At 39.3% G+C, this 72089-nt stretch overlaps 1 protein-coding gene and 1 long non-coding RNA gene across 3 annotated transcripts; both read right to left on the bottom strand.

Moving 5' to 3' along the window:
* Positions 1 to 16921: 16921 nt before the first annotated feature.
* Positions 16922 to 44957, bottom strand: LOC132861828 (uncharacterized). Its single transcript, XR_009649977.1, has 3 exons — positions 44684 to 44957; positions 44482 to 44532; positions 16922 to 16959 (listed from the first exon to the last, which is right to left on the bottom strand). It is a non-coding gene; the product is annotated as an uncharacterized LOC132861828 (long non-coding RNA).
* Positions 44958 to 52197: 7240 nt separating this feature from the next.
* On the bottom strand, positions 52198 to 67122 carry LOC132861808 (legumain-like). Of its 2 annotated transcripts, XM_060893378.1 has the most exons (14): positions 67021 to 67116; positions 66127 to 66217; positions 60750 to 60847; positions 59106 to 59187; positions 58917 to 59002; positions 58186 to 58261; positions 56279 to 56341; positions 55594 to 55657; positions 55399 to 55517; positions 55185 to 55298; positions 54872 to 55081; positions 53746 to 53901; positions 53552 to 53619; positions 52198 to 53461 (listed from the first exon to the last, which is right to left on the bottom strand). In XM_060893378.1, exons 2-14 carry the CDS (start codon positions 66199 to 66201, stop codon positions 53416 to 53418), a joined length of 1257 nt encoding a protein of 418 aa, XP_060749361.1. In that variant the 5' UTR covers positions 66202 to 66217; positions 67021 to 67116; the 3' UTR covers positions 52198 to 53415. The 2 variants fall into 2 exon arrangements, with proteins under 2 accessions (XP_060749361.1, XP_060749370.1); XM_060893387.1 differs by lacking the exon at positions 54872 to 55081 and having other exon boundaries at positions 67021 to 67122.
* Between the last annotated feature and the right edge of the window lie 4967 nt (positions 67123 to 72089).

The raw sequence follows: 72089 nt of genomic DNA, 5'->3' as shown, positions 1-72089 counted from the left end.
ACAAGTAAACCATTTGACAACTGCATCATGGTGTGAAGTCTCTTTCATTCTAAAAATACACAACGCAGAAGAAAACCCACCACACTACCACATCAGTATTCTTTCTAAAGTTGGACATGGTTTCTGACACACACACACACACACACACACAGATGGAACACAAATTTCTCAAACTAACAGCAACATGAGGCCATTAAGGTGTGAAACTGTCAAACTCATATGCCCCTTTTCCACCAAAAAGAACCGGGTGCTGGTTCAGAGCTAGCACTCCTGCTGGTTCAAAGTTGGTTCCATTGGCGAGCCTTCTAAGAACCGGTTCGCCTTTCCATCGGCTAAAGAGCCATCACAGAGCCGAGTCTGACGTCACTGTATATGTGTCACGTGTCCCAGCAACTTTAGCGCAGCATCAACAATGGTGGATGTTGCTTTACTGTTAATGCTCATGGCTTTGTGAACCTACATTAACATCTAAACGCGGCGAATCCAGCGTGTACGTGCAGCTCCATGTAATCTGTATAAACGGAGGTTGTAATCGAGAAAGTACATGACGTTATTTTATCATTATCACAGAAAAAAGTTAGCCTTAGCATGTAGCTACCTACTATCATGTGTGCTGATAATGTATCATATCGTGGTAAAGTAAAAGTGTATTAAACATTAGTATACTTAAGGTACATTATCAAATGCGCTAACAGTAGCCCCGCCCACAGCCCCTGACACAAGCGGTGCTTTGGCTGTCGAAAAAGAAAGAACTGGTTCTAAATTAGGCTCTGGCTCTGAACCAGCACTCAAACTGCCTCGGTGGAAAAGGGGCAATAGACTCATGCAGCTATATATGTTTGAAATGACAATAAAAGCTCCTTGACTTGACTCAGTGTTTTATTTGGGCTTATCATAATTATTCATATGTTTATAAAATTGTCAGTTTATATTTTACACTGTTGTTGAGTCCTTTAGGCTGGATATCAGGCCTTACACAGTTATTGCACGGTTTCTAGCTCAGTCTGAATAGTGCTCTTAACATACATGTTATTTATTAAAGATATTTTTAATGAATTCCAGCTTTTGTGTTTTGGCCTTAGATTCTAACATAAAGACATTTAGACTGTTAACGTGACCCAGAAAAAGTGTGTGTGTGAGCTGCTGGCTAAAACACCCAGCCTCTGAAACTCAGAAACCACAATGCTATTGCATTTAAACTGAGACTACAGCGTAGTGTGAGAGAGATCGCTGCTGCAGCCAGTAACACTTCTACAAATGTGTTAAGAGTATTTTCAGACATGGATTGAACACTTCAGTCTACTCTCATGAGTGTTTCTATGCATGTTAGGAGCTTTGGCTCATAATCCCAGGTTTGTTTTCACACAGAAATTAATTCTAAACTATGGATTAATCTTTTAAAGTAAAAGATAATATTACAAGGACATCCTTCTAGCTGTTTGTGCACAAGTTTGGAATAAATAAATATGGTTTTATGTTTTATGCAGTTACTTATTAAATTATTCATATTTATGAAAAAGAATTTGAGACGATTATGTATGTTAGTTATGGCCAGTTCGTGAACGAATCGTTCTTTTGAACCGGTTCATTTTAGTGAACTGGATGAACCGGTTCACCAAATCGGACCGATTCGTTTTAAACAGTTTGCGTCTTGAGTCAGCGCTGATCCACAAGTTACTAAAGTTACTCACTTTCGGTCATGCCTGACAGCCCCTCCGACTCTAAATAAACTAATATCCCGGAGTATATGTAACACTAAACTGAACTGAACACCTGTACACTAAACTGAGACGTGTTGTGCTGAGAGAACTGTGAGTTTGAGCTGTTGATACTGCGCATGAATCACTGAACCGATACAGCGAATCATAGGTACAGAACTGAGAACTGTTTCTTTCGGACGCGTCCGAGAACCAATGAGCTGTTGATACTGCGCATGCTTGAATCACTGAACCGATACAGCGAATCATCAGTAAACTGAACAGAGAACTGTTTCTTTCGGACACGTCCGACATACTGAGAACCGATGAGCTGTTGTTACTGCGCATGCGTAAATCACTGAACTGATACAGTAACAAATGTAAATGGTTATGATTTAATGTCTTATCAACGTATGAGTGTTTAACTCAGTTACATTAGTTTTTGAAACAACTGATGGAGCGAAAGAAACATTTCAAAATTATGCTTTTTTTGTAAGTTGATGAAGATTAGTTTATTAACTTTATATCTTTAAGACACGTAAAACACCCACGTTTGCACATCAATGCCTGTACTGGGTGTTTTAGTTGCAAAACTTAAATGTAAGAAACGTATTCAACTAAAGTTATGATTACAAAGAACTTTTCAAATGTGTTAAATTGATTGTATTTATATCTGCCGGCAGCGGCGGGATGAAGGAATTTACGTCATTACGTCAGGACGTAAAAGAACTGGTGAACTGGATTATTGAACTGGTTCATTAAAACGAACTGTCCGAAAGAACCGGTTCGCGGAAAAGAACCGAACTTCCCATCACTAATGTATATCACATTTGTAAAGGCTTCATAGAGTTGTAACAAATTCTTGCTATTCATTCAAGCTGGAGTTCACTGCCATTTTGTATGCCTCTGCATTATTTAATGACACCGGCTCTCTTCAGTTTTTGAGTATCACGCCTTGCTCCTGTGTTTCTCTGCCTGTTTTTGACCCCAGTTTCTTCCCGTTTTCCTGTTATAGCCTCGAATTTTGATGCCCTGTTTGTCGATCAGACTGTCTACTGTTTACAAGTTTGAAGTATCTTTGGATTTGTTTGCCATGGACTATTTACCCCGCTTTACCTGAGCTTGGATATTTGCTACTGTTTAAACCGTGTGACGTTTTTTTCGTGAGTTCTGCCTGGAAAATGTATTTTTACTGCTGTTTTACCTGCCATAGCTATAATAATTTGTTTTTGTGCACACCATTGCCTACCATTTGCTGTGACTGTTTTCCTGAACACTGAACGTTCTGTTTCTGTGGATTGTTTATCTGCCTGAGAGCTCATTAAAGACTGTTCAGTTTTACGTCTCTCTCACATTTGGGTCAGCTGTTCTTCCTGACACAAAGGTGCAAGTAATACATTTTTAAAAAGGGCCAAATTGTGATGACTAGATGACGAGGTCAGAGCATCTCCAAAATGACAAATCTTGTGGGGATTTCCCTAGTATGCAGTACTTAGTACTAAATGTGGTGTTACCACTTGTGGCCTGATACAGTTATGGTCACCAAAGGCTTGTTTATGTGCATAAAGAGTGAAGGCTAACCGGTGTGGTCTGATCCCACAAAATACCAACTGTAGTCAATTTGCTCTAAAGGTTAATGGTGACTATGATAGAAAGGTGGCAGAACACACCGTTCATTGCAGTTTGCTGTGCATGGCACTGCATAGCCTCAGATATGTCAGAGTGCACAGGCTGACCCCTGTTTATTGTCAGATGTGCCAACAATTGTCATGCTCTGGGCCAAAGCCCCTGTGAATTTCTCCGTGTTTCTCCCCATTTTCATTTTTTCAAGTGTTTTCTTGACTCTCAAACTTATGTGGATGACCTCATGAAGTGGTTTCTCACCCTCATGTTCATTTAGGATCCACTGAACCATGCCATTTTCATTGCAGCCTCTCCCCAGTTTAATGCAAATTCAATGCTTTAAATTGTTAGTTACTAGCAATGAAGGTAGCCCTGGAGGAGTGGAGGCACCAGCTCATGGAAGCTAAGAAGCTATTTATTGTTTAGACTGACTTCAATTGGTGAATAATATTCAGACTAAATAAGTTGGTCTTCAACCGTTGTTTGAAAATAGCCAGTGTCTAAGTTCTTACCAGCCATACTGAATGCCCTGTTCCATGAACCTCTTGATGCTATGACTGTAGTTGATGGTAGTTCTTGGGTTTGTGTAGTTCTTGGGTTCTGATGCCATCTACCCTCCTTCAGTCATGGATGCCTTCATGTGGGAGTTTGAGCTCTCCTGACCCCTGCCTCAGTGCATCTAACGCGATCAAACCTAATGGCCCCCCTGGTCATTTGTCTGTCAATGATTACCCACTGCTTCCCCTGGTCCACCAGTAGGTTTCCTGGTTCACCTGACACCCCAGCTCCAGTAGAACACTGGGTCTGCTGAGGTCACACTTCTGGTGGCCATCCATGGAACCAAAACTCAGTCCATTGTCTCCACACCGGAGCAGTTTGCATGGCTAAAAACCTCTTGCACAAAATGACTTGTCTTTTGCAGGTTTTGATGCATGTGACATGCCATCCTTCTAAAATGTGCTGTTCATCACTTTAGAAGAAGAAACATGAAAATAATGGCTGCAATTTTGCATAACAGTGAGCAAAAAGTGATGAAACTGCAACTGATCCACAGTTCAGAAGGAATTCACACCAAAGATGATGCACAACCTGTGCCCTGCTAGAGTGTGCATAAAAGTCTATGAGGACTTGTCCCCCTTAACTGGTCTAATAAATAAAGGGTATTAATTAATGAATGCTCTCACACTATGTGATTACTAAAGAATTAAACTGTAAAACACATCTTGACTTATGCTCGCAAAACCTTTAGACAGAGTGCTGCTGCAGTCTACGAGTGGCAGATTCATCACCTTTAATGTGGTTAAAACCTTAATGGCCTCACACTTCTGTTTGGTTTGAGCTGTTTGTGCTCTGGTTTCCATCACACCAGTGAATGTGTCAGTGTTAGTGGAAACAGCTCAGTGGTTTAAAGTGGTATAAACTAAAACGTTGATTGAAAAGTTGGTTGAAACATATGGCCTCACATGTATTCATGTAAGAAAGAAAGAAAGAAAGAAAGAAAGAAAGAAAGAAAGAAAGAAAGAAAGAAAGAAAGAAATTAAACATTTATCTTCTGATGCATTTAATTCATGTATTGAATAACAATTTATTTTTCAGTACTGTTGAGTTAGTATTTATTCAGTACATTCATTGCAGCTCTACATGAGAGTGAAACATCTGAGACTTTTTTCTTTGAAAAATATATTAAAGCCAAAAAATGAAAAATTCTACAACCATGCTACATTTGTTATTGCAAAACATGTCAATGAAATCACAGACCAAGATGGAATATTAAGATCTCAGAATTAAAGAGGACTATGGGATTTTATATTTATTATAAATATTAGTCGATTAATTGAATAAAATAAAAAAAAATCTAGGTAGAAAAACAAAGCAATTACTACAAAAGTCCTAAGAGGCCATGCATTATTTTTTTTTTCTTTCTGTCTTGTTTTATTGTGATCATGACTTAATTTTCTCATGGTTTTTGCAAAAAAACATGTTCTAGATCAGTGGTCTTCACTATTTTTTTCATGTGAGCCACACTGATAGGACAAAGTCAATAGGAGAGCAACTTTCACCGCAAAGTATGCCAAGTTATTCAGTCTTAAATAGCTTATCTGCTTAAATACAATGTACAATATTGCAATACAATAATTACTCGAGTTGCGGATGATGCATGCTCCCCATCAGTTACCTCTTTTGTCACTGTCACATTGCTTTGTTGCTGTTCATTTTGTGCGTGGGATTGTTTGATAAGAAATTGATCCATTTTTTAGTCCGTGTGTACAGTAAACACAAGTTGTTAACTAGCATGAAACACAAACTAGCTTCTGGCAGGCCGCCAAAAACTGGCTATTGCGCAGAACGCAGTGAGTCAGTGACGAGTCAAATAATATATATAAATATATATTATTATTTGTAATAGAGCACATTCATTTTTCTATGCTTCCCTGATTCTTTTTAATGTTATTTAAATGAAAAATACATTTTAACCACATGATCATATCATCGTATTATTTACTGCCATGCGAGCCGCATATTAAAGCTTGGCGAGCCGCAGGAGGCTCGCGAGCAGCGCAATGAGTAACACTGTTCTAGAGGCAGCAAAAGCTCAGTAATGCAGCATCATGGATCATTGTGTTGGCTTTGATCAGGGACTTAAACTGAAACAACTCTCTGTCTGTCAGTGATTGACAACTTCCACATAAGTGTCTGACACTTAAGAAGGAGGCTGTGATGTCTGCAACTTTATTATTGTTATTTTTCTCGCTATACAATTAAGAAAACTGATTTTTATTATGTCGAGATCACAACAAAACAAGAAAGAAAATATGTAATAATGCATGGTAAATTACAGCAAAAGTGAAACTAACACATTTTTCCTATTTTTAAAAAAAAAAAAAAAAAGATTGTAAAGATAATAACCAGAAAGGCAAGAACTCCAACTCTAAACATGGAAAGATAGCTCATCACCTGAATCTGGAAACAACAACCTGTATGGAAAAATACAGATGCTTTAAAACACTTATTTTTTAGCCTATTTTTTTTATGAAGAAGAGATCTTACTTATCTTCAACTTTTCTGGTTCTTTATTATGAGAATACACACAATCTATAAATCTACAACTTGTACAAATATTGTATGATTTATGAACAGTGAGAGGTTGTCGCTATGGAACTGTCACAACCGGGGACGGAAGGAGACAGACCCGTACGCAGGATAGCTTCAAAAGAATGGGGGTTTAATAAACAAAGGAAGACATGGACAAAATAAGACGATAACTGAAACAATACAAAGACGACATTAAACAAAGACTAGACATGACGAGGGGTAAACGTAACTAATGATCCGCGCTGCCATCGGCAACGCGGCTCACTTAAATATTAAACACAATGAGGACACAATGAGGAGCAGGTGTGGTGGCAGGGAGGAGCAGACGAAGGCGGGGCAGACACGTGACGAGGAATGACAACAAAAGCACATGGCCAAAAGTCCGGGCTGAGTCCTGACAGAACCCCCCCCCCCCCCCCCCGCCCCCCCAAGGCGCGGCTCCCGAAGCGCCAAACCCTGTCAGAGTCCAGGAGGGGGGGGCGAGGCACATGGCGAAGGCAGATGGGGGGAGCAAGGAACACGGCGAAGGCAAATGGGGGAATGAGGAACACGGCGAAGGCCGGTGGGGGAACGAGGAACACGGCGAAGGCAGATGGGGGGAGTAAGGCACACGGCGAGGCCGGTGGGGGGAGCAAGGCACACGGCGAGGCCGGTGGGGGGAGTAAGGCACCCGGCGAGGCAAGCGGGGGGAGCAAGGCTCACGGCGGCACAGCAGCGAGGGCCGAGCGACGTCCTCAGCCGAGCAGAGGGGCCGAACGACGTCCACAGCCGAGCAGAAGGGCCGAGCGACGTCCTCAGCCGAGCAGAAGGGCCACGCGACTTCCATGGCCGAGCTGAAGGGCCGGGCGATATCCTCAGCCGAGCTGAAGGGCCGAATGACGTCACAGCCGAGCTGAAGGGCCGAGCGATGTCCACAGCCGAGCTGAAGGGCCGAACGCAACCCCGACACACCGCAGCCAGACTCACGACCTGATGACCAAGGGTGGGAGGGTGGGAAGATCCATCGCCCTGGGCCTGCAGCACCCCCCGCGGAAGAAGTGAAGCGACGCCCTCCTCGGATGAAACCGAAACTGGAGCGACGTCCTTCACCGAAAAAAGGGCGGGGCGATGCCGCAGGGCACCAAAAAATAAAAAAGGGGCAAAAACGGGTTGGTGACATCCTCCGCGACGGAAGTGAGGCGACGACCGCTTCGGACGGAACCGAAAGTGGAGCGGCATCCCTCACCGGAAAAAGGGCGGAGCGATGTCACCAAAAAAAGAAAAAAGGACCTGAAGGACTGGCGGAACAGTCCAGGGGAAGAGGAAGATAAAAAGCCGGTCCGAGCTGGAAGCTATCCTGCTGGGTCTGCTGGGTTTTAAGGCGGATCATTCTGTCACAACCGGGGACGGAAGGAGGCAGACCCGTACGCAGGATAGCTTCAAAAGAAGGGAGTTTAATAAACAAAGGAAGACATGGACAAAATAAGACGATAACTGAAACAATACAAAGACGACATTAAACAAAGACTAGACAATAAACAATGACGAGGGGTAAACGTAACTAATGATCCGCGCTGCCATCGGCAACGCGGCTCACTTAAATATTAAACACAATGAGGACACAATGAGGAGCAGGTGTGGTGGCAGGGAGGAGCAGACGAAGGCGGGGCAGACACGTGACGAGGAATGACAACAAAAGCACATGGCCAAAAGTCCGGGCTGAGTCCTGACAGGAACATTCTGTTATAGACAGTGAAAGGAAACCAAATTATTACTTGTTTCTGTGCTGTTGGATGAATCTCTTTGTGTTGTTCCAGATATATTACGGTGTGTCTTCTCTTTGTCTATACAGATAAATGAGAAAAGCAGAAAATAAACAGAAATGATACTAAATATAAATAAAGTGAAATATTCAACATTTAATACATATGTAGACATAATTCTGGTTAAAGTGTTGATCTGGAATTAGCAGGTTATCAGAGTAAAACTGTTTACCTGCAAATTCCAGACATGTTCCAGATGTGAACTTCACTACACTTCCTTCCATTTCTCCACAGAAATATTCTCCTTTATCATCTTCTGTTGTTTTTTTTAATACTGAGATCAAATTTATTGTCTTTTACACTAATTCTGAAACGAGCATCATTAAATCCTTCAACAAATTTGTAGCCCAAATCGTTCTTGTATGGTTTTGCAAAATACTGAGGTAATTTTCCTGAACTCTGTCTGTACCAAAGTACATTATCTTTCTTTGTGCCACTGCTAATATTACACTTCATAGTTACATCTTCTCCACGCTTTACTGTTATCACATGAATCTCCTTGATGTCAGATGTTTTCACTGTAAAAACATTTAATATTTAATGTCAGTAAATGAGTTAAATATGAAATATTATAGTTTTACATTAAAGTTTCAGAAAGTTACTCACCAGCTGTGAAGAGAGAAAAAAGAGCACAAAGAGCGACAAAGAGTCTGAACATCGTTCCTGTTCAGACCAAGTGATCTAATGAACTTCAGTGTTTCAGTAGAAAACCAGGTCCAAACTCACGCCTGATTGGATGATTTGAAGCTGTGGACTGATTTGATTGGTCCATTAGCTGAAATGAGGTGTGAAGCTCACTGTGAATTCTTGTCTATTCTGATGGTGTGACAAGTCACATGACTTTACCAGTCCAGTTTATCAGTCCTGTGTGCTGAAATCTCTTTGATAGAAGAAGTTTAATGAAGAGCAAAAAAAATTTTTGTTTATCTTTTACTTTGTCAAACTAAAGAACGCAACTTTACTTTAGAGCTTCCAGTTTAATCTTAAGCTCCAGTTTTGTACCTTTAATGACCTTTAATATTTATTTACTTCCATATTTTTGTAGCTAAATATACAAAAACAATCTCTTAATGGTTCCATTCCAGTGACAAGCATTTAAAAACACACCTCTGGTACTTGTTAATGGCATTTTGTTTTCTTTGAAGTAAACACTAATTATAGCATAAAACATGTCCTGGGGCCTGTTCCAGAAAGCAGGTTAAGTGAAAACTCTGAGTATGTTAACCCTGAAATGAGGGAAACTCTGGGTTTTCCGTTTCAGAAAGGGAGTTATGTTAAACCCAAGAAAGCAGGTTAAGTTAAGCCCGTTTCTGAAAGAGAGGTAACTTATACTCAGAGTCAGTTACCATAGTAATTTACTCTGTGAACCTAACCTGGTCGGGAGCAGGTCAGTCAACTTAGAGTTGATAAAACTAACTCTTTTCAGCTGTTCTGTAACCGAAAACTCAGAGTTTCCCATCTCAGGGTTTGTCAACTCAGAGTTCAAGTTTAAACTCAGAGTTGGTTAAACCTCCTTTCTGAAACGGCCCCCAGGGGGTCATCTGAACTCCTAACAAAACACTTAACAAAAGTCATGAACTCATGTGGGTTTGCATTCAACAAATGAACTACAATAATTTAAGAAACCTTGTTCAGTCTCAGACACGTCTCAACCATCAGTTATGAACTGGTGAGATTTGGGGGATGTCAGGATGTAGCCCGGACATTTTGCCATGTGCCTTTAGTTTATGTTTTGTGTTCACGCGTCTGCCCTATTCTTGTCTATTCCTTCCCACCTCAGCACACCTGTCCCTTATGTGTGTAATTGTCTTCCTTATTTATTCGTGCCTTATTGTGAATCCTTGTCTTTGTTTTATCTCTACAATATCTTCGTGGTCTGTTTTTTTTGGACTTTGGCCATGTGCTTTTATTGATTTTCTGTGTTCACGTGTCTGCCCCGCCCTTGTCTCTTCCTCCCCGCCTCTGCACACCCGTTCCTCATGTGTTAATTGTTGTTAGTATTTAGTCGAGCCGCGTTGCCTTGACAGCGTGGAATCCTCTGTTGTCTGTTGTTGTCGTGTCGTTGTTCTGTTGTCTTTTGTCTAGTCTGTGTCCCGGTTTCATGTTTTTTAAATTATTAAATCCAGTTTATTTTACGTTATCCCCTGCATTTGGGTCTGTTTCATCTCTGCGTCATTGACAATTCCACAGCACAGGAACAGTAATAGTTGTCTTGTTGGTCTTGTTTGACTGACTGTTTCGTAGATCTAAATGGTGACTTTTTTACGCATGCTATGGTTATGTTCTGTGTTCCACAAGGTTCTGTTTCAGGCCCACTGCTTTTCTCCTTATATATGCAAGCCCTTGGTGCAATGATTGGTGAACGTCTCTAGGTTATGACTGTAACCCTAGTTCCCTGAGGAACGAGACTCTGCGTCGAAACGCTATGGGAACACCCCTGTGTGACCACGCTCTGAACCACGTGGGTAATCTGACCAATAGGCGTTGAGACGTGACGTCATCAGCGGGTGATGTCGCGTAAACAGGAAGCTACAAATGGCTGCAAGATGGACAAGACGCTAGCTCCTGCGAGAGAAGGTAAGCGCTGCAGGGATGCAGAGAGTGTGGCACGGAGACGCAGCGTCTCGTTCCTCAGGGAACTAGGGTTACAGTCGTAACCTAGAGACGTTCCTTTTTGGAACTCGAGCTGCGTCAAAACGCTATGGGAACGAGTGTCCAATCACGCCACACTGACCAGACCCTGCTTAGAGAGTGAGGGCCTCGGCACCTGCACGTAGGACAGAGGAGCCCGGGTTGGCTCTGAGGTTAAGGTCATAGAACCCGACGAAGGTCAGCGGGGTGGACCAACCCGCAGTGTCACAAATGTCTTGGAGTGCCACTCCAGCGAACCAGGCCGTAGAGGCCGCCACACCCCGGGTGGAGTGAGCTCGAACCCCGATCGGTGCGGGGAGACCAGAGGACTCGTGAGCCGACACAATCGCATCCACTACCCATCTGCTCAACGTCTGCTTAGCGGCCGGGAAACCCTTCCTGTCAGGGCCGTAGCAGACGAGCAGCTGCTCCGACTTTCCACACGGTCTCCTGTGGAGGTAAGTGACCAGTGCTCGAACTGGACACAGCCGGTTCTGTCGCTCCTGTTCGGGGGCTATAAACGGAGGAAACTCTGGAGTGGAGAAAGGTCTCTACTACCTCGGTAGAGAGACCAGCCCCTATGAACTGTGCCCCCTCAGGGGCCACAGCCTCCACAGCTCTGGGCAGGGGGTGCACCAGGGTTCCGCCCGCCTGTGAGAGGAGATCCCTCCTGGGGGGAATTTCCCACGGAGGGCCCTCGAGTAGAGACACCAGATCTGCAAACCATGGCTTGCCCGGCCATCGAGGTGCTACCAGGAGGAGACGGAGTTCATCCCGGCAAACTCTCTCCAGAACTCCAGGGAGCAGTGCGATCGGGGGAAAAGCGTACAGGCGTAGCCTCGGCCACGACTGCCCCATGGCATCCAGACCTAACGGGGCTGGGTGAGAGAGAGAAAACCAGAGGGGACAGTGCGAGGTCTCCCGGGTCGCAAACAGATCCACCTGGGCTCTGTAGAACCTCCATAACTTCTTCGGAACGATGAAGTATGGGCTGTAAAAGCCTGACTCTCGAACGGAGGGGGGAACCACCTCGATGGCTCCTTTCCTCAGGAGTGTGCGCACTTCACAAACCAGGATCAGAGCCTGCTCAGGTCCCACCAGGGTGGGACACAGCCCATTGAAACGGGGAGGACAGGACGCGAACTGAACAGTGTAGCCGTATTCTATACGGTCCACAGGACCCACTGGGAGACTCCTGGCAGCTCCTCCCAAGCTGTCAGAAAGTTCCTCAGGGGAACCAGCCCCTCGGGGCTGGCCTCCGACCCACTCAGAGCAGCTGGAGCCGTGCCCTGCAGCTGATGACGCCTCGGGAGAGGCGGCGGACCCTCCCCTCCCACAACGAACCTTTGGGTGGAAAGGTGGGGAGCGAACCGGTGGAGTGGAGCTTTGCTCTGAGATACACCTTGTGGCAGGGCTAGCAGACTGGCCTTTATGACCCGGACGACCAGAGCAACGTACTGTGGCCGTCGACACCTCCTGAGAGGTACCGAGGCTTCGGACGGAAGTGGACGGAGGTGCCCGCTGGAGGGGGGCCGCGCTCTGAAGCACATCCTGTGGCAGAGCCAACGGCCTGGTGCCCCGGTGGTGCAGGGGAGGGATGGGCACTGTAACGTGAGGTGTGCCCCATCCCCCCAATTATAGACTATCAGGGTCTACGCACCACTGCCCGTTCGTCGGAGGCGAGGGTGACACTCAAGGCCCCCCTGCTCCTTCTTGGGCCGAGAGTGTCGCCTTTGGGCCCTTAGGCCCCACCCGCGGACATCGGGTGGCCACGCTCTGTCTCTTGGCTTCGCAGTGCCTGGAAGGACCAGGCTGGGGCTGCCGCCGAACAGCCCCACAAGATCGCCGAGGGAGGTACTGTTGAAACACAGCCGACTGCTTCTTAGACTCCTGGAACTTGTTCACGACTGCCGTCACAGCGTCGCCAAACAGTCCAGGAGGAGCCATCGGTGCGTCCAACAGCACAGCTCGATCCTTGTCCGGGAGGTCGGACAAGGTGAGCCACAGATGCCTTTCTGTGGCCACCAGGGCCGCCATGGACTGACCAACGGCCCGCGCCGTGTGCTTCGTGGCCCGAAGAGTCAAGTCGGCAGTGCAACGCAACTCTTCAATATCGGCAATCCCGGAGCTAAGTCCCTCATCCAAATCTCATAGCAGGTCAGCCTGGTATGCCTGCAACACATCTATACAGCCCTCGAGTCTGCCTCTCCGCCGGAGGTCGATTCAGCAGACGAGGCTGGAGAGGACTCATCCGACTCCAATCCCGTTACCAAATCGACCTGCGAGCCCCACGAGCGCCGGCGCCGCTTTGCCTCGGCAAGAGCGGGACCAGAGCCGCAAGGGAGAGCGCTCTTCTCGAAGAGCGCTCTCCGGGAGCGAAGCGTGCACAGAGCCAAGCGGCTGCAATGCGAGCAATCGTCTCCCGCGAGAGCCGATTGTGCATGCTCCACTCCCAAGCAAACAACGCACCGATCGTGCAAATCCTTCCAGGTGATAAAACGGGGACACGGATAAACACACTTACGGAATTTCTGTCTGCTAGCCATCACTCGACCAGAAAACCACAGTATCAGCCAAACACAGCGCTTACCTGAACGAGCAGAAGCTAGCTTCTTGTCCATCTCGCAGCCATTTGTAGCTTCCTGATTACGCGACGTCACCCGCCGATGACGTCACGTCTCAACGCCTATTGGTCAGATTACACACGTGGTTCAGAGCGCGGTCACGTAGGGGCGTTCCCATAGCGTTTCGACGCAGCTTGAGTTCCTCAGGGAACTTGGGATTAGCTTCACTTTTATGCTGATGGGACACAGCTATATGTTTCAGTTATGTCAGATGTGAGTCACTAACTTAATAAAATTGAAGATTGTGTGAAGGACATCAGACAGTGTAGGCTTACAAACTTCATCCTGCATTACTCTGAGAGGCAGAAGTTCTTGTACTAGTACCACATGGAGTCAGAAGTAAGCTTTCTGATTCCAGAGGAACTCTGGTCTTTGTTTCATCATGTGCAGCAGTAAAAGACCTTGGTGTGATTACTGACTCCTGCCTCTCTTTGCTGACTGTGAAGCAGTTAAACACTTCATGTCCCAGGAAGCCCCCATGTCTGTGTCACATCGCAGGGCACACACACTCTCATTCACTCACTCACGCAATCACACACTATGGACAATTTTCCAGAGATGCCAATCAACCTACCATGCATGTCTTTGGACAGGGGGAGGAAACCAGAGTACCCGGAGGAAACCCCAGAGGCACGGGGAGAACATGCAAACTCCACACACACAAGGCAGAGGCGGGAATCGAACCCCCAACCCTGGAGGTGTGAGGCGAACGTGCTAACCACTAAGCCATGCCCCCCTTGAAGACTTCAGCAGGAAGGAATTAGTGTTAAGTCTATAATGAACTCTGACATTACCCTGACCTATTTGTTTCTCAGGAGTACTTGGTTGCAGAATTCGACTTGACTTCAAACTGTTGAAGTCACACAGTTGTATGATGGCACTGTGGGCACATATGCACTTTGTTAGGGGGATACGGAACATCATCAGCCTCTTCTTCACTGTAGTGGGTGTTTAAGTGTGTAAAAGTTATTATTAATTGCTAGTCCAACACCATACTGATATTGGCCACCAGGAGGTTGCCTCTCCAGAAGAATGTATAAGCACCTCCCACTTCTTTCGAAGAACCTTTGCATAGAAGCCTTCACTGTGAGCAGCAATATCCATACTTTTCTATTAGAGTGTGCTCCCTTAGCCTTTGTCTTAGAAGTCTTACCTAGCAGGTTAGGGCAGTGGCTGGCCATGAACAACCTCTGGGCACTACTGCAAAATGCCCTAACAAATGTAGACTGGGGCAATGCACCCAGTTACAGTGTCTGGAAGCAGTGAGGGCTGTCAGGAGTCTTGTTGAAGAAGATGTTATGTACTGGCAAGAGGAGGCTTACACTCAAGGCTGTTCCCCATTTCACTACAAGGGATAGCCAATGGCAGCAGATTAGCAAGTTAGCAAGAAAGCATGCAATGCCTACTTACTGCACTTCCACACAAGTTGCATCATGTCACCATACATACTGTACACACACACACACACACACACACATGCACCTACATTTCCCATTTAATAATAGCTTTATTCCTGAGAAATGTAGATTTGTTAGAACTCTGTTAGAAAAGACAGCAGGATAAAAGATCCATATCCAGACCATAGGGTGACAGCCATGAGAGTGAGTAACATCATTTCATTAGGGGAAAACTTTAGAATGAGAGCGTGAACCACAACTTATGCCAAATGCAGTAAAATGCTGTAAAAACTTCAGCATTAAAGCCTACACAGTGGAGCAAATAGGTTATGATTAGGTGACATAGCTGCAAAGCCAAAGCTAATGCTAAGGCTCACTTCACTGGAACTGAGAGGCTCAAAGCAGTTCCATCAGAACCTTGCCCCTGTACACAAATTGAGCTCCATTGACACTCAAGTTCTTTCAATCAACCTTAACACACCGTGTCTTCTTCAAGCTCACTTTGTGCACAGGGACATTGTCATGCTAGAACAGTATTTGTCCTTAAAGTCTTACTTCCAATGAAGTGGAATCTTAAACTGCACCATTCATAGACATTCTAGACAAGTCTACACTTTCACCTTTGCTCTGTGTGCATTGTTTCTAGGGAAAGATATCAACAGTAAGTTGTGAAAGTATGGTGTGAATGGGTAAGCTAGCATCTTGAAGTTTGGTTGCTAAATCCTTTTCACATGCTCCACTATTACCAGAGGTTTCTATTATCGTGCTGTGACACTGGAGACAACAAAATGTTAACCGTTTGTACAAAATATAAAGGTTGCATTCGTATTTATGCAAAACTTGCACACAAACTGTTGCTGAACTTTAACACCTTGACGTGGTAAAAAACCACACACTGCCCTCATGCTGGTGTTTAGTTTGAGATCATCTCACACTAGATGATGTGTTTAGTGCTTAAAATAGGAACCAGAGCTTATTCTGTGTTTTTTGTGGCTGTAAATGATGGCACAAGGCAACTGTGGACTGAACTGTAAGATCTGTTTATTAATTCTCTACTAAACAGAAATTTTAATACAACCAGTGAAGTCATTTAGAGACATCTGTGGGAATGAACATGTTGCTAAAATTAGCTTAAATAGGAACACAAAAAATACACTGTGGTATTTGTCATGTTTGTTAATGTAAATAGTCTGAAAACATTTAAAATAAAGCACTTCTTGGCACATCATCTGTCTCAACATACATTTTTAATCTGATTTAATGTTCAGTGTCTGAAATTTAATTTCAGGTTAAACAGCCACATCTCATCAGTAATGTTGGAATCTTTATATTCAGCCCTTTTTCACTTCCGGCTCTTAATATTTCTGAAAAAGTTAATGATTTAGTTAAAACAGAAAAAAGTTTAAACAAATTGTCCACCAAGAAGCTTTTCTTGACAATTTAACCTTCAAAATCAAACAATAATATTAGTTTTTTACATTTTAGAAATCATCTGCACTATTTCAAGAAAAAATGCTGAGAAAAACTGAAGAAGGCTTCAGTAGAAAAAAACACAAAAGTAAAAAATACAATTTCTCTATTTTATTTTAACATGAGCGTAAACGTCTTCATGGCTCTTGGCTCTGGATGTTCTGGAGGATGAAGGTTTTTTAGCAAAACTCACAGCTGCATAGTTCAAGACATCATCAGCAGTCTGATGAAGAACAAGAGCCGTTTATTAATCAGAGCGGATTAAAAGACTAAAATAATGACTACACTGATATTTAGGTGAATAGATGTCTATTAAAATTCTCTGTGCATTCAGATGTGGATTTATTTAACAGAACAGAATCCCAGTTAATAGAAGACTGGATTACCTGATTGGTGGGAATTTGATGGTTGCTTGATGAAGCATCTGAACAATAAGACACACAAGTAAAGATGAAATTCACAACATACAACAACTTTATACAATAACTCTATAAATAACAACAAATAAAAATAAACAAACCTTTTCTGTGATTTTTACATAAAACTCCAACCAGAAGTGAGATTACGATAACAGAGAATATATTGGAGGCTATTAATAAGGGAATAATCCAGTTGTGTTCGCCTGGAATGATGAAAATACACACAATGTATAAATCTACTTGTATAAATATTGTATGATTTATGAACAGTGAGAGGTTGTCGCTATGGAACATTCTGTTATAGACAGTGAAAGGAAACCAAATTATTACTTGTTTCTGTGCTGTTGGGTGTTGTTGTATTACGGTGTGTCTTCTCTTTGTCTATACAGATAAATCAGAAACGCAGCAAATAAACAGAAATGATACTAAATATAAATAAAGTGAAATATTCAACATTTAATACATATGTAGACATAATTCCGGTTAAAGTGTTGATCTGGAATTAGCAGGTTATCAGAGTAAAACTGTTTACCTTCAAATTGCAGACGTGTTCCAGATGTGAACTTCACTACATTTCCTTCCATTTCTCCACAGAAATATTCTCCTTTATCATCTTCTGTTGTTTTTTTAATACTGAGATCAAATTTATTGTCATTTACACTAATACTGAAACGAGAATCATTAAATCCTTCATCAAATTTGTAGCCCAAATTGTTCTTGTATAGTTTTGCAAAATACTGAGGTAATTTTCCTGAACTCTGTCTGTACCAAACTACATTATCTTTCTTTGTGACACTGCTAATGTTACACTTCATAGTTACATGTTCTCCACGCTTTACTGTTATCACATCAATCTCCTTGATGTCAGAAGTTTTCACTGTAAAAAATGTTTAATATTTAATGTCAGTAAATGAGTTAAATATAAAATATTATAGTTTTACATTAAAGTTTCAGAAAGTTACTCACCAGCTGTGAAGAGAGAAAAAAGAGCACAAAGAGCGACAAAGAGTCTGATCATCGTTCCTGTTCAGACCAAGTGATCTAATGAACTTGTGTGTTCAGTAGAAAACCAGGTCCAGACTCAAATCATTGCCATGCTGCTCCAAGTCTGAAGTCTTGTGTTAAACACTGCTGAAAGGTCGAGTAGGACTGAGGACAGATGACAGCTTGGCTGATCTAGCAGCATGTAGTTTCTCAGTAACAGCTATTAAACTCGACCACTAGAGAGTCAGCGATGTTCATAGTGGACTTCTTCTGGGATGCCTACAAATCCCACCCCCATCCTGTCTTCAAATCAGATCACACTTCTCTCCTACTCGTCCAAACTTAAACCCGCCCTCAGAACCAAACAATGCTGGTGGTACAGTTTAGATTCTACGCTACAGGACAGTTTAGATTGCGTGGACTAGGACATGTCTGGGTGTGACTTTGATGATGGAGGTTTACTCAGATACCATAAAGTTCCATTAGGAAAGTGTTTTTTCCCTTGTTCTCGTTTGTTCTTTCTTTTTCTTTTCCTCTGTCTGATATTTGTTGTTTTTATTGCTGACTGTTGACTTCAAGCCTTCATTTTAACCTCTGACCATTTTTTTGCCACTTAATATGTCAGTGTTACAGAACTGTTGTCTTCTTGTGTTCTACCACATCAGTATTCTTTCTAAAGTTGGACATGGTTTCTGACACACACACACACACACACACACACACACACACACACACACACACACACACAGATGGAACACAAATTTCTCAAACTAACAGCAACATGAAGCCATTAAGGTGTGAAACTGTCAAACTCATATGCCCCTTTTCCACCAAAAAGAACCGGGTGCTGGTTCAGAGCTAGCACTGGTGCTGGTTCAAAGTTGGTTCCACTGGCGAACCTTCTAAGAACCGGTTTGCCTTTCCACCGGCTAAAGAGCCATCACAGAGCCGAGTCTGACGTCACTGTATACGTGTCACGTGTCCCAGCAACTTTAGCGCAGCAGCAGCAAACACAAACACATCAACAATGGTGGATGTTGCTTTACTGTTAATGCTCATGGCTTTGTGAACCTACATTAACATCCAAACGCGGCGAATCCAATGTGTACGTGCAGCTTCATGTAATCTGTATAAATGGAGGTTGTAATCAAGAAAGTACATAAAAAAGTTATTTTATCATTAACACAGAAAAAAGTTAGCCTTAGCATGTAGCTACTTACTATCATGTGTGCTGATAAAGAATCATATCGCGGTAAAGTAAAAGTGTATTAAACATTAGCATACTTAAGGTACATTATCAAATGTGGTAACAGTAGCCCCGCCCCAAAGCGCTAACAGTAGCCCCGCCCCAGCCCCTGACACAAGTCTAGACCAACAACGTTTTGGTGCTACTTAAGAACCACTTTTCCTGGTTCAGAGCCGGTGCTTTGGCTGTCGAAAAAGAAAGAACTGGTTCTAAATTAGGCTCCGAACCAGCACTCAAACTGCCTCGGTGGAAAAGGGGCAATAGACTCATGCAGCTATATATGTTTGAAATGACAATAAAAGCTCCTTGACTTGACTCAGTGTTTTATTTGGGCTTATCATAATTATTCATATGTTTACAAAATTGTCAGTTTATATTTTACACTGTTGTTGAGTCCTTTAGGCTGGATATCAGGCCTTACACAGTTAGAGCCCAGTTTCTAGCTCAGTCTGAATAGTGCTCTTAACATACATGTTATTTATTAAAGATATTTTTAATGAATTCCAGCTTTTGTGTTTTGGCCTCAGATTCTAACATAAAGACATTTAGACTGTTAACGTGACCCAGAATAAGTGTGTGTGTGAGCTGCTGGCTAAAACACCCAGCCTCTGAAACTCAGAAACCACAATGCTATTTCATTTAAACTGAGACTACAGCGTAGTGTGAGAGAGATCGCTGCTGCAGCCAGTAACACTTCTACAAATGTGTTCAGAATATTTTCAGACATGGATTGAACACTTCAGTCTACTCTCATGTGTGTTTCTAGGCATGTTAGGATCTTTGGCTCATAATCCCAGGTTTGTTTTCACACAGAAATTAATTATAAACTATGGATTATTTCTACTGGACAATCTTTTAAAGTAAAAGATAATATTACAAGGACATCCTTCTAGCTCTTTATAGCACTTCGTGCACAGGATTGGAATAAATAAATATGAGCATGTTTTATACAGTTACCTATTATTCATATTCAGGAAAAATTATTTGAGACTATTATATCACATTTGTAAAGGCTTCATAGAGTTGTAACAAATTCTTGCTATTCATTCAATCTGTGTAATATCCAAGCCTGATTGCATCATGTTTGAACCCTTGCCTGGTGTCTCTGTTTTACCGTTTCAACTTTTTTTATTGCTTGTAGCCTGTAAACCAACACTAATGTATAGAAAAATAAACAAAGTACGATTCCTCCTGTGACAAGCACTTTTGAGATGACAACCATCTTGGACAGCCAGGAATTCTGGAGTTCACTGCCATTTTGTATGCCTCTGCATTATTTAATGACACCGGCTCTCTTCAGTTTTTGAGTATCACGCCTTGTTCCTGTTTTTCTCTGCCTGTTTTTGACCCAGTTTCTTCCCGCTTTCCTGTTATAGCCTCGAATTTTGATGCCCTGTTTGTCGATTAGACTGTCTACTGTTTACAAGTTTGGAGTATCTTAGGATTTGTTTGCCATGGACTATTTACCCCGCTTTACCTGAGCTTGGATATTTGCCACTGTTTAAACCGTGTGACGTTTTTTTCGTGAGTTCTGCCTGGAAAATGTATTTTTACATCTGTTTTACCTGCCATAGCTATAATAATTTGTTTTTGTGCACACCATTGCCTACCAACTACTGTGACTGTTTTCCTGAACACTGTTTGAACGTTCTGTTTCTGTGGATTGTTTATCTGCCTGAGAGCTCATTAAAGACTGTTCAGTTTTACGTCTCTCTCACATTTGGGTCAGCTGTTCTTCCTGACACAAAGGTGCAGGTAAGAAATTTTTAAAAAGGGCCAAATTGTGATGACTAGATGACGAGGTCAGAGCATCCCCAAAATGACAAATCTTGTGGGGATTTCCCTAGTATGCAGTACTTAGTACTAAATGTGGTGTTACCACTTGTGGCCTGATACAGTTATGGTCACCCAAGGCTTGTTTATGTGCATGAAGGGTGAAGGCTAACCGGTGTGGTCTGATCCCACAAAATACCAACTGTAGTCAATTTGCTCTAAAGGTTAATGGTGACTATGATAGAAAGGTGGCAGAACACACAGCTCATTGCAGTTTGCTGTGCATGGCACTGCATAGCCTCAGATATGTCAGAGTGCCCAGGCTGACCCCTGTTTATTGTCAGATGTGCCAACAATTGTCATGCTCTGGGCCAAAGCCCCTGTGAATTTCTCCGTGTTTCTCCCCATTTTCATTTTTGCAAGTGTTTTCTTGACTCTCAAACTTATGTGGATGACCTCATGAAGTGGTTTCTCACCCTCATGTTCATTTAGGATCCACTGAACCATGCCATTTTCATTGCAGCCTCTCTCCAGTTTAATGCAAATTCAATGCTTTAAATTGTTAGTTACTAGCAATGAAGGTAGCCCTGGAGGAGTGGAGGCACCAGCTCATGGAAGCTAAGAAGCTATTTATTGTTTAGACTGACTTCAATTGGTGAATAATATTCAGACTAAATAAGTTGGTCATAAACCATCGTTTGAAAATAGCCAGTGTCTAAGTTCTTACCAGCCATACTGAATGCCCTGTTTCATGAACCTCTTGATGCTATGACTGTAGTTGATGGTAGTTCTTGGGTTCTGATGCCATCTACCCTCCTTCAGTCATGGATGCCTTCATGTGGGAGTTTGAGCTCTCCTGACACCTGCCTCAGTGCATCTAACGCGATCAAACCTAATGGCCCCCCTGGTCATTTGTCTGTCAATGATTACCCACTGCTTCCCCTGGTCCACCAGTAGGTTTCCTGGTTTACCTGACACCCCAGCTCCAGTAGAACACTGGGCCTGCTGAGGTCACACTTCTGGTGGCCATCCATGGAACCAAAACTCAATCCTTTGTCTCCACACCGGAGCAGTTTGCATGGCTAAAAACCTCTTGCACAAAATGACTTGTCTTTTGCAGGTTTTGATGCATGTGACATGCCATCCTTCTAAAATGTGCTGTTCATCACTTTAGAAGAAGAAACATGAAAATAATGGCTGCAATTTTGCATAACAGTGAGCAAAAAGTGATGAAACTGCAACTGATCCACAGTTCAGAAGGAATTCACACCAAAGATGATGCACAACCTGTGCCCTGCTAGAGTGTGGATAAAAGTCTATGAGGACTTGTCCCCCTTAACTGGTCTAATAAATAAAGGGTATTAATTAATGAATGCTCTCACACTATGTGATTACTAAAGAATTAAACTGTAAAACACATCTTGACTTATGCTCGCAAAACCTTTAGACAGAGTGCTGCTGCAGTCTACGAGTGGCAGATTTATCACCTTTAATGTGGTTAAAACCTTAATGGCCTCACACTTCTGTTTGGTTTGAGCTGTTTGTGCTCTGGTTTCCATCACACCAGTGAATGTGTCAGTGTTAATGGAAACAGCTCAGTGGTTTAAAGTGGTATAAACTAAAACGTTGATTGAAAAGTTGGTTGAAACATATGGCCTCACATGTATTCATGATTCTACATTAAGATAAATAAATAAATAAATAAATAAATAGAGAAAGAAAGAAAGAAAGAAAGAAAGAAACATTTATCTTCAGATGCATTTAAATCATGTATTGAATAACAATTTATTTTTCAGTACTGTTGAGTTAGTATTTATTCAGTACATTCATTGCAGCTCTACATGAGAGTGAAACATCTGAGACTTTTTTCTTTGAAAAATATATTAAAGCCAAAAAAATAATATTACAACCATGCTACATTTGTTACTGCAAAACATGTCAATGAAATCACAGACCAAGATGGAATATTAAGATCTCAGAATTAAAGATTACTATGGGATTTTATATTTATTATAAATATTAGTCGATTAACTGAATAAAATAAAAAAAATCTAGGTAGAAAAACAAAGCAATTACTACAAAAGTCTTAAGAGGCCATGCATTATTATTATTTTTTCTTTCTTGTTTTATCGTGATCATGACTTAATTTTCTCGTGGTTTTTGCAAAAAAACATGTTCTAGAGCAGTGGTCTTCACTATTTTTTTCATGTGAACCACACTGATAGGACAAAGTCAATAGGAGAGCCACTGTCACCGCAAAGTATGCCAAGTTATTCAGTCTTAAATAGCTTATCTGCTTAAATACAATGTACAATATTGCAATACAATAATTACTCGAGTTGCGGATGATGCATGCTCCCCATCAGTTACCTCTTTTGTCACTGTCACATTGCTTTGTTGCTGTTCATTTTGTGCGTGGGATTGTTTGATAAGAAATCGATCCATTTTTTAGTCCGTGTGTACAGTAAACACAAGTTGTTAACTAGCATGAAACACAAACTAGCTTCTGGCAGGCCACCAAAAAAAAGTCAGTGACGAGTCAAATAATATATATAAATATATATTATTATTTGTAATAGAGCACATTCGTTTTTCTATGCTTCACTGATTGTTTTTAATGTTATTTAAATGAAAAATACATTTTAACCACATGATCATATCATCGTATTATTTACTGCCATGCGAGCCGCATATTAAAGCTTGGCGAGCCGCGCAATGAGTAACACTGTTCTAGAGGCAGCAAAAGCTCAGTAATGCAGCATCATGGATCATTATGTTGGCTTTGATCAGGGACTTAAACTGAAACAACTCTCTGTCTGTCAGTGATTGACAACTTCCACATAAGTGTCTGACACTTAAGAAGGAGGCTGTGATGTCTGCAACTTTATTATTGTTATTTTTCTCGCTATACAATTAAGAAAACTGATTTTTATTATGTCGAGATCACAACAAAACAAGAAAGAAAATATGTAATAATGCATGGTTAATTACAGCAAAAGTGAAACTAACACATTTTTCCTATTTTTTTTTACAAAAAAAAAAGATTGTAAAGATAATAACCAGAAAGGCAAGAACTCCAACTCTAAACATGGAAAGATAGCTCATCACCTGAATCTGGAAACAACAACCTGTATGGAAAAATACAGATGCTTTAAAACACTTATGTTTTAGCCTATTTTTTTAATGAAGAAGAGGTCTTACTTATCTTCAACTTTTCTGGTTCTTTATTATGAAAATACACACAATGTATAAATCTACAACTTGTATAAATATTGTATGATTTATGAACAGTGAGAGGTTGTCGCTATGGAACATTCTGTTATAGACAGTGAAAGGAAACCAAATTATTACTTGTTTCTGGGCTGCTGGATGAATCTCTGTGTGTTGTTCCAGATGTATTGCGGTGTGTCGTCTCTTTATCTTTACAGATAAATCAGAAAAGAAGAAAATAAACAGAAGTGATACTAATTATAAATAAAGTGAAATATTAAATATTTAATACATATGTAGACATAATTCTAGTTAAAGTGTTGATCTGGAATTAGCAGGTTATCAGAGTAAAGCTGTTTACCTGCAAATTGCAGACGTGTTCCAGATGTGAACTTCACTACATTTCCTTCCATTTCTCCACAGAAATATTCTCCTTTATCATCTTCTGTTGTTTTTTTAATACTGAGATCAAATTTATTGTCATTTACACTAATACTGAAATGAGAATCATTAAATCCTTCATCAAATTTGTAGCCCAAATTGTTCTTGTATAGTTTTGCAAAATACTGAGGTAATTTTCCTGAACTCTGTCTGTACCAAACTACATTATCTTTCTTTGTGACACTTTCAGTGTTACACTTCATAGTTACATCTTCTCCACGCTTTACTGTTATCACATCAATCTCCTTGATGTCAGAAGTTTTCACTGTAAAAATGTTTAATATTTGATGTCAGTAAATGAGTTAAATATAAAATATTATTGTTTTACATTAAAGTTTCAGAAAGTTACTCACCAGCTGTGAAGAGAGAAAAAAGAGCACAAAGAGCGACAAAGAGTCTGATCATCGTTCCTGTTCAGACCAAGTGATCTAATGAACTTGTGTGTTCAGTAGAAAACCAGGTCCAGACTCACACCTGATTGGATGTTTTGAAGCTGTGGACTGATTTGATTGGTCCATTAGCCATAATGAGGTGTGAAGCTCACAGTGAATTCTTGTCTATTCTTATGGTGTGACGACTCACATGACTTTACAGATATGATACACTGGAACTTTATCAGTCCTGTGTGCTGAAATCTCTCTGAAAGATCTTTTTATTAATGAAGAGCAAAAAATGTTTATGTTCTACTTTGACTCAAACTTAAGAACGTAGCTTTACTTTAGAGCTTCCAGTTTAAGCTTAAGCTCCAGTTTTTACCTTCAATGACCTTAAATATTTATTTACTTTCATATTATTGTAGTTAAATATACAAAAACATATTTAACCATCCCAGTAAGAAGCATTGAAAAACACACTTCTGATACTTGTTAATGGCATTTTGTTTTCTTCGAGGTAAACACTAATAATAGCATAAAACATGTCCTTGTCATCTGAACCCGTAGGTTCTTAACAAAAGTCATGAACTCATGTAGGTTTGCATTTAACAAATGAACTACAACAGTTTAAGAAACCTTGTTCAGTCTCAGACACTTCTCAACCATCCGTTATGAACTGGTGCGATTTGGGGGACGTCAGGATGTAGCCCGGACATTTTCCATGTGCCTTTTGTTTCTGTTTTGTGTTCACACGTCTGAACCACTCTATTCCTTCCCACCTCAGCACACCTGCCCCTTTTGTGTCTAACTGTCTTTCTTATTTATTCATGCTGTGTTGCTTTTTACATCGCAGAATCTTTGTTTTATCTCTGTAATGCCTTCATCTTCTGTGTGTTGTTTTTTGAATCTTGGTTTTCTCCCCCCACCCACCAGTGTTTCCCAGTTTTTGTTGTGTTGTGTTTTTATTTAATAAATCTTGTGTTTTTAGCTATCCCTGCATTTGGGTGTGAATTTTATTCACAAAGACACCCCTGTTCTCTGACAGAAATTTTCCGCCACTCTCCAACCCAGCAGGATAGCGTCTAGCCTGACAAAAAATTATGGGAGCATTTTTTGTATTATTCTTTCTGCCCTTTAGATTTTTGGTTTGTTCCCTGGAGTTTTAGTTTATTTTTCATTTTTCTTTTTTTTTTTTTTTTTTAGTGGACATCACGCATCTGTTCTAGTAGAGGATGCTGCCTCACTTTTTTTCCTGTGGAGGACGCCAAGCCTGGATAAATATAGAGGGTTGCGTCAGAAAGGGCATCCGGCATAAAACATTGCCAAATTTAACCATGCAAATCGTCAGTACGAATTTCATATCGGATCGGTATGCCATCCACCGCCATTGGTGCTGTTGACCTACAGGGCACCGGTGGAAATTGGGCTACTGTTGGTCGAAGAGGTAGAGGAGGGAGGAGAGTGTACAGACAGAGAGAGAAGAGGAAAGGTAAGAGTGTAGGACTGAGAATAGGAACTCTGAATGTTGGTACTATGACATCGAAAGGTAGAGAGCTGGCTGATATGATGGAGAGAAGGAAGGTGGATATACTGTGTGTACAGGAGACCAGGTGGAAGGGTAGCAAGGCTCGTAGTATAGGAGCAGGATTCAAGCTGTTTTATTATGGTGTGGATAGTAAGAGAAATGGGGTAGGTGTGGTCCTGAAGGAGGAGTTTGTGAGGAATGTTCTGGAAGTGAAGAGAGTGTCAGACAGGGTGATGAGTCTGAAGTTAGAGATTGAAGGGGTGATGTTGAATGTTGTTAGTGGTTATGCCCCACAGGTAGGTTGTGAGTTAAAGGAGAAAGAGAAATTCTGGAGTGAATTAGATGAGGTGATGGAGGGTATTCCCACGGGTGAGAGAGTGGTGATAGAAGCGGATTTTAATGGACATGTTGCTGAGGGGAACACAGGTGATGAGGAGGTGATGGGCAAGTTTGGAGTTAAGGAAAGGAACCTTGAAGGACAGATGGTAGTGGACTTTGCTAAGAGGATAGACATGGCTGTGGTTAACACTTATTTTCAGAAGAGGGAGGAACATAGAGTGACTTACAAGAGTGTAGGTAGGAGAACACAGGTAGACTACATCCTACTGTATGTAAAAGGAAGTTCAGGATAGTATCCAGAGGAAGAGATTAGCCAAGAAGAATTGGGACATGTACAGGACTGAAGAGAATAGACAGGAATACAAGGAGTTACAGCGCAGAGTGAAGAGGGAGGTGTCTAAGGCCAAGCAGAAGGCATATGACGAGTTGTACACTAGGTTAGACACTAGAGAAGGAGAGAAGGACTTGTACAGGTTAGTTAGGCAGAGGGATCGAGATGGGAGGGATGTGCAGCAAGTTAGAATTATTAAGGTCAGAGATGGAAGGGTGCTCACAAGTGAGGAGAGTGTACAGAGGAGATGGAAGGAATACTTTGAGGAGCTGATGAATGAGGAAAATGAGAGGGGAAAAAGAGTAGAAGGGGTGAACTCTGTGGAACAGAAAGTAGATAAGATTAGAAAGGATGAAATCAGGAAGGAGAGGATGAAAAGTGTAAAGGCAGTTGGTCCTGACGACATCCCGGTAGAGGTCTGGAAGTGTCTAGGAGAGGCAGCAGTGGAATTTTTAACTAGTTTGTTTAACAGGGTTTTAGAGAGTGAGAGGATGCCTGAGGAATGGAGAAGGAGTGTGTTAGTGCCGATCTTTAAGAATAAGGGTGACGTGCAGAGTTGCAGCAACTATAGGGGGATAAAGTTGATGAGCCATACAATGAAGCTGTTGGAAAGAGTAGTGGAAGCTAGGTTAAGGAAGGTAGTGAAAATTTGTGAGCAGCAGTATGGCTTCATGCCCAGAAAGAGCACAACAGATGCAATTTTTGCTCTGAGAATTTTGATGGAGAAGTATAGGGATGGTCAGAGGGAGTTACACTGTGTGTTTGTAGACTTAGAGAAAGCGTATGAGAGGGTGTCAAGAGAAGAACTGTGGTACTGTATGAGGAAGTCAGGAGTAGTAGAGAAGTATGTCAGAGTGGTGCAGGACATGTATGAGAGGAGCAGGACAGTGGTGAGGTGTGCTGTAGGTCAGACAGAGGAGTTCAAAGTGGAGGTCGGACTGCATCAGGGATCGGCTCTGAGCCCCTTCCTGTTTGCTATAGTGATGGACCAGTTGTCAGAGGAGGTCAGACAGGAGTCTCCTTGGACGATGACGTTTGCAGATGACATTGTGATCTGTATTGAGAGCAGGGAGCAGGTGGAGTTCAACCCGGAGAGGTTGAGGTTTGCGCTGGAGAGACGAGGAATAAAAGTCAGTCGTAGTAAGACTGAGTACATGTGTGTGAATGACAGGGAGGGAAGTGGAACAGTAAGGTTACAGGGTGAAGAGGTGAAGAAGGTACAGGAGTTTAAGTACTTGGGGTCAACAGTCCAGAGTAATGGAGAGAGTGGGAAAGAGGTAAAGAAGTGAGTGCAGGAAGGTTGGAATTGGTGGAGAAAGGTGTCAGGAGTTCTGTGTGATAGGAAAATATCAGCAAGAATCAAGGGGAAGGTGTACAAGACAGTGATGAGACCAGCCATGCTGTATGGTTTAGAGACAGTGTCACTGAAGAAGAGACAGGAGCTGAAGATGTTGAGGTTCTCTTTGGGAGTGACAAGATTGGACAGGATTAGGAACGAGTACATCAGAGGGACAGGTCATGTTGGACGTTTGGGGGACAAAGTTATGGAGGCCAGATTAAGATGGTTTGGACATGTTCAGAGGAGGGAGAGTAAGTATATTGGTAGGAGAATGTTGGACATGGAGCTGCCAGGCAGGAGGCAAAGAGGAAGGCCAAAGAGGAGGTATATGGATGTAATTAATGATGATATGAAGCTATTGGGTGCAAGTGTTGAGGATGCAGAAGATAGGGATAGGTGGAGAGAGATGATTCGCTGTGCGACCCCTGAAGGGAAAAACCGAAAGAAGAAGAAGAAGAAGAAGGAACAGTAATATTGGTAATATATTCCACAGCACTGGAATAGTTATGAAATACACAGCACAGTAAAAGTAGTGTAATCCAAAGCATGGAAACAGTAATATTCGATACAGGACAGGAACAGTAATATTATCCACAGCACAAGAAGAAAAAATTTACAGCATTGGAACAGTAATATAAAAAACTGTGTAAAATCTGAGAAGCAGAGACCAAAAAAATGTCCAGTTAGGCTGGTCGGCAACCAGCAGCAGCAAAGGAGATGCAGGAGCCTGACAGGGCTTATTGTACTGGAGAATTTATCAAACCCAAACTCAGAACAGAAACTGTGTTTTAAACCTAATGCTTGCAGCTACTGGAAGCCAGTGAGGGAGCACAGCAATGGGGTGGTGTATGAGAACTTTGGAAGGTTGAAAAATCCAAAGATCCTTTCAAAGGTCAAGTTGTGCTTAGATGTAAACCCCTCAGGGTTTTTTAAACGAACAACACCTTCATGTCATTTTCCCCCAAATTAGTGCAAGGGAAAAAAAGGGGTATCAAAAATTTTTGTGGGGGTGGCACAAATCCGGAGGGGGGGATCAACCCCGGGGGAAAAAACGCGTTTGGGTTTTGTTTTAATTTAAAAATTTTTTTTACTTTTTTCATTTATTTTCCCACCAGAAATCAAAAACCGAGAAACCTTTGGGGGATGGGGAAAAAAAAGGGGAAAAAGAAAAGAACCTAGGGGGGGTAACTTTAAAAAAAGGTGAGGAAAATTAACCGGGGGGACCTGTGTCAAATGGGGAAGCTGCGGGAAAGGGGTATTCCCCCCCTCCGTTTCCCTTTTATGAAAATTTTTCCGGGTAAGACAAAATTTTTTTTTTCCCCATAAATCAATTTTTGGGTTTTGGCTGTATTATACATGAAAAAAAGTCGGGGGGGGGGGGGGGGAAGGGGGGGGACCATCATTGCTATCACATCAAAAATTTTTCAGTACATTTTTAAAAACTCACAACTAGAAAGCGTTTTTTCAAAAGGATTTTTTTTTGGGGGAATCCAAAAAAACCCCCAACCCCCCCTTTCTTCCCAATACCCCTTTCCAAACCTGCTTGCCCTTTCCCCCTCCCTCAAACCCCCAAATTTTTTTAAAACTTTCGGAATCAGCAAAAAAGGGGGATCTCTTTTTAAAAAACTTCGTGGGACCCCTACAAAAAATTTACGAAATCCCAAAAACCCAAAAAAAAATCAAACCCAAAAAAAATTCCGATTTAAAAAGGCATAAAAACTCCAAAAAAATTGTTCCCTTTAAAATCACAGATACCCGAATGTCGTACAAAACCCCAAAAAAATCCCACCCTTACACGCCCTTTTTAACATAAAAAAAAATGCAAATCCTGGGGGGGCACGAGATCCCCCCGTTAAAATAGTTTCCCGCGCTCTGGGGGTTTAAAAAGGGGGTGAGATCGCGTGGGGGGTTTTAAACTTCACCTGCATTAAAAATTTTTAAAAAAAAAAAAATTTTTAAAAAATTAAAATTTTTTAAAAAAAAAATTGTTACATTTTTCTATTTTTTTATTTATTTTTTTAAACCCCCAAAGGGGCCCACCATCCTACTCCCCTTTTTTTTAGTCTTTCCCTACCCCCTATGGGCAAAAAAAAATCATTTTGTCCCCCCGGGGGGCCCCACAATGTTGTGGGGAAATTTGGAGCACATATATTGCACTTTAATAGAATGCACTTTTTTTTTTAACAAAAAAAATTATTTTCGGGGGTGTTTTTATAGCAATTTAACGCAGTAAAAAATTGCGCCGATTATTTTGGGGAACCCCCAACTTGCTAAAAATTTTTTTTTAAATTTTTTGCCTTTCTCGTATTTTAAACCTGGGTACAAATACCCATTTAAAACAGTAAGATTCAAATCGACAATTTTTTTGGCACTCAGGGCTTGTTTAAAAAACCCCCATGAATGTTTTTTCCCCAAAAAGTTTATTTCATATCAAAAATTTAGAACAAATTGGGTTTTTTTAAAATTTTTTTTTTTTATATAAAAAATTTTACCTTTTCCCCCAAATTTCCCCCCCGGGAAACGGGGGCCCCCAAACCCCAATTGGGGACTTTTTTTGGGGAGGGTTTCATGGTTTTCTCTTCCCCCCTTTTAAAAGGGGGATCCAATAAAACCCCTAACCAAAGGGCACACTGGGGGAATCAAAACTTTTTAAATTAGCCATAAAAAGGGGGTTTCTCTCTTCCACCTTATTTCTCCTTGGGTAATCCCCCCAACATCCCAAAGCTTCACCCAAAACTTTTCCCGGGGGGTCCCCAAATTTTTTTTTTTCAAAAATTGATGATCTTTTAACACCTAAAAAACCCCAGAAATTAAAATTTGGGGAAAAATTTAAGACAAAATGTTATAGTGAAACATACTTCTTCATAGGTTTTTAATAACCCCAAAAATTTTTAAACCATAAAAAGACGATTGTGCTTCATACGTTTTGAAAATTTTTCTTTATGATGTTTTTTAAAAATTTCTTTAAAAAAAATTTCGTAAACACTTCAAATTTTTTTTTTAAAAAGGGGCCCAAAATTTTCCCTAAAATTTTTTTTTTTATAGATCACAACCTTTGCGCGAAAACGGGGGAAAACCCCTTTTTCCCCCCCTTTTTTGGGACCACGCTTTTAAATAGACCCCAATCCCCTTAAAAATCCCATTTAAAAAATTTTTAAACTAAACCCAAAAAAATTTTTACTTTGGGGAAAATTTTTTTTTTCTTCCTCTTCTTTAAACCTCTCTCCGGGGCAAGTTTTTCTTTTTTTTAAAGTTGGCGTTTTATCTTTGGGTTCCCTTTTTTTTAAAAAAACTGCATTTTCATTTAAAAAATTCTTTTTTACCTCTGAAATTTTTTAAAACACTAATTATTTCATTTTTTCCATGTTTTCAGAAGGGGTTTTCTTTTTTTTTAAAAGGGGTTTAAAAAAGGGTAATTTAAAACTTTAAAAGGGTAAAACGGTTTTAAAAAATATTTTTAAAAAAAAACTTTCCCTTTTAGTGTAAAATTTTGGGGACTGCAACCAACCCCCCCTTTAAAAGAAAGTACTGACTTCCATTTTAATATGAACTATATTAATTTTATCTTTAAAGTTTTCCCTCTCTTTCCCCCCGGTGGCTTAGGGGTTAGCACTTCGCCTCACACTTTCCGGGGCGGGGGCGTTTCCCCCCCCGTGACCGAGGATTTTGGATAACTAGAAATAAAAAATAAAAAAATTTCCCCCCTCTATTATTACTGAATTTTCAAAAAAAAAGGTCTCGATTTTAACTTTTCTAAAATTCTAAGGGGTTTTTTTAAAAAAACAAAAATTTTTTTTCTTTTTGGGCAGGGCCAAAAAAACCCAAACGCAGTTTGGGGAAAAAAAACGGGGGTTTTAAAAAAAAAAACATGAAACATAACACCCGATAACCAAACAAAGACAACAGTTTTTCCCCCACCCCCCAACAACAGGGGAAAATTAAAAAACAAAAACAATTTAGCCCCCGAAGGAAATTTGAAAAGGGGGGGGCAACAACGGGGAAATTTAAATTTTTCCCTTAACATTCACACACCCCATACACATAACATACACCAACACAAAAAACTATCTTTGATGGAAATACAGCCCCAAAAAAAGGGGTTTAAAAACCCCCCAAATTTTACCGCAGACTGCAACGCCCCTTTGCCTAAAAAATTTTGCAATAACACTTTTAAGTTTTATTCATTAATCCTTAGCATTTTTACATAAAATTTTTTTAGGCTTTTTTTTTAAAAAAAAAGCCCTTTTTTTTTTGGGAAAATTTATTGTAAAAACATTTCTACATTTTTAAAACACTTGAAACACTCTCTCTAAAAAACAAAACCACATGCATTTCTGTTAAAATGAAAAATACTGCGGGTTTAAAAAGAGCTCCCGCAGACAAAAAAAATGCAAACATGGGGAAATTTACCATCATTTAAAATTTTTTATAATAAAAAACCTTTTTATTATCAAAGGGGGGGAAAACCTTTCCCCCGGGAAAAAAAAACCCCCGACAGCCGTTCACTCAACCAAAAAGTTTTCCCCCAAAAGTTTCTCCTTGAATAAAAACCCCAAATCCACAAGTTACACAGCATGTTTAAAACTCTGTTCTTTGCCCCCAAAAAGGGGGATGACAGAGCCGGGGGCCCATAATTTTAAACCCAAAAGGGCTCAGCTTTTTAAACTGAATGAATGCACCTTTTTTAAGCTATAAGGGGTTGTACTTTCCCCCCCGAAAAATCAAGAACTTGGGCTATTTTTAGGTTTCTTTCCCATTCTGGGGGGGAAAATTTTGACGATAGAACCTGACCATGCACCACCTATTTGTTAAAGCTTTGAAATTTTTAAATCATTGGACTTCCTTCATTTTGATCCAAAAAACACATTGGAGGAAAACCCCTCTACCACCCCACCGGGGGGGCTATTCTACTTTTTCTTTCCAAAAATTTGTGAAAAGGGCAAAAACCCCCCCCTCCCCCCCAGCCTTATTTTTTCTGCCCCCTTTTCTTTCCCTAGATCTAAATTGAAATTTTTTTACCATGCTATTTATTTCTGTTTTCCCCAAAAATAAAGTTTCGGGGCCCCTGTTTTTTCCCTCCCTTTTCCCCCTTGGGCAATTAATTGAAAATTTGGGGTTAGCTTCACTTGTTTATGGACACAAAAATTTTTTTCAGTTATTCAATGGGGGCACTAGGGTTAAAAATTTGATTTTTAAGGAAAAAAAGACATAAGCTTACAAAATACACCAAACTTGACGGGGAAAAATTTTTTGTACTGGGGCCAATGGGGAAAAATATTTCCCGTTTCCCCGAGGAACCCCGGTCTTTTTTTTCAAGTCAGCAAAAAAACCCTTTGGGGTTTATTACGACTCCTGCCTCTCTTTTTCTGACTGTAAGCATTAAAACCCCCAAGGGCCCCGAACCCCCATTTTGTGTCCCCTTTTTTGGTTTTCCCCTTTCAAGATTTATTCAGGGATTCCTCCCCCCATTTGCACATAAACAAGGGGCCCTTTTAAACCCCCTTTTTAATTTTTAACATCCCTAATCAAAATTTGAAGACTAATTTAAAAAGGAAATTTTTTTTAAAATCTTAAAAAAAAAAACCCAAAATTCCCTACCATTTTTTTTTCCGGGGTACTTGGTTGCAGTCACACATTGTTTTGGGGACTTTTTTGCAAAAATTTTCATTTTTTTTTTGGGTAAAGGGGAAAAAAATAACCTCTCATTAAAATTTTTTGGTGTTTATTTGAATGAGGGTTAAAATTTTTTTTCCAAAACCAAAATTTTTTTTGCCCCCCAAGGGGGGGCCCTCCAAAGAATTTTTTAAAACCTCCCCTTCTTTCGGAAACTTAAACCTTTACTGAACACAATAAACCATACTTTTCTTTTTAGATGTGCTTCCTTAGCCCTTTTTTTTTGAATCTTCCTACTGGAAATTGCAGGGGGGGGTGCCATAACAACCCCTTGGGGGAAATGCAAAATGCCCTACCAAATTAACTGGGCAAGCCCCTTTTCAGGTTGGGGAACTGAGGGGGGCGGAGTCCTTTTTTAAAAATGTTATTACTGCAAAAAAGGGGGGACCCAAATTTCCACAATTTACCCACGGGCCACCAAAAAAGCGAAATTGCAAGAAAGATGCAATGTCCCACTTACTGCCTTTTCCCCACCAGTTCTCATTTCCCCTAACACACAAAACACACACAACACACACACACCCCACAAAACACACACACACACACAAACAACAAATACACCACACACACAATCACCTACATTCCCCATTTAATAATACTTATTTCAGAAATTTATTTTTTAAAATCTGTTTTAAAAAAACAGCAGGAAAAAAAAAAATTTCCAGACCCCGAATGATAAAATCATTTTTTTTTGGGGGAAAAATTTTAAAAAAAGGGGGAAACCCCCAAATTCAGCATTAAAACCCACAATGAGGAAATAGGTTATATTTGGGGGATAGCTACAAAGCCCCAAAAAATCTAAGGCTCCTTCACTGGAATGAAGGCTCAAAGCTTTTTCCCTCAAACCTTGCCCCAAAACCCAAAAATTTGCTCCTACACTCAAATTCTTCCTCAAACCCTTTTAAAAAAAACCCCCTCTTTTTTAAATGCTTTGGCACAGGAATTTCATGCTAAACAGGTTTGTCCTTTTAAAACCCTTTCTTCCTGAAAGGGGAACTTAAAATCACCTTCATAACATTCTAGCAATCTCACTTTCCCCTTTTTTGTTGGGAAATTTTTTCTAGGGGGAAAATTTTTCAGTTTAATTTTTTTAAAAAAAGGTGTGGGGGGGAAATTAGCATCTCCTGGGTTTTGGGGTTTTTTAAAAAATTTTCACAAAGCCCCCCTATTTCCTGAGGTTTTTTTTGTGCTTTTTACTGGACAACAAAATTTAAATTTTTTAAAAAAAATAAAGGGTTGGGAAATTTTATTAAAAACAAACTTGCACCAAAAAATTTCTAACTTTAAAAAAAACCCTTGGGGGGGGAAAAACCACACTGTCCCGGCTGGGTTTAATTTTTCATCTCACCTAGATGATAATGGGCTTAAAGAAACAACAAACCAAAAAAAATTTTGTTTCAAAAATTTTTTTTTGCTTAAAAAAGGAACCCGGCTTATTCGGTTTTTGGGGGTAAATGAGGGGACAAGGGGGCTTGATGAACTGTAAATTTTTTTAAATTTTTTTACTTAAAAAAAATTTTTTTAAAAAAAAATAAGTATTTAAGACATCGGGGAAAAAAAAAAGTTGGGGTAAAATTGCTTAATAAACAAAAAAAAAAAATGTGGGTTTTTTTCTTTTTTTTTAAAAAAAATAGTCTGAAAACATTTAAATAAAAACCCTTTTTGGCACTTTATCCGGGGTTTTAAAAAAAAATTTTTTTTTCGATTTTAAATTTTTTGCCCCGAAATTTTTAAATTTTAGGGGTTTAAAAGCCAAACTCACAGTAATTTTAATCTTTTTATCCCCTTTTTTATCCCTTTAATATTTTTAAAAGGGTTTTTAAAAATTTAAAATAAAACAGAAAAAATTTAAAAAAAATTGTCCCCCAAAAATTTTTTTGACAATTTTCCCAAAATCAAACAAAAAATTTTGTTTTTTTTTTTTTTAGAAAAAAAACCCCCTATTTCAAAAAAAACCCAAAACCCCCGAAAAGGCTTCCCTAGAAAAAAACAAAATAAAATAACAATTTCTCATTTTTTTTAACTACTAAATCTTCCAAAGCTCTTGGGGGTGGGGTTCTGGAGGGTTTTTTAGCAAAAAACCCCGAGATTACGATAACAGAGAATATATTGGAGGCTATTAATAAGGGAATAATCCAGTTGTGTTCACCTGGAATGATGAAAATACACACAATGTATAAATCTACAACTTGTATAAATATTGTATGATTTATGAACAGTGAGAGGTTGTCGCTATGGAACATTCTGTTATAGACAGTGAAAGGAAACCAAATTATTACTTGTTTCTGGGCTGCTGGATGAATCTCTGTGTGTTGTTCCAGATGTATTACGGTTTGTCGTCTCTTTATCTTTACAGATAAATCAGAAAAGAAGAAAATAAACACAAATGATACTAAATATAAATAAAGTGAAATATTCAACATTTAATACATATGTAGACATAATTCTGGTTAAAGTGTTGATCTGGAATTAGCAGGTTATCAGAGTAAAACTGTTTACCTTCAAATTGCAGACGTGTTCCAGATGTGAACTTCACTACATTTCCTTCCATTTCTCCACAGAAATATTCTCCTTTATCATCTTCTGTTGTTTTTTTAATACTGAGATCAAATTTATTGTCTTTTACACTAATACTGAAACGATCATCATTAAATCCTTCAACAAATTTGTAACCCAATTCTTTATCCGTGTATAGTTTTGCAAAATACTGAGGTAATTTTCCTGAACTCTGTCTGTACCAAACTACATTATCTTTCTTTGTGACACTTTCAGTGTTACACTTCATAGTTACATCTTCTCCACGCTTTACTGTTATCACATGAATCTCCTTGATGTCAGACGTTTTCACTGTAAAAACGTTTAATATTTAATGTCAGTAAATGAGTTAAATATAAAATATTATTGTTTTACATTAAAGTTTCAGAAAGTTACTCACCAGCTGTGAAGAGAGAAAAAAGAGCACAAAGAGCGACAAAGAGTCTGATCATCGTTCCTGTTCAGAACAAGTGATCTAATGAACTTGTGTGTTCAGTAGAAAACCAGGTCCAGACTCACACCTGATTGGATGATTTGAAGCTGTGGACTGATTTGATTGGTCCATTAGCTGTAATGAGGTGTGAAGCTCACAGTGAATTCTTGTCTATTCTTATGGTGTGACGAGTCACATGACTTTACCAGTCCAGTTTATCAGTCCTGTGTGCTGAAATCTCTCTGATAGAAGAAGTTTAATAAAGAGCAAAAAAATTTTTTGTTTATCTTTTACTTTGTCAAACTAAAGAACTTTACTTTAGAGCTTCCAGTTTAAGCTTAAGCTCCAGTTTTGTACCTTTAATGACCTTTAATATTTATTTACTTCCATATTTTTGTAGCTAAATATACAAAAACAATCTCTTAATGGTTCCATTCCAGTGACAAGCATTTAAAAACACACCTCTGGTACTTGTTAATGGCATTTTGTTTTCTTTGAAGTAAACATTAATTATAGCATAAAACATGTCCTGGTCATCTGAACTCATAACAAAACACTTAACAAAAGTCATGAACTCATGTAGGTTTGCATTCAACAAATGAACTACAACAGTTTAAGAAACCTTGTTCAGTCTCAGACACGTCTCAACCATCAGTTATGAACTGGTGAGGTTTGGGGGATGTCAGGATGTAGCCCGGACTTTTGCCATGTGCCTTTAGTTTATGTTTTGTGTTCACGCGTCTGCCCTATTCTTGTCTATTCCTTCCCACCTCAGCACACCTGTCCCTTATGTGTCTAATTCTCTTCCTTATTTATTCGTGCCTTATTGTGAATCCTCGTCTTTGTTTTATCTCTGCAATATCTTCGTGGTCTGTGTTTTTTTTTTTTAAGTCCCATTAATGAATTCCTGCCCAGACTCAGCCCGGACTTTGGCCATGTGCTTTTGTTGATGTTCTGTGTTCACGTGTCTGCCCTGCCCTTGTCTCTTCCTCCCCGCCTATGCATACCTGTTCCTCATGTGTTGATTGTTGTTAGTATTTAGTCGAGCCGCGTTGCCTTGAGCAGCGTATAATCCTCTGTTGTCTGTTGTTGTCGTGTCATTGTCCTGTTGTCTTTTGTCTAGTCTGTGTCCCGGTTTCATGTTTTTTAAATGATTAAATCCAGTTTATTTTACGCTATCCCCTGCATTTGGGTCTGTTTCATCCCTGCGTCATTGACAATTCCACAGCACAGGAACAGTAATATTGGTAATATATTCCACAGCACTGGAATAGTTATGAAATACACAGCACAGTAACAGTAGTATAATCCAAAGCATGGAAACATTAATATTCGATACAGGACAAGAACAGTAATATTATCCACAGCACAAGAAGAAATAATTCACAGCACTGGAACAGTAATATTAAAAACAGTGTAAAATCTGAGAAGCAGAGTACAAAAACTCTCCAGTTAGGCTGGTCGGCAAACAGCAGCAGCAAAGGAGATGCAGGAGCCTGACAGGGCTTATTGTACTGGAGAATTTATCAAACTCAAACTTAGAACAGAAACTCCAAAATACTTCCACACGTTACATGCAGCACATGTGGGGACGATGTTTTTTTATGTTTACATTCACTGCATTTCGTAGATGAGTAGAGCACACGGACAATTCTTTTTTAAAAATGCTAGTTTAATGATTTTAGGAAGAGTTAGGCCTTTACCTGTCATTTGATGACAACCAGTGAATCAGCTATTTTGACATTTAAAGGAAGTTCATTTTACTGGCTAGGTGCCAGGAGAAGAGTTCTGATGGTCAACTACCTTGTACTCCGAGATATGGTTGGACCAATCATGCAGTGCTAAAGGTCAGAGAGAGCATGGTGCAGTGTGAGGAGGGATAAGAGCTTTGAGGTAAAATCGTTCTCAACCATTTTTGGGTTTGTTGGTAAGAACCAGTGTTTGAAACCTAATGCTTGCAGCTACTGGAGGCCAGTGAGGGAGCACAGCAATGGGGTGGTGTATGAGAACTTTGGAAGGTTGAAAAATCCAAAGATCCTTTCAAAGGTTGAGTTGTGCTTAGATGTAAACCTGCCATCAGAGGGTTTCATAGACTGAACAAGCACCTGAGTGGCCTGTGTGTATAAAAATGGCCGCATACTTCTGATGTTGTGAAAGAGAAACCAACATGAACATGTAAAATTGGCAATGTGCGAAGAAAAGGACATTTGCTTATTCATGGTTACTCCAAAGTTGAGTGCAATGGATGAAGGGGATATCGGCAAATTTTCCAGGGAGAGCACAAGATCCTGACATGGGGATCAATCACCTGGGATAAACAGCAGTTTGGTTTTGCTGGGATTGAGTTTCAGTTAATTAGCTACGAGCAGAAACCATTGTGGATGAGGGCAGGTAGGAAGGAAAAGTCAAGTAACCTATGTGAGTATATAGCTTCACTAAGAAGGTGAGTATAGAGGGAGAAAAGTGAACCAAGTGGTGAGCCTTGTGTGTCACAATGGAGAAGCTACATGGAGCGGATATTGATCCCCTCCATGTTTCCTGTTATGAGCACTCTTCCAGGTATATCAAGTCTTGTGGTTAGCTTGAGTTATCTAGCACCATGTAATGTTTCAGTGACAGCTGTTAAACTCAACAACTAGAAAGGCAGCGATGTTCATAGTGGATTGTTTTCTTCTGGAATGCCTTCAAATCCCAACCCTGCCCTTTCTTCCAATCAGATGACTCTTCCAACCTGCTCCTGCCCATTTACACCTGCCCTCAAAACCACCCAATGCTAATTAATAAAATCGGGAATCTATGCAAATAGAACCATATCACATTGACAGATCACATTAAGGTGGAGTTTTACTCTGATACCAAATATTCTTTTTTCAGAAAAGTGTTTTTTTCCCTTCTTCCCTCTTCTTAATCCTCTTCCACCTGGTTGATATTTGCTGTTTTTAATGTTGACTGTTGACTCTGTTGTGTTACACTTTATAATATAATAACTGCATATTTATTTAAAAAGGCTCTCATTTTGACCTCTGACCTTTTCTTACACACTGAGTTTATTTGGCACTTTATGTGTCAGTGTTAAAGACCAGTTGTTTTGTTGGTCTTGTTTGACTGACTGTTTCGTAGATCTAAATGGTGACATCTTTATGCATGCTATGGTTATGATCTGTGTTCCACAAGGTTCTGTTTCAGGCCCACTGCTTTTCTCCTTATATATGCAAGCCCTTGGTGCAATGATTGGTGAACTTGGGATTAGCTTCACTGTTGTGCTGATGGGACACAACAATATGTTTCAGTTATGTCAGATGTGAGTCACTAACTTAATAAAATTGAAGATTGTGTGAAGGACATCAGACAGTGGAGGCTTACAAACTACATCCTGCTTAACTGGAGGTGTGAGGCGAACGTGCTAACCACTAAGCCACCATGCCCCCCTTGAAGACTTCAGCAGGAAGGAATTAGTGTTAAGTCTATAATGAACTCAGACATTACCCTGACCTATTTGTTTCTCAGGAGTACTTGGTTGCAGAACTCGACTTGACTTCAAACTGTTGTAGTCACACAGTTGTATGATGGCACTGTGGGCACATATGCACTTTGTTAGGGGGATACGGAACATCATCAGCCTCTTCTTCACTGTAGTGGGTGTTTAAGTGTGTAAAAGTTTATTATTAATTGCTAGTCCAACACCATAGTGATACTGTCCACCAGGAGGTTGCCTCTCCATAAGAATGTATAAGCACCTCCCACTTCTTTCAGAGAACCTTTGCATAAAAGCCTTCACTGAGAGCAGCAATATCCATACTTTTCTATTAGAGTGTGCTCCCTTAGCCTTTGTCTTTGAAGTCTTACCTAGCAGGTTAGCAGGGCAGTGGCTGGCCATGAACAACCTCTGGGCACTACTGCAAAATGCCCTACCAAATGTAGACTGGGGCAATGCACCCAGTTACAGTGTCTGGAAGCAGTGAGGGCTGTCAGGAGTCTTGTTGAAGAAGATGTTATGTACTGGCAAGAGGAGGCTTACACTCAAGGCTGTTCCCCATTTCACCACAAGGGATAGCCAATGGCAGCAGATTAGCAAGTTAGCAAGAAAGCATGCAATGTCTACTTACTGCACTTCCACACCAGTTGCATCATGTCACCATACATACAAACACACACACACACACACACACACACACACACACACACACACACACACACACATGCACCTTCATTTCCCACTTAATAATAGCTTTATTCCTGAGAAATGTAGATTTGTTAGAACTCTGTTAGAAAAGACAGCAGGATAAAAGATCCATATCCAGACCATAGGGTGACAGCCATGAGAGTGAGTAACATCATTTCATTAGGGGAAAACTTTAGAATGAGAGCGTGAACCACAACTTCAGCATTAAAGCCTACACAGTGGAGCAAATAGGTTATGATTAGGTGACATAGCTGCAAAGCCAAAGCTAATGCTAAGGCTCACTTCACTGGAACTGAGAGGCTCAAAGCAGTTCCATCAGAACCTTGCCCCTATACACAAATTGAGCTCCATGGACACTCAAGTTCTTTCAATCAACCTTAACACACCATGTCTTCTTCAAGCTCACTTTGTGCACAGAGACATTGTCATGCTAGAACAGTGTTTGTCCTTAAAGTCTTACTTCCAGTGAAGGAAGTGACACTGGAGACAACAAAATCGTTAAAAAACTTTAACACCTTGACGTGGTAATAAACAGAGATGGCGGACTCGAGTCATATGACTTGACTCGAGTCGGACTTAAGTCACAAATTTGAGATTTGAGACTTGCTTGACAAATATTAAAAAAAGACTTGACTTGACTTTGACTTGACATTCATGACTTGAGACTTGACTCGGACTTGAGTTAAATGACTCGAAATAACTTGTTTTTTGTTTTTGTTTTATCTTTTTTGTTTATTTTGTTTTTAAATCTGTTTTTAAACGCACTCAAGAGCGTAATCTAACCACGTGACACAGCAGGCAAGCAGAGGGAGCGCGCGCACTAACTAATAAACCTTAACAGTCGTGACGAAACATGGAAGGCGCTACACCAAAAATAATTAAGTTCGGGTACCGGGATTTTGTGCAAGATGAGAAGAGAAGAACAGCAGAATGCGACACATCGCTCACAATTGAATGACAAAGTTCTATCAAATAAAATTTTTTGCAAGCGCAATGTAGTGTAAATGGTTGGTCACTGTTTATGTGGAAATGTCAGCTTTTTTCCAATAGCACTTATAATTGGTCTTCAGTGTTAGGCTTTGAGTGAAAAGCGTATGGATCGTTTATGGGGATGCATATATATATAAAAAACAAATAGAAATATAAAAAACTTCAGAGTTGCAAGCAGAGCCACATTCTTGTCTGCACAAGCACACACACACACACACACACACACACACACACACACACACACACACACACTCAATTTAAAGGGATAGTTCACCCAAAAATAAAAAAAATCTTTTTTTAATTTTCTCACCCTCATAATGTTACAAACCTGTAATCATGAGGGTGAGAAAAAGATAACAGAATTTTCATTTTAGGTGAACTATCCCTTTAATTAATAAATTACTCACTCCAATCATCTCTCTCTCTCTCTCTCTCTCTCCCCAATAGTTAATTCACTTCAAGGTTTGTGGGATTCAATAATTTACGTTTTTTGGTTGACGTGATTGATTGTTGGTTATTCTGTTGTTAAAAAGGAAGGATCTAATTTAAGGATGTGTTCATGTCCCATTAAAAGGGAATGCCTGTTCAGAAAATGCCATTTGGTTGCATAGAAACCATTGTACTTTTTTATATATACTTTTCCATGGTCTTCTGCCATGTTTGAGGCATATTGAAATTTATTTCTGTCACATTTACATCTTATTCTTTGTAGTTTTGATTTTTATTCGTTTTTAGATTTTTATTGTATTTACAACTCACCTGGATGTGGACACCTTTTAAAAATAAATGCATATAATCATTTTTGTTGCAAATAAAACTCTCGTAGTCCATAAATACTGTAGATTTAACTTTGTTTAATATCTACATTTAGTTAAATTATCAAACATCTGTATGACTTGCCAGTGACTTCCTTGACTCAAGCTACGACTTGACTTGACTTGCTTGAGACTTGAAGGTTAAGACTTGAGACTTACAGTACTTGTGACTTGCACATGTGTGACTTACTCCCACCTCTGGTAAAAACCACACACTGTCCTCATGCTGGTGTTTAGTTTGAGATCATCTCACACTAGACGATGTGTTTAGTGCTTAAAATAGGAACCAGAGCTTATTCTGTGTTTTTGGGGCTATAAATGATGGCACAAGGCAACTGTGGACTGAACTGTAAGATTTGTTTATTAATTCTCTATTAAACAGAAATTTTAATACAACCAGTAAAGTCATTTAGAGACATCTGTGGGAATGAACATGTTGCTAAAATTAGCTTAAATAGGAACACAAAAAATACACTGTGGTATTTGTCATGTTTGTTAATGTAAATAGTCTGAAAACATTTAAAATAAAGCACTTCTTGGCACATCATCGGTCTCAACATACATTTTTAATCTGATTTAATGTTCATTGTCTGAAATTTAATTTCAGGTTAAACAGCCACATCTCATCAGTAATGTTGGAATCTTTATATTCAGCCCTTTTTCACTTCCGGCTCTTAATATTTCTGAAAAAGTTAATGATTTAGTTAAAACAGAAAAAAGTTTAAACAAATTGTCCACCAAGAAGCTTTTCTTGACAATTTAACCTTCAAAATCAAAGAATAATATTAGTTTTTTACATTTTAGAAATCATCTGCACTATTTCAAGAAAAAATGCTGAGAAAAACTGAAGAAGGCTTCAGTAGAAAAAACACAAAAGTAAAAAATACAATTTCTCTATTTTATTTTAACATGAGCGTAAACGTCTTCATGGCTCTTGGCTCTGGATGTTCTGGAGGATGAAGCAAAACTCACAGCTGCATAGTTCAAGACATGATCAGCAGCAGCAGTCTGATGAAGAACAAGAGCCGTTTATTAATCAGAGTGGATTATAAGACTAAAATAATGACTACACTGATATTTAGGTGAATAGATGTCTATTAAAATTCTCTGTGCATTCAGATGTGGATTTATTTAACAGAACAGAATCCCAGTTAATAGAAGACTGGATTACCTGATTGGTGGGAATTTGATGGTTGCTTGATGAAGCATCTGAACAATAAGACACACAAGTAAAGATGAAATTCACATCATACAACAACTTTATACAATAACTCTATAAATAACAACAAATAAAAATAAACAAACCTTTTCTGTGATTTTTATATAAAACTCCAACCAGAAGTGAGATTACGATAACAGAGAATATATTGGAGGCTGTTAAGGAAATAATCCAGTTGTGTTCGCCTGGAATGATGAAAATACACACAATGTATAAATCTACAACTTGTATAAATATTGTATGATTTATGAACAGTGAGAGGTTGTCGTTATGGTACATTCTGTTATAGACAGTGAAAGGAAACCAAATTATTACTTGTTTTATTGCGGCTGGGTGTTGTTGTATTACGGTGTGTCTTCTCTTTGTCTATACAGATAAATCATAAACGCAGCAAATAAACAGAAATGATACTAAATATAAATAAAGTGAAATATTCAACATTTAATGCATATGTAGACATAATTCTGGTTAAAGTGTTGATCTGGAATTAGCAGGTTATCAGAGTAAAACTGTTTACCTTCAACAACCAAAAGGGTTCCAGATGTAAAGTCTGGTGAACTGCCCAGCATTTCTACACAGAAGTATGTTCCTGTATCCTCTTCTTTCACATATTTAATGTTGAGATTAAACAATTTTACATCACTATCACTGAAGCGTCCATCATTAAATTCTGAACCAAGTCTGAAATCTTTCTCCACTGCTCTCCCTACCAACTGAGGAAGCTTTCCAAAACTCTGTTTGAACCAAACAAGTTTAGCGTTGTCACTGGACACGCCACATTTTATAGTAACATTTTCTCCAATCTTTATTTTTTTAACTTGAATCTCCTTGATGTTAGAAGGTTTCACTGGAAAAAACACATTGTTTAATGGTTTTTAGTAATAAAGTCAAATGTGTCATGAATTTTATTTTTTAGAATTTTATAAGATTCTTTAATATAAAAATATAAAATGTAACTCACCTGATGTTAAGAGGCAAAGAGCAACAAAGAGTGTGATCATCATTCTTGTTCAAACAAAGTGATAGTGATGTTAGGAACTCAGACAGTTCAGTAGAAAACCAAGTTTAGAGTCAACCCCTGATTGGATGATTTGAAGCTGTGGTCTGATTTGATTGGTCCAGTGGCTGTAATGATAACTGATGGTGGAGTTAATACCCAGATATGACATGATCTCATACAAGCAAATATTTTAATAAACTGACAAATCTTTCCATGTGGCTGTTTTCTCTGACTCCAGTGATCATAGAACTCTATCCAGATAATCACAGTGCACTGGAAAGTCCGAGATGACCTGCAAAGCTGAACTCAGCAGTTATTCACTTAGTTTATGTATTAATAAAAAAAATTTTCTAACTGACCTTAGAGCAATGAATACAAAAAAATGTGAAAAACACAAAAAGAGTGATGAGATCTCCACTAGAGGTGTGAACAGGTGTGTAATTCCCATTCCACCTGCTCCAGAAGAATTTATGGAAAAACAATCACAAAGACTAAGTGTAAAATATTTCACATGGTCAAGATTGAGTTTGCTTACTGTGTTGAGTGCAGGATTGTTATGTTTCCCAAGGCTCGGGTAGGAATGAGGAGATGGGAGGCAGGCTTGGGACAACTGAACAAATACTTTTTTTTATTATTTTTTAATATATAATTTATCTTTAAAAATGTCTTTTCTATTAGCATATGATTGAATTTCATCAGTTTCATTTTTCCTCCTGGTTCCATTCTGTATGCTAATGCACCCAGTTACAATGTGTGGAATCAGAGAGGTTTGGCGGCATCTTGGTGAAGATATTATGTACTGGGAAGGGGAGGCTTACATACAAGCCTGTTTCTCAATTCACCACTAGGTCTAGCCAGCAGAAGCAGGCTGAAAATTAGAAGATTAGCAAAAAATCATGAAAATCACTGCACTAATACACTAGTCTCCTCACATCACCCTGTGGACAAAGCTCCATGGACGCTTGAGTTCTTCCACTGAAACTTCACGCACCATGATCCAATTAAGTGGAATCTACATCATTCAAAGACATTCTAGACATTTCTATACTTTCACCTTTCACTGTTTCTAGAGGAAGATGTCAAAGTATGGTGTGAGTGGGTAATCTATCATCTCATGGTTTGGTCACTGAATAAATCCTTTTCACTATTATAACCTGAAATTTCTATTATTATCCTGGGACACTGGAGACAACATAATGTTAACCATTTCTACTAAAGATAATGGTTACATTCTTATTTATGCAAAACTTGCACACAAACTGCTGCTGCATTTTAACACCTTTTATGTGGCATAAACCACATGCTGTCCTCATGCTGGTGTTTGGTTTAAGAACATCTCATACTAGACAATACATGTGAAAGTTAATGGAAACATCACACCTGCTTAAACTGTTTCAAAACTGAGGAAGTGTTTAGTTGTTAAAATAAAAACATTCATTGAGAACAACTCACACTAGACAATACATGTGAAAGTTAATGGAAACAACAAACCTGCTTAAACCTGCTTGTTTCAAAACTGCTTAAGTGTTTAGTGCTTATACACATTTCATTCATATACATTTTTGAATATAATCAGTGAGGCCCTTTAGAGACATCTGTTCCAATGAACGTGTTTCTAATTTTCTTCAATAGGAAATATACAGTGATGCCTCGAGATACGAGTGCTTTGACATACAAATTTTTTGAGATACGAGCTGTGATTCGACCAATTTTTTTGACTTGCGATACGAGCAAATTTTTGAGATATGAGCATCCGAGCCGCTGCTGCCGCCGAAACAAAGATCCCCAACAACCACGTGTGCTCTGTTTCCCCCGCCTCAGCTTCCTGCGTCTCACTTTCACTTCCAAAAGTTCTCACTTTTTTTTAAAGCCGCCATTCCACTGCACATGACAAACGACGGCCTATAAAACGGAAGTCATTCATTTCCTATGGAGAGCGCAAAGGTGCTGTGAGGTGCCGACCATCTGAGGATCCGAAATTTTCGGATCTGTTTTGAGCGTTGGATCCGTTAAAAAATGTGAACTTGTGCGACTACACTGCATCCGATATACCGACCGGACAGGTTTTTATTAAAACGACTGGCAGATGTTAGTGAGGAAAGAGTGACAAAAAAGGCAAAAACAAGTGAAGAAAAATTAAATGTATAGAAAACAGAAATTGTAGCAATTAAGTTAAGAGAATTTCAGTTAAGTTCGTTAATTTTAGTGAAGTTTAGTTAAGTTCCATTTAAGTGTAAAGTAGCATTAAGAGTGTACAGTAGCGAGTAAGTGAACGAAAGTGAAAGTGTAATTCCTCCTAATGCCTGTTTACTCCTCCCTCAACCTCCGTTCGCATTTCCGTAAAATAAAACCAGTTTATTTTTTTAACATTCTCTTTTATTACTGTAAGTTTTTATACAATATTTGTCATTTATAAATACAGTACTGAACATTTTTCATATTCAAAACACAAACAAAACAACTGGAGTGGAATTTTGCGAGCTGGAACGGATTATTGGGATTTCAATTAATTTAAATGGGAAAATTGCTTTGAGATACGAGCAATTTGAGAATTTGTGGAATTTGTTGGTGAATCTTGACTTGAATGAATGACTTACAGGCTCTTAAAATTTCTGGAAAAGTGGAAAATACCAAAATTCAAGTGGTCCACAAAAACTTAAGCAAATTATGTACCAAGAGCCTTTTCTTGATATTTTTACCTTCAAAATCAAACAAAAATGTATATGTTTTTACATTCTAGAAATAATGTTAAGAATTTCAAGAAAAAATGCTGAGAGCACTGGTTTACAGTAGAAATAACTCAAAAGTAATAAAATGTCATTTCTCTATTTTATTTTAACTTGAGCATAAACGTCTTCATGGCTATTGGCTCTGGATGTTCTGGAGGATGAAGCAAAACTCACAGCTGCATAGTTCAAAACATCATCATCATCAGTCTGATGAAGAACAAGAGCTGTTTATTAATCAGAGCAGATTAAAAGTCTAAAATAATGACTACACCAATATTTAGGTGAATAGATGTCTATTAAAATTATCTGTGCATTTAGATGTGGATTTTTTTAACAGAACAGAATCCCAGTTAATAGAAGACTGGATTAATAAAAGACGGAATGCGACGCTGTGACCATCGGAGACTCCATCGTCTGCCACATCCGTGCTACTGCAGCTAAAGGTAAGGTACACATTCGCTGTTTACCTAGTGCTCGTGTTCTTGATGTCGCTGCACAGGTACCTGGGATCCTGAGCAAGCACACCGGAGCTGTGGTTCTTCATGCCGGCATAAACGACACCAGCCCGAGGCAGTCGGATCACCATTCACTCACACTCCCACCCCCCATTGCCCCTACACTGAATAAACTGCGCTACTAGCATTGTTTTCATCTGACTTCCTGACTTAGTGCTGTTGTTTCGTGGCCACCTCCCTAGAGTGCCCTACACAATGAACATATTTTGTGTTAATGTTTTTAAATAGAAACACATAAAAAATGGTCACACTTTGATATTTGTGGAATTTCTTAATACATTAAAAATACTCTAAAAATCATTTAAAATAAAGAACTTTAACAAACATTTTTAATCTGATTCAAAGTTCAGTGTCTGAAATATAATTTCAGGTTAAACAGCCACATGTCATGGAGTAACCAGGTCCTTCCCTCACTCACCAGCATTCACATCCACCTGAGTACTAATCAGCACCACCTATTCCGCATTCACCAATCAACACACACCCTACTGTATATAAGCCACTCTCAGTCACTCACTCATTGTCTGGTCTCGTATGTACTAACATGATTTTCTCTGCAGTCATTCAAGCTCCAGACTCCCGTTTATCTCACAGCAGTCGGCTACCCTTCCTTCGTCCTTGCTTTTGGACGATTTGCACAATGGGAAACCATTGAGGTGAAGAGGTGGCATCCTCACTGTTTGTCGACCTGTTTCCCTCAACAGCCTTTACGACTTAGTCCATCAATATCCAGAGTACGAGTACGTACCACTTCCATTAAAAGCCCTCACTGTCATTTGTGACTTTCACAAGTGCAGTTTCTGTGCTATGATGGGGCCTGAAACCTGATTGAAACTCTTCCAGGATATTGTTCTTCTGTAAGAAGGAGCTCAGTTGAACAAAGACAACCTTTTCAAGTATTTTAGACATAAGTGGAAAATGTGAAACAGGTCTGTAATTTGATAGGTCATTTGGATCTAAATTAGGTTTTTTGATGAGTGGCGTAATAACTGCCAACTTGAAGGATTTAAAGACGTAACCTAAAGATAACGAGGAGTTAATAATATAAAGAAGAGGCTCACCAGCTTTATGTAACACTTCTTTCAGTAATTTAGTTGGAATGGGGTCTAGTGAACAAGTTGTTGATTTAGCTGTTGTAATAAGTTTATCTAACTCTTCCTGTCCTGTGCCTGTAAAGCACTGTAATTGTGTGCCTAGAGCCTTAGGTGAGGCTGGGTCACTAGTTGCTTTCATATGTTGAGCGTCACCTATTTTTTTCCTGATACTTTTGATTTTGTCAGTGAAGAAACTCAAAGTCCTCACTACTGAACTGTGATGGAATAGTTTGTTCAGATTTCTGTTTTTTTGTTAATCTAGCCACTGTGTTAAATAAAAACCTAGGATTGTTCTGGTTATTTCTTATGAGTTTTCTCAGGTGCTCAGCCCTGGCCGTTTTTAGAGCCTGTCTATAGTTGGACATACTTTCCTTATACGCGATTCTGAAAACCTCTTATTTAGTTTTTCTCCACTTTCGCTCGAGGTTACGGGTTTCTGTCTTGAGGGTGTGAGTATGACTATTATACCACGGTGCAAGAGTTTTATCTCTAACCTTCTGTAATTGGATTGGGGCAACAGTGTCTAATGTGCTAGTGAATATAGCACCTATGCTGTTAGTTATTACATCTAGATGGTTTGTGTTTAAGGGTACAGTAAGAAGTCCAGACAGATCAGGCAGGTTATTTGTGAATCTGTCTTTAGTGGTCAGAATAATAGTTCTACCGAGTTGATAACGTGGTGAGACACAGTTAGTCTGTTCTACAGGTAGTGTGTACGTTATGAGGTAATGGTCTGTGATGTCATCACTTTGAGGTATGATATCTATGTCATTGACGCCTATTTTGTGTGATATTATTAAATCTAGTGTATGATTACGACGGTGAGTTACTCTAGTGATGTTTTGTTTAACCCCAAATGAGTTTAGTAAGTCCATAAATGTGAGTCCTAAAGCATCGTTTGTGTCGTCAACATAAATGTTAAAGTCTCCTACAATTAACGATTTATCAAAGTTAACCAATAGGTCTGAAAGAAAATCTGCGAATTCTCTAAGAAAATCAGTGTAGGGCCCTGGGGGTCTGTACACGGTCGCTAGAGCAAGAGACATCAGGGATTTTTTCATGTGCGATAGTGTAACAAAGGACGAGCACTTCAAAAGAATTAAATCTATACTGTGTTCTCTGGGTAACAGTAAGGGAATCACTGAAGATAGTGGCAACACCACCTCCACGACCAGTCTGACAAGGCTCATGCAACTTAGATATATCCTGACGGTGTAGACTCATTTAGACCGATGTAGTCATTTGGCTTAATCCAAGTTTTGGTAAGGCAGAGTGCGGTAAGGCTATTTTCTGAAATTATTTCATTTACAATAAGAGCTTTGGAACCAAGTGATCTAATGTTCAGGAGCCCAAACTTTAGGAACTGTTTTTGTATGTTTCTTTGGCATTTTTCTGGTCTGATTACAGACACAGTTTCTATCGGATGAGCTACAGTATGTGTGCATTTGTGTCAATGTGTTGAGGTGAAGGATGGCTATTGAATTTTGGATTTAAAGCGTAGTTTACCAGTCAGAAGGTGTGCAGCGCCCTGGAGATGTGATCCATTATACTGTCTGATACAGGGGGAATAATTAAGTTTGATATTATTGTTCTGTATTTATTATTTTTGTTTATCTTTTTTGTTTGTTATTTTGATCACCTTTTGGTTTTGGTTTCTAGAAATATTTCGTTGATATATGTCAATTATATATATATATATATATATTAGTTGTGTTGTGTAAATGTACATACTTACCTGTTTACTTACCTCCAGTGTCAATGATGGTCTAAAAAGGGGCGGGGCTTGGCCTATAAGAAGGCGCCCCAGAGAAAGATCGGGGAGTTTACCTGGCTAGCGAGCGTGCAAGTGTGGTGCCGTGAGCAATTTCTTTTGTCTGAAAGTAGTGGACTTTATATAATATATATATATATATATATATTAATGTTTTCTTTCCTTTTGGTTTTTTCGGTTGTTTCCTTGGTTATTTTTGTACATAGTGTTTGGTTGGTATTCACCTCTTGGGCACTGTAAAATAAACAGCACTTTTACATCTTTGCGAGTATTGCCATTATTTTTTTTTAGTTATTTTTCTTTGGAAACCCAGTTACGCCTGACAGCGGGTCTGCGAGGACCTGTTGTCTAACAAAATGAATTGGAATCCTCTGTATGAGACGATGTTATTGGGTAGGCCATAGACGTGGAATACAAAGTTGAACAGAGCCTTAGATCCATGGCTCCATTTGAGTAGGATAAAACAGCATGATTTTAAAAATCGGTCGATGACCACCGAGAATCTTGTGTATCAATGTGAACTTTGCAAGTATGTGATAAAATCGATAGCCAGATGTAATGCAAGGGTGTACAAAATATATCAAAATATACTAAAGGTGTTAGAGCGTAGAAACCGCAATACTGTGAAGAATCCATGGAATAATTACACATCAGACATGAGCACCAAAGTGAAGTCTAGTATTGTCTGTATTGTAAAGATATAATGTCTTGAATAGATCATGACTCAAGATAAGTGTGGAGATTTATTTTACTGTAAACTTTTTTTCACAGCAATCTACACAAGTACGTTGTAATATTAATAAAAATGTCCTTATGCTAGTATAAGTCGTTTAGAGTATGTTTGAACTCAGGAGATTGTGACCTCTGTTGGTGTTGTAAATCTTTGAGAAGTCAGAAACCAGGAAACCAGCCAACAGCCGGGTTGTAGAAGTATAGGATATTTATTAAGTCAAACCAAATGGTGGAATAAACACAAAGAGGTGACACGCAGTGATAGTCTGATCATCAATGGTTTTTATGTCTCCAGAGTATGTTTGGTATCTGGTCTGATTTTAGCCAGAACTGATCTGACATCTGATCGTGCCATGAAGGGGTCACGGTGGCTTAGTGGTTAGCACGTTCGCCTCACACCTCCAGGGTCGGGGTTCGATTCCCGCCTCCACCTTGTGTGTGTGGAGTTTGCATGTTCTCCCCGTGCCTCGGGGGTTTCCTCCGGGTACTCCGGTTTCCTCCCCCGGTCCAAAGACATGCATGGTAGGTTGATTGGCATCTCTGGAAAATTGTCCCTAGTGTGTGATTGCGTGATTGCGTGAGTGAATGAGAGTGTGTGTGTGCACTCCATCCAGGGTGTATCCTGCCTTGATGCCCAATGACGCCTGAGATAGGCACAGGCTCCCCGTGACCCGAGGTAGTTCGGATAAGCGGTAGAAGATGAATGAATGAATGAATGATCTGACATATCATTAAAAACACACAGCCTAAGTACAAACATCTTTAAGAACCAGTCCATTTTATGATAGATCAAACATATAGTAGGACGTCTTCTTAGTGATCATATTCTCAGAACAACACATTTACATGTCACACAGTTATAATATGTAAATCATCACAATCATATAGATTTGGGTACAATTAAAATCAACACAAGCAAATAAAGAAGAAAAACAAGGGAAATCCCCCAGTGGTCATGAGTGGTACTGCAGCACACTGCTGTAGAATCATTTTAATAAACAAATCAAATGAAGATTAAACTGAGCTCTCACTGTCAGTACTATTACACATGATGAAACTTTACTAACCTACAAATCTGCATAGTCAGAAACCCTAAGATTAATATAGTGATGGAAAATTGTTAGACTTAAATTCTAGATGGTAAAATGTGCCACATGATTCTGTACTGTACTTTAACTGTGTTGTTGCTAAATATGCAACAAATTTAACAAATAAATTTCATAAATTGTTAATTTTTAATAATTATTTAAAACTGACTGATGATTTCCCATTACAAATACACCAGGATGATTCTTTGTTCCCCAGAATCAAAAAGTTCTAAAAAGATTTAAAAATCTGAAAGACATCAGTATGATATAGAAAGAAAAAAGAGAATGAAATCAGATGACTGAAGTCTTGTGTGTTTTCTTTAGAAAGAAATCTCCTTGCTCACACGAGTAATGGCTTCGTTGATGCTGATTGAATCAAAGACAGAAATTAGAAAAACAAATAAAAATATGAATAAATTCCAGTTTAGAGTAAATACTGATAAAGCCATCACATACCTCTCAACCTTCAGCCCAGACTCACACAGATTCACCAGAACCTGGAGATGTAGATGAGTGACAACATGCTAAGAGACAGAGAGACAGAGAGAGAGAGAGAGAGAGAGAGAGAGAGAGAGAGAGAGAGAGAGAGAGAATTGTTTAATCTTGACTCCAGGTCGTGTTTGTTAATGAAATAAATCATGTTAACTCACCGGCTCCTTTTCCCAGTTGAAGAGATTGTTCTTAAAATGTTCAGCCACGACTTTGAGCTCGTACGTACGAGTCACCTCACGTTTTTCCCTCAGAGTTTGTGGGGCTTTTAGTTGCTCTGCAATCTTCTGCAGTGCTTCATCCATAGTCTTCCTCTTCTACAAATGTGATCATCATACACAATATTAGTACAGCATTAATATCCAATCTATAAATCTAATATCTAATACAGAACCCTAACCCTGTTTCATTTGTGTTAATGTGTAATTCATCATTAAAAAGTAAACATTTTTAACACTATTGTAATGTCACAAGTTCCTCATTAACCTGCAGTGACCAGGTGATGCTGCATCTTTTCTATTTAAACCCCAGGGCTAAATGTCATTATGTCATTAATATTTGATGTTTTCTTGAATTCTTGAAAGATAGGTGTGGTCGAGCACCGGTTTGTGAATGGAGAACAGAGCCGAGGGGATCGAGTGGTGAGGATCTCACACACATACACACACACACACACACATACACACACACATACACACACACACATACACACACACACAGACACACACACACACACACACACACACACACACACACACACACACTTTTATCTGGATACCTGACCGAGCTCATCCACATAACAAATGTCACCTGTCTGTAGCAGGTGTGGGCGGGGCTTACTATTTGAATTGCAGAGTTTGATTTAAAAATTGTGTAAAAGTTGCTGGAAAAGTTTCCTTACGCTTCTTTAAAGAGTTTACACTTCTTCATGTGACAACAAGAACTAACTCACTAATAGACATTAAATTTTACCTTAAACTGACAGTATGGTGTCATTTATTAAATAAAGAAAATGTAATCATTGTAAAGTTTCTGTTGTGTTATAGGAATTAAACACTTTAGGGACATGGTGTTACTTCATCACTAAATTCATCAATATTTCTAGATTTCTGTAAATCTGCTTTATTACAATCTACAATGTTAACAGTTCTATACAAATAAAACTGAACTGAATATTTCACTGTAACATCACACAGTTTATTAGGTTCATATTTCCTTTATTTTCTACTCAGAATGAAGAACTTTAAATAAACTGCAGTTCAGTAGAAGTGGAAGTGGTTTACTCACTCGTACAAGATCATCATATTGTCTTTCCAGGATCTTTTTTTTTTCAGGGTCCTTTTCATTTGTGATCATGTTTTTTTTTATTTGCAGTGGAATATCTATAGTGTCTATCACCTCAGACACTGTGAAGTCAGTAGGAGGGACTGATCTGGCTCTTGTGACAGGGGCGGGTGATTTACAAATGACTTCACTCAACATTACTTTAGATATGTTCTAAATAATGTTGAGAAAGAATAAAATAGACATTAACATTTCACCAAATAAAATAAAATACCGTAAGGGTTTAAATGTTGAATAGTTTTTTTATTTAACATACCATGTCACCGTAGTTGCACGGCGTCTGAGACTCTCCAAAACGCTGCACAATCGCGATGACATTTTTCTTTATGAAGGAAAACTGATCACCAAATGAAGTCGTGCTAAGTTTCACCTTTAGAATGATGAAAGAAGAAATAATTAAAATAACAAAAGAAAAATAATAAACATTTCCAAATATTTCCATATTTATATTCATCACATGTAACACTAACTATCTCAGTGTGTTGTAGCCAGTTAGCACCGAAGACCCCAGAAATCCAAGCATTTAATCTTTGGTCATAAAAATGAGCATAGCCAGATTCATCAGGCCTGCATGAAGAAACTGCATACACTGAAAGAAGAGATAAAGGACTTTTTAGAATAATAAAAATTTCTATTATTTAATTAATTAAATAAATTGTACTAACCGTTGCTGTCCTTCAGCTGATCCAGCATTGATCCAGAATGACACGCTTCTATATAAATCACCATCTACAAACATTGACCAGGATTTAAACAAATTCTGATTGTGAGCTCACAAACATGAGACTGTTCATGAAGTTAAACATTAAGGAAACTCACATTCATATGTACCTGACCACTTTACTTCACTTTGCTGACATTAACATTACAGAATAAACAGTTCTTACATTCCACCCCAGATAATTACCAAGTCTTATATTACTGTATTTATTATTCTGATTTTTTATTTTGTAAGTCAGCTGTTATAGCTCACCTGACCTTCACCTGACCCTCACCTGACCCTCACCTGACCCTCACCTGACCTTCACAAGACCTTCACCTGACCCTCACCTGACCTTCACCTGACCCTCACCTGACCCTCACCTGTTTACCGACTTTGATCTTGGCCTTTCTTTTGTATCTTTCTGTTTGACTGTTAGTTAATAATTAAAATTAATATAACTGTATCTGCATCTGTCTCACCTCTCATTTTGTGACACAACAGGGTATTAGAACAAGCACATTAATATATCCAGAATTCTATAGCACTGTGGTGTAATCTGTGACATATTTTAGTAGGAAAAAAATTATAAAATAGAAGAAACAAAAATACATTTAAAGATGTATTAAAATGAGTTTTAAAATACTTACCTGTGAAAATTTGCCTGCCTTTGACATTGCTGTCACTGTGTTAATGAGGTCATGTGCGTAAAGCTGTAACAGAAAACATCTGATTGTTACTAATCCTGATCTCAGTATTATATACTGTAGTATTAGTATCTAGAGACTTCTTGTGTCCAGTTTATTCATTCTTTATATAATTAGGAGGTAAAGTTAAGTCAGTGCTCAGATGTTTATCTAACTGAGAGCCGTGAGCAGATTTGGTGACGTACCTCAATATTCTTCCCATTAGATAATTAAAATCAAGCAAATGGTCTTCATACCAAAATGTTGATCATAAATACAGATGATATTTTTAATTTGCATCTAGATCACCACCTTTAAACCAAAATAACATTTAAACTTCTGATCTTCCTAGACCTTAGACTGCCAAACCCCATCCTCCTCCTCCACATTAATACCCTCCTCAGGAGAATCAAGTCATTTCTACACACAGAGGCTACTAGAGGCTACATTCTGTCACACCCCGGAAGGAAGGAGGAAGGAGACAGACCCGTACACAGGATAGCTTCAAATGATAGGGGTTTAATACATAAGGACAAACAGAAATATCCAACTACACGGGGACTAAACGTAAACCGTAACTAATGAATCCGCACTGCCATCGGCAACACGGCTCACATTTAAACACAAGACAGGTCAATCATACAATGGGGAACAGGTGTGGAGACAGGGAGGAGCAGACGATGGCGGGGCAGCCACGTGACAAAAACAAACAACAATCGCACGTGTCCAAAAGTCCGCGCTGATCCCTGACAGAACCCCCCCCCTTAGGGCGCGGCTCCCGAAGCGCCAAAACCCGACAAGGTCCGGGGGGGGGGAGGCACACGGCGATTGGCAGGTGAGGGGAGCAAGGACGACGGCGAGGCAAGTGGGGGGAGCAAGGACCATGGCGAGGTAGGCGAGGGGAGCCAAGGCACACGGCGAGGCAGGTGGGGGGAGCAGGGCACACGGTGGCGCAGCCAGAGAGGGCTGAGCGACATCCACAGCCGAGCTGAACGGCCGAGGCGACGTCCGCATCTGAGCTGAAGAGCCGAGTGACGTCCACCGCCGAGCTATAGGGCCAAGCAGCATCCCCCGACACACCACGGCCAAACCCTCGCCTCGACGAACTGAGGAAAAGGCAGGGAGGGCGGGAAAGATCCTCCGCCTCGGGCCTGCAGCACCCCCCGCAGAAGAAGTGAAGCGACGTCCTCCTCGGAGAAACCGGAAATGGAGCGGCATCCTTCACCGGGAAAATGCGGGGCGATGCCGCAGGGCACCAAAAAAATAAAAAGGGGCCCAACTAGGAGGGTGACATCCTCCGCGAATGTGGTGAAGCGACGTCCTCCTCGGAGGAACCAGAAATGGAGCGGCGTCCCTCACCGGAGAAACGCGGAGCGATGTCACCGGAAAAAGGGCCAGAAGGAATGACGGAACAGTCCAGGGGGAGAAGGAAAAAAAAGCCGGTCCGAGCTGGAAGCTATCCTGCTGGGTCGTAGTTCTTAGACGGATTCATTCTGTCACACCCCGGGAGGAAGGAGACAGACCCGTACACAGGATAGCTTCAAATGATAGGGGTTTAATACATAAGGACAAACAGAAATATCCAACTACACGGGGACTAAATGTAACTAATGAATCCATCGGCAACGCGGTTCACATTTAAACACAAGACAGGTCAATCACACAATGGGGAACAGGTGTGGAGACAGGGAGGAGCAGACAATGGTGGGGCAGCCACGTGACAAAAACAAACAACAATCACACATGTCCAAAAGACCGCGCTGATCCCTGACACATACAGCTTCTTTATCTGATCCAGAATGCAGCTTAATCCTCATCACAAGCACTCAACTCTAAATACAGTAGAGAAAGAGATCATGTACTAAACTTACTGTGGAATTTGGAAAGTGAAAGACACCATGACCTCCATGGTCGGATAAGTAGATGAACACAGTATCATTTTTACCACTGAAAGAGAACATAATCAAAATAATAAAAGTCAGTGTATTTTCACACACATCATACTGTATACACTCAATATTGGATCAATATTGGATGTAGAAGCTGCACCATACTACCCAAGCCCTACTTAGTTAAGGCACTTAAGGCCCTCAGTGAGGCCACCAGTACTTGCCCTATAACACCATGTCACTTGTGTGTCTGCCTTTGAGTGCAGGTGAGGACACAAAACCCACCATACAAACACCACACTGACTGGCGAGCAAATCCACAGTGAGGCCACCAGTCACTCTGAAGGAGTTACACAGTATAGTGGCTAAAAATGGACTGAAAATGAACCTCACAACCATTTCAAGAGCTCTGAATAACTGAGGACTGTGTAGGAGGCATGGCTAAAAAACAGCGATTAGAAATCGCTGTCAAAAACATTCTTCAGTATTTCACAAAGCTGGTCGAAACTTACTCAAACACTTACTGCAGCAGGAGAGTTTATAAACTAGTCTGAAGATGGTGAGAAGTTTTTTTATAAATGTGAACAAAAAATTATTTTAACATTTGACATATTGTTAAGATCATATTTCTTTATATGTTTTTTTCAATAAAACAATGGCTGAAAGAACCTGAACAATATAAAAAGTAAAATTGACCTAATGGACATAAATACCTTTGTATGACTTTTTTTGCTCCTGTTTTCTTGACAGCAGATGAATCTCCACGCAGTACAGCAAGAAAGTTGTCAGCTGTAACATCCTGATAATGGACCATTTAAAAAGGTAGATTCCAAATCACAAAAAAGGAAAAACAATAAAGTATAATGTGAGTATTTAATGTTTGTGTGTATAGAATACATTACCGCTCCAGTGTAGTCCTTTGGAACCCCAGGGTAAACATTAGGTCCTTTTGGTACATTAATGATTTTACCCTTATCAGGGTTACTGCAGAAAAATATCACACTTTATTATGAATATTTATTCATCATATCATTATATAACTGGTGACACAGTGATACAGTGAGTAGCTCTGACACTCACAGCCCCACATACACCTCCATAAGGTACTGACTATGTGGACTTTCCTTTAGGTTCTCCAGACTTCTTGCACAGTAAAGTCATGCCAGTTGATGGACTGGCTTAGTTAAATTGCCACTGGGGTGAATGTGTAAATGTGTGTCTGTCCCAACTGGTGTGAGTTTTCCAACCTCATTCCCAGGATTACGGAGAGAGTCAAAACACAAATAGTGTGATTCTCACCAACTTCTAACAACAAACAACTAACCTCAGGTGACCATTTCCATTTATTTCTGAAAAGTGAAACAAGCTTCAGAAACCAGGTGAAGAAAAAATAAGTGCACCCTATAATTCAGTAACATGTAGAGCTCCATTTATTAACAATGACATGAAGTGGATGTTTTCTGTAGAAGTTTTTCAGACTCTCACATTGGTTTGAATAAATTGTCTCTCAGTCTTTTTTACAACATCACTTTGGTTCAGTTCAGTTGCTCTTAAGTGCTACAGCATTTTAATAGGGTTAAGGTCTAGACTTTTGGAAGATTGTCAGCTACCTTGAAGGGTCTGCATTTAGAAACAATTCTTCTCACTGTGAATTGGTGAATTTCAAATTGTGTAGAACCTTATAAAGTTCTGCTATATAGAGACAGTCAGACTTCTTAACTAATCTTGTGCGTTTCAATAGGAAATCCTGGGTGCTAATTATTCTTTTAATGATTGTGGTAGCAGGATACTGTAAATAACAATAATAGAATTGTCTCATAGTATTGCTGTGGACAGGGCCTTCTGGAGACTCTCATGCCTTCTTAGAACCACTGTTGGATTAGTCAGCTTTATGGTCGGGTCTTCATCCGCAATCATATGAAGACTTCAGAAGGAAGGAATTACAGTAAGTCTGTGGTGAACTCAGGAATTGTGCTGACCCATTAGTTCAGTCAACTATAAAGTGTTGTAGAAATGACATTATTTACATTTACATTATTTACACTGACATTATTTTTCTGTCCAGTGTCACCCAAATGAGGATGATGATCATTTCTGAGTCTGGTTCCTCTCAAGGTTTCTTCCTCATATCATCTTAGGGAGATTTTCCTCACCACCCTCACCTCAGACTTGTCCATTAGGGATAAATGTTAGAGTTAAATAGTACCTTAATTTTAAACTTCAAAATATTTATTCTGTTTCTATACTTATGTAAAGCTGCATTGAGACGATGTGAATTGTTAAAAGCATTAAACAAATACATTGAATTGAATTGAATTGAATTGAATTGAATTGAATTGAATTGAATTGAATTGAACAAGGGTGTACTTATTTTTTCCCACCTGATTTCTAAATGTTGGTTTACTTTTTGGGGAACAAACACAAGAACTTTTTAAGAAGTTCTGAGGACCACACATAAATAAGGACATGCTTTGCCAATCTTGTTGTTGATCCAACAGAATCAGATGGAACATTTTTTACTTCTACTTCTAATCTGTAAAACTCACTCTTTATGATTAGCGATGTCATCATACATCATCACCACAATCTGTTCATCTGGAATCCCATTCTGGTGCATGACTTGGTAAGCGTGACACACAATGGCCTGCAACAGAAACAGTAAATTTAGTTCCTGACAAAGAAACAATATCAGAAACAATTATAAGTCTATAATTTTAATGGTAGGTTTATTTTAACAGTAAGAGGCTAAATAACAACAAAAAAAAATAGAAAAACGCTTTTCAAAATAGTTATAAATTGATTTACATTTTAATGAGTGAAATAAGTATTTGACCCCGTATCAATAAGCAAGATTTCTGGCTCCCAGGTGTCTTTTCTACAGGTAACCTGATCTCAGCTCGTTACCTGTATTGATCCACCGCTATCCACCGCACGCTATCCACCCCATTCTCGACACGTCAATACACTCGATACGTCACTTCCTCTGATTGAATTGTTTGCCGCAAATTTTCGTGCCAGTCTTCGTGCCAGGGTGTTTGCTTGGCTGAGTATTTTGATACGGTGCAGATGAGGACATATTCAAGCTGCACTTGGTGGAACTGTGGAAGACGCAAGCCAGGCCCCGGTCGAGGACCTCTCCCCCTCCACCGATACTGGTCTTTGAGGTCCCCACCTGGAACCGCTTCGCCCCCTTTCGCAAGACAGAACGCAATGCTGTGATCATCAGAGACTCCATTGTCTGCCACGTCTGTGCTACTGCGGCTAAAGGTAAGGTACGCACTTGCTGTTTACCTGGTGCTCGTGTTTTGATGTCGCTGCACAGGTACTTGGGATCCTGAGCAAGCACAGCGAAACTGTGGTTCTTCATGCCAGCAAGAAAGACACCAGCCTGAGCCAGTCGGTCGCTCATAATTTACTCTTTATTGATAACTGTAATGTTGTCAGGGAGCATCCTAGGCTATTCCATGCTGATGGCCTGCACCCCAGCAGAGTTGGAGCAGAAATCCTCTCGGACCACATCTCCAAGGTGCTGCACACCTTCTGACTGGTAAACTACAATTTAAGTCTAAATTACAATAGCCATCCTTCACCTCATCATCACATTGATACAAATGCACACATAGCTCATCCTATAGAAACTGTGTCTGTTCCCCAAGTAGTGAGAAGTAAATGCATGAGAAGTTCTCAAAATAATCTTACCGTAATTAAACCAGAAAAATGACAAAGTAACAAACAAAAACTGTTCCTAAAGTTTGGGCTTCTGAACATTAGATCACCCAAAGCACTTATTATTATTGTAAAATAAATCATCTCAGAAAATAGCCTTACTGCACTCTGCCTTACTGAAACTGGGATTAAACCAAACAATTACATCAGTCTAAATAAGTCTACCCTGACAGGATATATTTATAAGCATGAGCCTCATCAGACTGGCCGTGCAGAAAACTCAGAGAACACGGTATAGAGTTAATTCTTTTGAAGTGCTTGTTCTTAATGTTACACTCTCGCACATGCACACTAAAAAATCCCTTTGCAGATTTTCTTTCAGACATATTGGTTAATATTGATAAAGCGTTAATTGTAGGAGACTTTAACATTCACATTGATGATACAAACGATGCTTTAGGACTCACATTTATGGACCTACTAAACTCGTTTGGGCTTAAACAAAACATCACTAGAGCAACACATCATCGTAATCATACACTGGATTTAATAATATCACATGGAATAGATGTCACTGATATAGATATCATACCTCAAAGTGATGACATCACAGACCATTACTGTACACACTGCCTGTAGAACAGACTAACTGTGTCTCACCACGTTATCGACTCGGTAGAACTATTATTCCGACCACTAAAGACAGATTCACAAATAACCTGCCTGATCTGTCTGGACTTCTTACTGTACCCTTAAACACAGACGATCTAGATGAAATGACTAACAGCATAGGCGCTATCTTCACCAGCACATTAGACACTGTTGTCCCATCAGATTAAAGAAGGTTAGAGATAAAACTCTTGCACCGTGGTATAATAGTCATACTCACACCCTCAAGAGAGAAACCCGTAACCTCGAGCGAAAGTGGAGAAAAAGTAAATTAGAGGTTTTTAGAATTGTGTATAAGGAAAGTATGTCCAGCTATAGACAGGCTCTAAAAGCTGCTAGGGCTCTGAGCACCTGAGAAAACTCAGAGAAAATAACCAGAACAATTTATTTAGTACAGTGACTAGATTAACAAAAATACAGATATCTGAACACACTATTCTATCACAGTTCAGTAGTGAGGACTTTGAATAAAATTGTAAGTATTAGCATGAAAATAGTTGATGTTGAACATATGAGAGCATCTCGTGACCAAGTCTCACCTAAAGCTCTACACTCACAACTACAGTGCTTTACAAGTACAGGACAGGAAGAGTTAGATAAATGTATTACTACATCAACTCCTTGTTCACTAGACCCCGTTCCAACTAAATTACTGAAAGAAGTGTTACATAACGCTGGTGAGCCTCTTCTTCATATTATTAACTCCTCACTATCTTTAGGTTACGTCCCTAAATCTATCAAGTTGGCAGTTATTAGGCCCCTCATTAAGAAACCTAATTTAGATCCTAATGAACTATCAAATTACAGACCTATTTCACATCTTCTTTCACATGTCTAAAATACTAGGAAAGCTTGTGTCTGTTCAACTGAGCTCCTTCTTACAGGAGAACAATATCTTTGAAGAGTTTCAGTCAGGTTTCAGGCCCCACCATAGCACAGAATGTGTGTGTGCCCTGCGATGGGTTGGCACTCCGTCCAGGGTGTATCCTGCCTTGATGCCCAATGATGCCTGAGATAGGCACAGGCTCCCCGTGACCCGAGGTAGTTCATATAAGCGGTAGAAGATGAATGAATAATATTAATCTTGAATTTTGTATTATATTAATCTTTATATTATTCTTTATAATAACCTTTTGTTCTATGTTTATGTTCTGTAAAGCTGCTTTGAGACAATGTCAATTGTAAAAAGTGCTATACAAATGAACTCAAATTGAATTGAATTGTATTAAATACAGAAGCAATCAATCAATCAATCAGATTTCAAACTTTCCACTGTGGCCAAGGCCAAAGAACTGTCCAAGAATGTCAGGGACAAGTTTGTAGACCTACACAAGGCTGAAATGGGCTACAAGACCATCGCCAAGCAGCTTGGTGAGAAGGAGACCACAGCTGGTGCGAATATTCACAAATGGAAGAAACACAAAATAACTGTTAGTATCCCTCAGTCTGGGGCTCCATGCAAGATCTCACCCCATGGAGTATCAATTATCATGAAAATGGTGAGGAATCAACTTAGAACTACACAGGAGTATCTTGTCAATGATCTGAAGGCAGCTGGGACCAAAGGCCCCAAGAAAACAATTGGTAACACACAAAACACACAACGACCTGAAGGACTGAAATCCTGCAGCGCCCACAAGGTCTCCCTGGTCAAGAAAGAACAAGTACAGGACTGTCTATTAGAGATGAGCCGGATACTCTGCTGAAATGAGTATCCGGTACGGATAAAGCACTTCTGCCGAGTACGAGTATTACGAGTAATACGAGTCAATATCTGTACTCGGATTGAATGAAAATCATCATTGGGTAGCTGATTGTGTCAGCGTTCTGTGATAGGCTAGTCACAGCGCCCCTCCCCTACAGTGATAGGCTAGTCACAGCGCCCCTCCCCTACACACATACAGATGTATTGTGTTGCTGTGTCTCGCTCTGCTCACTCACAGTCACACACAGAACAGCTCTCTGTCTCTCCCTCAGTAACTCGGGTTCGCGGGTCTTTTCCGTTAACGTTTAAGGTTTCTTCAGCTTTTTACTTCGGGTTGTAACGTTAATAATACGTATTTACTAACCAGTAGAGTTCTGGTAAACGTGGGTTCGTTCAGACGTGGTGCTTGCTCGGTAGAATGCGACTCGCATTGCGTCTCTGCCTGTCGGAGATTTTTTTTCTTCTTTAAACCTTCAACTGTCTCTAACCAGTAACCAGACACAGAGTGTCTGACACGTTTTTGCTGTATTTCATAAAAACATAAAGGTAGTAAGCTAGTGTTATAAATATTACAAATTAATTATTAAGCTACACACACACACTCACACACACACACCTGGTGTGGAAATAAAAAAATAAAAAAGAACCAAAAAAAAAATCACACTGATCATAAAAAAATTTAAAGTTAAAAAAGAAAGTTATGTTGTTCATTACATTTTACTTCATAATTGCACTGCATTGTTTTGTTTTCATTGCTGCAAAACTTGTTCTGTAATATAGTTCGTTTGCTATCGTGATCAAAACCATTGATCTGAAGCTCAATCCTGATGCTGTCCTGTAAATATTTTTCTAATCAGCAATAAATATAACAATTTCTGATCAACCCATATCAGTTGCATGCTTAAAATAACATACCGGTTAAAGCCCCACCCATTTCAATACAAGCCCCGCCTACTCCAAGTACAGATACAGATACAGATAATTCATATGGTTAACAGATACAGATACAGATACAGATATAGATACAGATAATGCTGTACTCGCTCATCCCTACTGTTTATTCACCATTGAACGTCCAAATGATTTAAAGGAGAACTGGGTGAAACTGTTGTGGTCAGATGAAACCAAAATCAAGCTCTTTGATATAAACTCAACTCGCCATGTTTGCAGGAGGAGGAATGCTGCCTGTGACCCCAAGAACAACATCCCCACCATCAAACATGGAGGTGGAAACATTATGCTTTGGGATGTTTTTCTGCTAAGGGGACAGGACAACTTCACTGCATCAAAGGGATGATGGACGGGGCCATGTACCATCAAATCTTGGGTGAGAACCTTCTTCCGTCATTGAAAATGGGTTGTGGATGAGTATTCCAGCATGAAAGTGGCCTAGCCAGTCTCCAGACCTTAATCCTATAGAAAATCTGTGGAGGGAGCTGAAGGTTTGCATTGCCAAACGTTAGCCTAAAATCCTTCTGAAGCTTGTGCAAACCTTGTGGACAACTACAAGAAACATCCAACCTCTGTGATTGCCAACAAGGGCTTTGCCACCAAGTACCAAATCACGATTTGCAAAGGTCAAATATTTATTTCACTCATTCAAATTCAGATCAATTTATAACTTTTTTGAAATTAGTTTTTCTGGATTTCTTTTGTTGTTATTCTGTCTAAAGTACAAAACGTACAAAATCAAATAATTTTCTCCCCTCACTGTTTGGACTGAACTTAAAAAGACGAAATGATTTTTTTTTTAAAGAAAAGAGAATGTAACAAAATGTACCATGTATTACATTTTTGTATTTCAAAATGCTTTACAATATTTATTTTTTTTTTTGTAATCATCCTATTTACAAAAACCTAGCCAATGATTTGAATATTCTCACCTGATGCCGGTAGTTTTCCCAATCTGTAGAACCTGCTGCCAGGAGAACCCAGTGTTTGCTTTTGCCTGCTGCCATTTCAACTACAAAGTTCCTACGAAGCAGAAAATTATTAGGTGTCACTGGACAAACAAACCTAATATTATAAAATAAAATAAATATGTAATATTTATGAATTATGATGGATTCTTATTATTGATTAATCTTCTATAACTTTGACATTAGTGCATCTACTCATTTCAGCTTTATATTAAATCACTCGCTCTTTTGCGTTATCGTTTCTATAGAAATAAGAGAACATAAGAGAGGATTTAATAGACAGAGAGAAGAGAAGCTGGTGAAGGAATGATGAAGGATTTAAAGCTGTTCATGGAATTGAAAACAGGAACTAACCTGTTTCATAAAACATGAAATGTAAATGTAAATAGATAAAAATTTAGAATTATTAAATCAGTAGATAAATTGTAATTGTTGCCAACATTTTGTGATATTAAAGGAATACACTTATAGGAAAATAAAGAACGTTATTCTAGTAATGTGGTGATACAATTTCTACCAGCTAAGTTTATAAAAGTCTTGAGATTATGTTTTTTTCCACTCATTTATTCTAGTCAGTGCTGCTCAGTGTGTAAGAATCAGATTAATAAAAGATACGTGTTTTTGTCTTAGTTTTGTTTCCTCAATTCTTATAGTATTTCCACCACAGTATCAGTAACTTTATCACACCATCACTCAGTATTTTACTGTAACTTTATCACATACTGTGTCTTATTACTTACAAAAGAACTCACTTAGCTTTTATTTAATTAAAGCTTTCTGTTAATAAACTGTAAATAAAACCTTTTCACTTTAATTGGATTATTAATGTTAAAACAGAAGTAATGTGTTAGTTCTTACCCGGTTTCTCTCCTCCGTCTGTTTCAGCTCTCTGTTAGTTAGACCTGAAGTGTCCTGAAGAGGTGCACTGAGGTATTTATTATCACGGGTCTCATGTGACATACTGTCATTTACAGATAAAGGAAGATTTCCAGTGAACCAGGAGTTCCACAGAATTATTGAGAAATTCAAATGCAAACTCAGTCACACCCATTTACTGTTTTAATGTTATCATGTTATTCACAGCATTGAGATAAATGAGTCACGTTAATGAGGGTTTATATAAAGCTGTGAAAGTTTGGCTGAAATTACATGTTAATATATTACTTATACCTGTTAATATGTCCAAGCTCAACAATCACATCCTACTAGTGACTTAATAACTTTATTAATTTTATTAAAATACAGGTGTTTCACTAAAACTTTAACAACTGTTCTCAGACCAGTTCTTCACACTTACTGGTTTATCATCTAGGATCAACACTGATTGACTGTAGTACTGTATGTGAACCACAGTCAGAACCATCACAGACAAAAGTAGTATCAGACGCTCGTTAACATAGAGAGTGTCACCTTGTTAACATTAAAAACTTAAGGTCATGATTCCAGCAGTATTTAAGACTTGCTGTTTGAATGTCTGTGGTTAAGTCCTCACTGAACCTGAGGTACTCCTACATGTCTTAGGTCTGAGATACTGCAGATAAATGTTTTTGGCAGGATGTGTGCTAGTAAAATATATTGGTTAAAAAAACAAACAAGAAGGAAGTGCTGGGGTGTTATTAGTGTATTACAGATTGTTGTTGGTGGTTGATATGTGATCCTGGGTGAAGAACTGAAGTGATTGTAAATTTCTTCAGAAAGAAATCTCCTGGATCACGTGATCAGTGGCTTCAGTTATGCTGAGACAAACAATAACATCAGACAGGACTGAACAAGTTTACTTAAATACGTCTTTTATTCTAGTGACATGAATCCGTTTCCTTCTCATTTCTCATCAATATAAACATGTTTATATAAACTCTCTTTGCCCTCCTGTGACTGGTATTTAGTGTAATAAACAGACATCAGATTTCACTTTGGATTCGTTTGAAGTAATAAAAAACTTTATAAGGAAACACTTTAGGAAACATTCCACCTTTAACTTCCCAGATATTAAACATCGTGACTCAGTAACTCAGAGCAATAATAAAGGACTCTGTGTGTTTCTTATCATAAAGCATTATATTAGTTATTTAAATAAACTCTAGATATTTACATTAAATCCTAGAATAAATGTTTAACCAGAATTTAATTGATTTTTACATAGCATCAAAACTACAGTATTTTCCATCTAAATACATTCATGTGATTCTATAACTATTGGGGCTTTAAACATACTGCATCTCAGTAGAAGTAGAAGTGACTTACTCACTCTTTTAAGATAATTGTTTTTTCTTTTTTCAGGGTCATCGGTAATCCTATTTTAGTTTGAATTAGCAGTGGAACTTCTGTAGTGTCTATCACCTCAGACACTTGGATGTCAGTAAGCTGGGATGATCTGAACCCCCTGAAAGAGTCGTGTGTGATTCATCAAGAAATTTGTTCAAAATTAATGTACAATTAATTAGTGTTCTAAAACTAAAGAAAATAATTAAATAGACTTCACCATTTCATTAAAATGAAATACTTTAAGCATTTAAACATTGTTGGTGAGTCATGTTTTTGTTGATGAAATGCTTTTTCATGTAGCAGAAAGACTTTAATGAATTTGTATTAGATATGACAAAGACTTACAAATGAATATAAAATATGACAATTATTTTTTTAAATAAAGCAAGTCAACATAGTTACACAGCATCTGACAGTCAGGTAGAAAAACTGATAAACAAATAATCTAAATATTTACTGTATATTTTTTCTTATATTTCCATATGAGTCTTCATCATATATAACAATAACTCTCATGATAAGTATTTAATATGTTGTCATAATAAGAATCACAGCTTTTTTCCTTGGGCTTTTAGTAACTTCACCATGAATACTGACCCAGTGGAAACCCAATGAACAATTTTGGTGCAAACAGGAGATTCAGGGCAAGCATTTATTTCTGAAGTGAATTAGGCAGCTATGGTTTTATGTTTTTTTGCATACAATCCAGGTTAGTACCCAGACATTCCTTTTAGAGAGCTTCCTCCTGTTACTCCTGTTGGATGTGGTTTGTCATTCATGGTAGTCTGGATTATCCTGGATGTTGTGACTCTCGATACACTACAAAAACTTGCTGTTTCATCTTTTGGACTTTAATATTTCTCCCATTACGGTGTGTGGCAGAATTTTATGTACAGCTGTGCTGTTTCTCTGCTAATTCAACCTTCATGCTTAGCTCTTACTTATCAGATTGTGAAATCAGTGAAGATTGTTCACCAGGCCATGCAAATATAGGTGTGAAACCAACACGTTATTGGCCAGTGGATGTATGTAATGATTGGGGTGTAGGAGAGGACATGAAGCTAAGGACTGGATGTATGTGAGGATGGGGATGGCATGGCAAAGGATCTAATTGAGGATTGAGATGTGGACAAGCACAGTGATGTTGGCAAGCACAGTGATTCAGGAGGGGGCAGGGATGTAGGAGACCATTACGACCCCGAGTTAAGTCTAGGGGGTTCTCAGGGTCAGCTACTGGTGATTACCGAGCTGGCTGTTGAAAGGATGGAAAAGGCTAATTGATTCCGTACAAAATTAACCATCAACAGTAATAACATATTTACAATACATATGTTGATTTTCTTTTTCTGTGCTGTACAAGGTGACATCATTCTTATTTAGTCGGTAGTCCAGCTAAGGACGCTGTCATTGGGCGGCCTGGATCAACTAATGTCTTACTGCCCTCTGCAGCCGCACGTGGGTTCCTTTTAAACACTACTGCTATGCCTGAACCAATCTTCCACCGGAGGCACATTTGATTGTTCACCTGACCATGGAAACAGGGAAGGATGGAAACCGAGTATACACAGTTCCTGGGAGGAACTCGCTCCACTGATGTTGTTCCTAGCTGCAGTAGGTGCATAAGTGTAAGTTCAGTAACTTGTAGAATGCTGTCTTTACCCTTTAAATGAATTGGACTCCTCTGTATGAGACAATGTTATTGGGTAGGCCATAGACTTGGAATACAAAGTTGAACATAGCCTTAGATCCATGGCTCCATATGAGTAGGATAAAACTGCAGGATTTCAAAAATCGGTCGATGACCACAGAGAATGTTGTGCATCAATGTGAACTTTGCAAGTATGTGATAAAATGCCAGCCAGATGCGATGCAAGGGTGCTGAGAAATCAGCAAAGGTCCTTAAAGGCCCACCGGCAGCTGGCATGGTGTCTGAGACAGCATTCATATTTAACTTGCTTGGACAAAGTCCTTGATGCTGATTGGCATGTCAAAATATTGTAATTTTTTTGAGATCACAATTAAAAAAAAACACTTAAACTACTTCGGTCTGTGTGTACTGAATTTATATAATACATGAGTTTCACTATTTGAGTTGAATTACTGAAATAAATTAACTTTTCCACGACAATCAAATGCACCTCTATGTGTACGCCTGACTAAAGAGAGTTTTTAATCTACATAAACAGAGAGTGTGCTTAAGCCCCAAACATTATCAGAAAGACTATTCCAAAGTTTGGGAGCTAAATACGAAATTGCTCTTCCACCTTTAGTAGATTTTGATATTCTGGGAATTACCAGAAGTCCTGAGTTTTATAGAAACTATGTCTGTTCATTGAGTGCTGAGATCAAAGAGTAATCTCTGTTGCCTCCGGCTTACTCATTAGGGATTGATGTTAGTGTTCATATTTTTAATTAATTATAAACTTTAAATGTTTGTATTCATTCATTTATTTTTATATGTTTACTTTCAAACCTATTGGTTCATTTTGATAAAGCGTAATTGTAGGAGACTTTAACATTCACATTGATGATACAAACGAAGCTTTAGGACTCACATTTATGGAGATACTAAACTCGTTTGGGCTTAAACAAAACATCACTAGAGCAACACATCGTCTTAATCACACACTAGACTTAATAATATCACACGGAATAGATGTCACTGATATAGATATCGTACCTCAAACTGATGACATCACAGACCATTACCTACTGTACACATTACCTGTAAAACAGACTGTGTCTCACCACGTTGTCAACTCGGTAGAACTATTATTCCAACCAGTAACCAGTAACCAGGAGAAAAACTAAATTAGAGGTTTTTAGAAATGTGTATAAGGTCAGTATGTCCAGCTATAGACAGGCTCTAAAAGCTGCTAGGGCTCTGAGCACCTGAGCAAACTCATAGAAAATAACCAGAACAATCCCAGGTTTTTATTTAGTACAGTCGCTAGATTAACAAAATAACGGAGATCTGAACACACTATTCCATCACAGTTCAGTAGTGAGGACTTTTCAATGTGGATTCTTCAATGTAAAACTGAAAGTATCAGGAACAAAATAGTTGATGTTCAACCCCTGACAGCATCTCATTGGTTTAGATCCTACATGCTTGATCGATACAAAAATTATTAATTTTGTAGAATTAAATTGTGAATCCTCCAGTTTATTGCCAGTTAATTATGGGGTCCCTCAAGGATCAGTTCTAGGACCTCTGCTTTTCTCGATATACATGCTTCCATTAGGGAACATTATTAGAAGGCATGGGATTAGTTTCCACTGCTATGCTGACGATACACAGTTATATATCTCATCAAAACCAGATGAAATAGCTTTTAATTGTCCAAATTAACTGAAAAAAAAAGATTGTTGAAGAGATCAAAGATTGGATGACCTGTAATTTTCTGTTGTTAAACTCTGATAAGACAGAAATACTACTTATGGGTCCAAAAACCAGTACACAGAAACTCTCACACTTCAACTTCTATTTAGAGGGATGTTCTGTTACTAGTAGCTCGACAGTGAAAGACCTGGTGTTTATTAGACAGTAACTTGTCTTTAAAATCATATCACCATATTACAAACACAGCCTTTTATCACCTTAGAAATATTGCCAAGCTGAGAAACATCCTGTCTGTATCTGATGCTGAGAAGCTAGTTCA

The sequence above is a fragment of the Tachysurus vachellii genome, chromosome 2, assembly GCF_030014155.1.
Source record: "Tachysurus vachellii isolate PV-2020 chromosome 2, HZAU_Pvac_v1, whole genome shotgun sequence".
Classification (NCBI taxonomy): Eukaryota; Metazoa; Chordata; class Actinopteri; order Siluriformes; family Bagridae; genus Tachysurus; species Tachysurus vachellii.
The sequence above is the reverse complement of the archived record's forward strand: the minus strand, read 5'-3'. Positions and strand labels throughout refer to the sequence as shown.

Excerpts from the sequence above, each read along its gene's own strand:
- LOC132861808 (XM_060893378.1), bottom strand. The coding sequence starts at position 66,201 with ATGGCAGCAGGCAAAAGCAAACACTGGGTTCTCCTGGCAGCAGGTTCT. Across the intron at positions 59,003-59,105 it reads CAAAGGACTACACTGGAGCG|GATGTTACAGCTGACAACTT; the intron begins GTAATGTATTCT and ends GTCCATTATCAG. Across the intron at positions 55,518-55,593 it reads TCAGCTGAAGGACAGCAACG|TGTATGCAGTTTCTTCATGC; the intron begins GTTAGTACAATT and ends CTCTTCTTTCAG.